Source organism: Lathyrus oleraceus, chromosome 5, assembly GCF_024323335.1.
Source record: "Lathyrus oleraceus cultivar Zhongwan6 chromosome 5, CAAS_Psat_ZW6_1.0, whole genome shotgun sequence".
Taxonomy (NCBI): Eukaryota; Viridiplantae; Streptophyta; class Magnoliopsida; order Fabales; family Fabaceae; genus Lathyrus; species Lathyrus oleraceus.
In genome coordinates, this window is record NC_066583.1 from 87412037 (window position 1) to 87484125 (window position 72089).

At 37.2% G+C, this 72089-nt stretch overlaps 1 protein-coding gene and 1 non-coding gene across 2 annotated transcripts; both read right to left on the minus strand.

The window, feature by feature from the left end:
* Positions 1 to 9745: 9745 nt before the first annotated feature.
* Positions 9746 to 11360, minus strand: LOC127078891 (proline-rich receptor-like protein kinase PERK8). The gene is made up of 2 exons (XM_051019305.1): positions 10575 to 11360; positions 9746 to 9757 (listed from the first exon to the last, which is right to left on the minus strand). Exons 1-2 carry the CDS (start codon positions 11358 to 11360, stop codon positions 9746 to 9748), a joined length of 798 nt encoding a protein of 265 aa, XP_050875262.1.
* Positions 11361 to 27813: 16453 nt separating this feature from the next.
* On the minus strand, positions 27814 to 27920 carry LOC127088565 (small nucleolar RNA R71). Its single transcript, XR_007790396.1, has one exon. It is a non-coding gene; the product is annotated as a small nucleolar RNA R71 (small nucleolar RNA).
* Between the last annotated feature and the right edge of the window lie 44169 nt (positions 27921 to 72089).

The window sequence follows — 72089 nt, forward strand, 5'->3', positions numbered from 1 at the left end:
CACCAAATCCACCTCTAACAGATTTTATAACTTCTCATAACAGATCCTAACTAACTAATAACCTCTAACAGAAACAAAATTGCTGCACAGTTTCTGTTATGAACTTCTTAGCTAATTAAGTGTTAGGAAATTAATTAGTTGAATGTGTTATTACTTATTAGTAATGTCAGCTGTGAACTATTGTTGAAAGTCTAATAGTTTGCTTCTGTTAATGTTAATGTTGAGTTGTTATGACTTAAATGAAACCATGATATGCTTTTATTGTGGACTGCTATTAGCGAACTGTTTGGTGATTACTGAATTTCTGTTAGGATGGAGTTAAGTTTCTGTTAGATTTCTTACTTGAGTTAAGTCTGCTATCAGTTAGTAGGTTGTTTTGAATTCTATTATGACTGTTAATGTTTGTTAAATTTCGGTTAAGTGAAAATTGTGAGAGTTAATTAGTTAGGAAAACAGAATTGAAAAATGACTATAACCTCACTCTCTCATAACTTTGTGGCTTATGGCCAGTCCAGTTAATCTTCCAAATAAGTACATCTTACAATTAGTCGGTGAAAACCACTTTTTGAGTTTGGCCTCCATTGATTAACAGGTTTGAATTTTAGTAACAAAAAATTTTAATGCAGACTTCATAGAAAAGGTCTAGTGTTGTCTTTGGAATACAAACATTTTATAGGATTTATGCGATACGCAAACAATTTTATAAACCTATACATCATTGGTCTGCACTCGATCCTGATACGAAAGCTGATTGGTTTAAGTTGTTTGGAGTAAGTATTTATTGACTTTTGTCACTTAAGTTGATCAAATTATATTTAAAAAAGTAACTAATTGGTTATTAATATTAATTATGTGATTTTAATTATTTTTAGGAGAAGGTTTCGTGGGATCCTTTCGATCATGCATTTGTCTATAGCGCATTTGAAAAAAAAGGAAGAAAACGATTAAACGACATGTTGGGGAAGGCGAGGAGAAAAGGGACTCGACCTTCATGGATTGGTGATGATGCTTGGGTTGAACTTCAAACTTATTGGAAAAAGACCGAGTTTTTGGCTGTGTCTTCTCAAAACAAGACCAATCGAGCTTCCGCAAGAGGCGGAGCAGTCCACACCACAGGCCGTAAGGCTCATATTGATGTTGCACTTCAACTTGTAAGTAATAAAATCCTAACAAATTATTATTATTATGAAGATTCTTTATATCTTGACAGTTTTACTCGTATTCTGTATTGATTATTGGATTATTTGATTTTTGTAGTCACGTGAACTTCAAAGGGATCTGCGTCCCGATGAGTTATTTTTAAAAACACACAAGAGGAAAAATGGTGAATGGGTTGACAGTCGTGCTGCATCTACTTATGTAAGTTCTCGTAAATTTTACTACATCAATATTTGCATCCATGCTTTCAGAAGCAGACTTATTCAAATTAAACTCTCCAAAAGGATCTAGTTATCCATTTTTATAGTCTAATGTAAGTTAGATATAATAGCACAAGTCCTATGTTTAACTATCAGTTTGAAATTCCTGCAATCAGTTTGCTGTGCTGTTTGATATTTGTTTGAAATTCCTGCATCAATATTTGCTGTGCTGTTTGATATCAGTTTGAAATTCCTGCAATCAGTTTGAAATTCCTGCTTGTGTTATCTTGCTGTTAGTTTGTTAGGGTGCGACTGTGACATTGAAGATGTGGGTGGGATGAAGAAAGATATGAATAAGATGTCTTTAACTAGTTGATACTACTATTGAATTGAACAGGGAATAGACAAGGTAAAAAAGGTGCGTGACTTTGAATTTCAACATATTCAAGTTCAAACAGCCATTTTTATGAAATTGGGTTTTTATTCAACGCATGCCTATTTTGACAAGGTAGAGAGAGGTGTGAGTTTGAACCAGTTCATAGAAAAAAAAGACTACATTTTAATTCATTTTTCGTATTGCAATTTACAAACCTCTTTGGATTTGGATTATCAATTTATCATAATGCAATTCTATATTTTATATTTATTTATTTGTATATGAAAGTGAAAACAGGGTATCTTCTATATACTCAATTGATATTCTGTTACACTGGTTTTTGGCTGTATGCGATGACCAATTTGATTCACGGTTTAATAGAAAAAATGGGGCTGTGGTTGCATTTTCAAATACCAACATGTTTTCTAATAATAAATATTATGTGGTCATATTCAGCAGCTATGAGTCAATTCTTTATAAAATGGAAACTAGCTTAATTGGTTCAGTCACATGAAAATGCTAGCAATCTTGTGGTGCAAATTGATTTGATTCATGATTTATGAAAACCTACTGTTAATTGATTATGCATTATTGTCACACTTATTTGAAAACCTACATGCTTGAACTTGAAAAGTAATGTATACGTTCTATGTTAATGTAGTGTTTAAAGTTTGTGACACAATGGCATTATAACCATCCTATTTAATAGCCCGTCTTCATCTCTAAATTCTTAACAGAGCACTAACTTAGCATTATAATGTTTTGTTATGCAGAAGACTTTTAAAGAGAAGTTTGATGCAGAACTTCAGCCAACTGAAGAAGGGAATGGAGAGGTTGTTCAGGTGTTAGATGGAGAGCGTGTAAATCAGCTATGGACAGAGGCTGCTGGGGGCCGTAACCGTGGTCGGGTTTATGGCGCTGCAGATTTAGCTATTAATCTAAAACGTGGATCAAAAAGTTTTACCCAACAATCTCAAACTCCTCAACACTCTATGTTTGGGATGTCATTAGAAGCTGAAAGAGCAGCTAGAATTAGAGCTGAACAAATTGCCGAGGCTGCAACGACCCAATTACAAGAGGCTAACGAAGCAATGCGAGCTGCTACCGAGGCTGCAAAAGCTGCTACCGAGACTGCACAAAGGATGGAGAGGGAGATGAATGCTTGGAAGGAATTTATGATGAAGAAATTTGACACTTCAACTTTTGTATCACATTCTCATCATTATGATGACGATTTGGATGATCAATCATTAGATGAAGATTGATCTTGTACTTTTAGTAGAACGAATTAATCTCGGATGTGATTACTTTTTGTGTATGTTTTTTGAAAGTTAATGTGGGTAGAACTTTTGTAGTTACTTTCACGAATGTTTAAAATTGTTTCCAAATGTTTTACCATAAATATGATATTGTGGATTGAAAAAATTTGTTCGAGTGAGGTTGTCATGTTGCAACCCGTTATTGTCCTTTTTTGTTGACTTTAGAGTCGGTGTATGCAAGGCTAAATATTAGTATAGACTTTTCTATGTTGACTTTAGTGTCGGTGACACGAACGCTATCTGTTGACATTTTTTGTTGACTTTAGAGTCGGACCGGCCAACGCTAAACATAATATTGACTTTTCATGGTTTTGAAACATCATAGCGTCGGTTCCATAGTGTCCGCTTTATGCAAGGCTAAATATTAGTATAGACTTTTCTATGTTGACTTTAGTGTCGGTGACACGGACGCTATCTGTTGACTTTTTTTGTTGACTTTAGAGTCGGACCGGCCAACGCTAAACATAATATTGACTTTTCATGGTTTTGAAACAACATAGCGTCGGTTCCATTAGTGTCCGCTTTAGCCTCCGTCACCCCGAGGCTACGTAGCCTCGGTGTATCTTTAGCCGACGTTACACAGTAGCTTCGCAACTTTTATTCAAGGCCCGACACCGACGCTAATCCGACGCTAACGACATATTAGTGTCTGTTTTTCCACCGTTAGCGTCTGTAAATGGTCGACGCTAAAAATAGTTTTTCTAGTAGTGTGATTCGACACTTCCTTGTTCTGTCGAGCAACTTTCTTCGACACAAAGAATTATAATTCAACAATGTTGAAGTTTTTCACAATGTAGTACTAAAATGTTTTTTATAAAGACTTACTTTTCTTGCTTCAATTTGCATATCTTAACATTTTCATGCTAGAAACTGAGAGGTAATAGAAACTTACAGATCCATATGATTTTGAATCCATGTTAGAAGCTGCATTATCTTCCTCAACCCAAACAATCCTCCTGATGTGTTATTGTGAAATTTGTTAATATTGTTACGTGGGGGATACAAAACAATGACAAATACAAAAAATTCTTTGAACTAATACAACCATCCTTTGCAGGTTAAAACATATGATTATACAAAATTCATTGAAAAAACTTCAAAAACACTAAACTGCAGACTACAGACACGTAAATTACATGCATAAGCCAGTTCACTGTCATGCAAATCAAAATGTTCTTCCCAGCAAGGAGGTCCCTCTCTTTTGCTTGATCAGGAAACTTACCTTAAAATTAAAAATTGTAAAGCAACTTGTCTTTAAACTGGAATTTGTCCAACAACCATGTCGACATTTCGCCTTCGGAAGTTGGGATGCGATTGATAGGAAAGCGACATATATGGATATGAACTTCAGATGGATCCATCCTAAAGACATTTTCCAAGAAATACGAGCAACGTTATTTGTAGCCAATGGTAACATGGCAAACTGACAATTTAAATTTTATGAGATTTTATTGTTAGGATAATATGAATTCAAGATTTTTCAGAAGCTTCTATCAAAGACTGGGAGGATAACCTGCAATTATAAAGCCCCTCGACTCTTGCAAACAGGTACAAAAGCCATTGGTTTTTTGAAAGTAAAACAACAATCACACAAACTACACATGAATATAGTTTAAGACTATTTTAGATGTATCAATATCAAACCTCTCTCAAGATGATCTAATGCAGCCTGGGCATGATGAGGTAATAAAATTGAAGAAATTGCAATACATAAGTCTGAACACCAATAAATACACAAAGATATCAATCAAATAAGATACATGATCATCCTCAATAATTCCCTCATGAGAAGGATAACCTTCACTTGGTCCATAACTGTAAAATCAAATGCCGCTTTAGTGCCAACTTCGTCGTAAAATGACATGTAAATTTCATTCAAATGCATGAATATGATAATATGATAACACATAGTTGTACATAAAAGTTAAAAAGATTAAGATCAAGAAACACATCAATAGGTATTTGTCCATATGACAGAACCTAAGTGTTGTAACCAGCTAAAGCATTTCGAACCAAATGAACACCCACCGACTAAAAAATGTCTTCATAAAGCAACAACAATCAACTATATAGATCAAATAACGTCACAATATTCTATCATAAATTCTTTTATATATATATAATATTATATATATATATATATATATATATATATATATATTATTATATATATATATATATATTATATATATATATATATATATATATAATATATATATATATAATATATATATATATATATGAGAAATTTTTACAAAAATAATCCACTTTTTCAAGGAAATTCCCAAAATACTTCTGGTTTAAAAAAAATCTCAAACTACCCCACTTTTAGGAGGAGGCGCCAATTCAATTGGAGACTCCTCTTAAAAATTGAATGCAGACGTCAATTAGATTGGTGCCCCTGTGTATAAGTTGATAGGAGGCACCAATTGGATTAGCGTCTCAGTGTAAAATGCAATTTTTTTTGTTATAAATAGATGTGTTGTGTGAGTCATTGTTCCACGTCTCAATTAATCATTTTTCAATCATGTTTGGTGTTCGTCGTCAATACGGAAAGGTGATTTATGCGAGAGATAAACCTCAAATGTTGATGCTGTTCTAGAACATCACTACGTTCGATCAACTGAAGAGGGAGTTGGTTCGTTGGTTAGATGGGAAAATACCAGAAGGGGAAAAAATTAGAAGTATTGAGAGAATCGACAGTATCTTTGGTTGGGTGCGAATGAAGACTGATAAGGATGCTAGGGAAATGATGTTCGGTCGAGATGACATCAATTTGATTGTTGTAATCAGTTAGAAATATTTCTGTTTTCAGATAGCTTATTTTGTACTAATGTTTGTTGTGAACCTCGTTGTAACAAAAACTTAATGATATATAATGATTGAAGGTTACAGAAATACAATGTTACAAAAAGCTTAAGACCCAGATGATACTCCTCGATTGGGACAATTGTTCTTGTTGTGTATTGGTTGACGATAAATACTACATAATCTTATCATTTTATCTGTGGAATCCATTTCTGTCTTGATACGTGTGCTATTTGGCCTTCCTTTTTTCTTTCTACGCATCTCGTCGTTGTGCCAAACTATATCACCTTCATATGGAGGCCAGTATTCCTGCATTGGTAGTACCGAGAAGCTTTGATTATATACATTCATGACGATGACGGACTTGTACACATCAGATAAATGGTTGTAAGCGTCTTGACGAGTATAAGCGCATGTTGCAATGACATGGGAGCAAGGAATGCGGAAGGCCTGGAATTTTCCACAATCGCACCAACTTCTGTTTAGTCTAACAACATAGGCTAAATTTGGTCTCCCCTCGTTGTGATCCATTGTTTCCTGGACGCTGCAATTTTTCCTATGACGGTCAAAGACTGTTACAACGTGTGTGCTAGCTTTGATGCTCTCCTCTTTCATGACCTTCATGCAACACTCACTGAATACTTGCCCGGACATTAACACCGCACTCCATCTTTCACCTCTAGTTGCGAACGTAGAAGCCAACCTATAATAGGTCGATCTTACCAAGGCGGTTATCGGTAAATTTTGAATTCCTTTGAATACCCTGTCCATGCATTCCACAAGGTTTGTTGTCATGTGGCCCCATCGAAAATCTCTGTCAAATGCCCTTGCCCACTGCTCTACTGGTATGTTATTTAGCCATCTCCATGCGTCTTTATTAGACAGTCTAATTTCATCACGATAATATTGAAATGACGGATGAGTTAGAGCATACCCAGCATTCACCACCTTCTTACGAAGATTCTTATCTTTTATAGCACGCATGAAGTTTTGTGCAATGTGTATGATGCAATAGACATGGGTAGGAGGAGGATCATGTCATCCGTTGTCATGGTTATTATATGCACTCTCAATGGCAACATATCTATCAGAAATCAAATAGAGGTTGGCTTGTGGAGCCACATGCGTTCTGAGATGTCGAAGAAAGAAACCCCATCCACCAGCCATTTCACCTTCAACTAGAGCAAAGGCAATGAGAAAGACATTGTTGTTGCCATCTTGTGCAACCGCCATGAGCAAAGTACCCTTGTATTTTCCTAATAACCAAGTGCCATCAATTTGAATAATAGGTTTGCAGAATGCGAAACCTTTGATGCACGGGACAAATGCCCAAAAGAGACGGTGAAAGATTCTATTACCTGTAGCATAGGTTCCGTATGGCATCATCGCTGGCAATGTCTCCATAATTGCCACAGTTCTTGGGACATATGTTTTTAGTGCCCATAAAAACCGTGGCAATTCCTTGTATGAATCCTCCCAGTTGTCGAATACTTGTTCAACAACCTTTGTCCTCGCAATCCAGGATTTCTTGTAAGATGAAGTATAATTTCTAATATGGGATATGATTATACTCACCTTCACTGATGGGTATTTATTAACCAATGATAGAATGTCTTGACATATCAATGCAGCGCTTAGTTTACGGTGATCTTGTTCAATGTTAGTTGGAATGCAACTGTGAGGTGGGTCTATTGAAGCGATCTCCCAAGAGTCGTTTTTATTTTTGTAAGACGCAACCAAACGAAACTTACAAAGCATGTTACGACATTCGATAACATACCTTCTAGAATCAGTGTGTTTCACTATAAAATTAGCAGAGTTGTTCATGTGGAATTTTTTGATATCTAGAACACATTCTTCTTTGGTACGAAACATGTCTCCCACCTTTAATTTGCCTTCTGATCTCAGATACGGATTATAGAAAACACTGTTGGATGTTTCATCGTCGTGCAGATCCATATTTGTCATATGTTGAGGCGGATTATAGACATGACTAAGAGGTATTGGTGGTGGTTGATCATCATCTTCAATGTCGTTGTTCATCATGTGATCAACCTGTATCTCAGTTTCCTCTTCTTCTTTATCAACGACGTCCACTCCTGCTTCTGCTTATGGGTTGACGTCATCTGACCATTGTGGATCAAATTCACCAGATTCATCCTGACTGGTTATTTGAGACTGCTGAGATGGTATACATGGTTGAAGAGTAATGTACAACTCAATACAGTTGCAGCCTGAATGTTCATGACTAGCAAACATGTATTCAACATCTTCATCGTCTCGTACCTTAAGGGGGAAAACTTGCATTGACTATTCTAAAAAAATATTGGATTTTGGTACGTGATCTTTGACACAATACCCGATCCTATACAGGATTGTATTCTTTTTTTCAAATGCAAGAAGGTTGCATTTCTCTTGATCGTGAGTCTAATGGTATCAGTGTTTCGAAAATAAAAACCATATAACTCAGACTCGTATGTTTCACCGTTGCAGTGAACGTTGACACTATATTTTGGAGAAGATGACATTGTGCAGATGAAAACTATTTTCTTGTTGTAGATGAATGTGAGTGAAGTGTCTTGGATGTTGATAGTAAGACACTTAAATAGGGGAGTGAAGTGTCTCACATGCTAGCTAGTTCAGAGTGACGTGTCGCACATGCAAGCTAGTTCGAAGTGACGTGTCGCACATGCAAGCTACTAAGAAATGATGTGTCAACCATGCAAGCTACTAAGTGAAGGTGAGAAAAACAAGAAAGGGGGGTTTGAATTGTTTTAGAAAAATAAAAGCTTTTTCAACAAATAAGAACACACAGAATTTTATACTGGTTCGCTAAGAAAACAAAGTTACTCCAGTCCACCCGACCAAGGTGATTTTGCCTTCAAAAAGGACTTAATCCACTAATCTTGAAAGATTATACAACCAAATGTCTAAGAGAATGATCTCTTAGTCCTCTCAAGTATACAAACTACGCATAGTCACTTGAGGAACAAAAACAATTTAGCAAAATAGATTCGTAATAGAAAGTGCTTCTAAGAGTAAGCAAGTATTACAACAAAATATTTAAGCAAGAATTTTCACGTATGAGCAGCAGCTCGTGAAAAATTGAGAGAGAATATGAATAACTTTTTCTGTGCGTTGTTGTTATGTCTCTCAATGAGGTAGGTTATCCTTTATATAGTAGTGAGAAGGACCGTTGGAGTGATGACAGAATATTGGTCTTTGATGAGCATTCAATGTCATTACTTCTGTGTTTCTTGCCATAACCAATTTGTCTCCCTGAATAACTTCTTTCTTAAAATACTTCCTTTCCATTTTGAGAAATTCTTTCTGTTATTCTTTCTGGATTTGGTGAATCTTCATCAGAGTCTTGTTATATTAGAGTCATGCGTCAGAAGGAGATTATGTTGAAGTTACATCGGAGCTTCTCAAAGTACTAGTCTTCTAGATCATCAGAACTAAGACCAGTGGATGTTAGAGCTTCTGGTTCTTTTTACTGTCTTACTTTGCTCAGATTCAGAACTTCTTGGGCGCACTTCTTCCTCAGATGCGTCTGATCTTCTAGCACTTTGTATCTGATCAATGTTTGTATCTGATAAAATGCTCAGAGTCCTTTGTTGGTGTTCAGAGTCCTGCACACTTAGAAAAAATTCGTTAGGGTGCCATTTTTGGTTTCATCCTTTGTTATCATCAAAATCCTGGAATTCTATTGTAGAACTAATTTTGTTCTTACAATCTCCCCCTTTTTGATGATGACAAAACAATCTTAATTCAGAGATGAAACATTTTTAGATAAGAGTTTTAGATCAGGTGGAAGTGAGCTCCCCCTGAGATAAGTCTGGGAGTTCAGAAGTTCTTACCAGACCTTCCATGATATGGTGTTTTTAGCTACTCTCCTGCAAATTTCTAAGTCAAAAAGGTTAGAAACAATGTTTCCAGAGTTCTGATAGGAGTTAGATATGTTTTCATCAGAGCTGTTTTTAGTTCTCCCCCTTTTTGTTAGAATCAAAAAGACTTAGTGAAAATGAAAGAGCAAAAAGATATATAGATATATTCACATAGCAGGTACAGATGCCAGAAACACAGACAACAAACAAGCAAATCAGAAAACAACAAGCAAATCAGAGCAACAAGCAAAAGGAAAAGAACACATGAACAAGTCCTAAGTGCCTAAGGGTTTGGAGGTGGAGGCATCCTCTGGAGCAGTTGGGTCAGCAGATTCTGAATGTTGACATTTATTGAATCCTGTTGATCCAATCTGGCTCGGACTTCCTGCTGTTCTTTCTGAAGTTCCTCAAGAGTCTTTAGAACCAGAGGGACAAAAGTGGAAGACTCCCCCTGAGTCAGAGCACCCTGTTCTACCCTGGTGGCAGACTCTTCAGCTAGGCGTGCTTCTGCTTCAGCGGAAACTTTGGCTTATGCTTCAGCTTCAGCGGCATCAGCTAGAGCTTTGGCTTCAGCTTCCTTGATCCTTTGCAGTTCTTCTTGCTTGACTTTCTCTTCTGCTTCTTTGTGTGCTTGCTCCTCAGCTTCTCTGGCTAGGCGCTCTTGTAGTCTGATCTCAGCGTCTCTGATGAAGTCGTTGCGGACTTGCTCAGAGAGGCCCTTCAGCTTAAAGGCTTCAGAGGTCATCCAACTAATCACTCTGTTCCAGTGTGTCCTTACAGTGGAAGGATCGTCACTGATGCCAGAGTTGATGGTCAGAGACTTGACCTTGTCAACTGAAGCTTCTGCAAACACCATTATTGCTTCCTCAAGGGTTGGAAGGGTGTTTTCAGGTTCAGAGGCTAGGGGTGGAGAAGTGGGAGGACTTAGGTTGAGTGTGGGAGTTTGTGGTTCAGCAGATGTATTTGGTGGCGGTATATCAGAGTTGGGTGGTTGTGTTTCAGCGTGAATTGTTTCAGATGGTGAAGGGTCAGATGTGGTTGTGTTTGGTTCTTTTGTGGGTGATGAGGTGACTTCTGGTTCAGGTACGGATTGTGTTGGCTGTTGTGAGGCCAGAGCATGTGTTTGGAGTTGAGCCAGAGTTGGGGAGTGAGGGTCAGATGGTTCAGTATCTGAGGAAACATTATAGTAGGGTGGTGATTCTGGAGAAGAAGATGAAGAGGGTGAGGTTGTTTCGTTTAGCATTTCTGCTTCCGAAAGGGGTAGAGAGGTGGTGGCTAGGTTAAATTTTTGAGAGGGTTGGTTAGATGGTCTGGTGGTTGAGGGAGGAGTATCTGAGTTGGTATATATGGGTGTTGGTTGAGGGATATAGGAAGCAATAGGCTTAATTTGTACAGAAGGAGCGAGAGAAACAGACTTACCAGAAGATCCAGTCAGAGGTACTGGAGGTCTTGATCCAGAGGATTCTCCCAGCTTCACTTTCTTCGCCTGCTTCGCCTTCTCAAATTGTCCTCGTGGTCGCTTCATGAAGTCTGGAGGGCGTTCTGGCAGCCAGTCTAAGTTGAAGTCTGAGAACTCAACTCCTTGTTTTCGCAAATCATCTAAGTAATACATGACTACCTCTGGAGGATCGATCTTTGAGAACAAATAGAGTTCATTTAGATTCTTTCTTTGATCTTTAAGAGCATCCCAAGAGGTGTCCAGAGTAGGTTTGACCCTTACTTGATTCAGAATCCCCATGCTCTTCAGATTGCGGGCGTTCAGAGCTCTTCCAGTGTCGATCATCACGTCTTCCATGAGTCTGAATGTAATCAGATGATCCACGAGACCGCTTTCAATTAGAACGTCAGAGATGAGTCTGCCCAAAGGAATGTAGTTTCTGGGCTTCATGTTGTTTCTGGTATCTCTCACAGAGTCTCTGAGATACTTGAAGATGAGTGCAGAGAGGCATAGCTTCAGACCCTTGTGGAAGCAGTGCAGAATGCACTTCTGGTCTGTGCTGATGTAGTCTGAAGAGTTGGAAGCTGGGCGATGATGGATGGTGCCCAAGATGATCTTCAGCCAGACCCAGAGGTTCTGATGTAGTTCCTTGTTCTTGGAGTGTTTGCCTTGAGTGTTCTGTTGAAAGATGGTTGGATTAATCTCAAGGGACATATACTTTGCCCTAGGATTAATGTTGTAAATTCTTCTTCCTCCATCTTTCTCCATGCCCAGAAGAGAAACAATGGATTTCTCAGTGATTACCATCTTAACTCCTAGAACATAGGAGACGATGTAGTGATCGTCAGCGTCAGCGAATCTCTAGAATTCCTTAACCAGGTTTGTGTAAACTAGACCATAAAAACGTTGGAAGTAGTTTCCCCAACCTTGATTCTTCAGTGAGGTCAACACCGTTCCTTCGCATGTTTTCAAAATCCACCAGTGATTTACACAAAACTTCCAGTTTCTCAAAAGGTGTTGCAAGGTTGATATGAGGCTCACGATCAAGAATGTGAGGTTCTTTGTAGATGGGAGTGGAGACTACACCGGTAACAGCTGGGTTTGGAGTGCTTGAACTTGGAGCTTGCTCGTTGGAGTTCATCTGTTGAGAGAAGTTATACACTGATTGTTGTTGAGAATCCATGAATGTTGTTGATGAACTAAGTTGATCGTTGAGGAACTTGAATGCACGCTGCAGGAATGCCTTGAGGGAGAAAAGAACTTGCAAGAAGGTTAAAAGTGTTTGTGAGAGTGAAAAGTGTGCAATGTGTGAAGAGAAGAGTTTAAATACCCAAATTAGGGCGCATGCAAAACGACACACAAAACATGAGTTTAGCACAAAAACCAAGTATGCACGTTAGAGGGAGAATGATTACAGCTCATAAATGATGTCTAATCCTAACAGTCAGTACACTGCTCGAGGAGATCTCAAGAGACTGTTTCTTGATTACTGCTAGACAGTTGTCTAGAAGTTCCAAGGTCAGACGCAAGGTGCTCCACGTGTTTGCTTTTCTGATCTTCAGGAATACCAAAGGGTTGGTTCCTGGAGATTTCTAACTCAGATGACTTCTAACTGGTAGGAGTATCAGAGTCAGATGCAGAATCCACTTTGTTTACATCATAATCTTATTTTGCTAACTCAGAGGCACATTTTATTCAGGGCAATTTTGAATGTTCAGATTCTTTAAGATGAAGAGGAATCTATCTTCAGCAAGTGGTTTGGTAAAGATGTCAGCCCATTGATGGTTTGTATCAATGAATTTCAACATTACTACCCCTTTCTGAACATAGTCTCTAATGAAATGATGTTTTATTTCTATGTGCTTAGCTCTGGAGTGCAAAATAGGATTCTTGCTTAAATAAATGGCAGTCGTATTGTCACAGAAGATAGGAATGTTACTCTCAAAGATTTGAAGATCCTCTAGTTGATTCTTCATCCAGAGCATCTGGGTAGTGCACAGTGATGCTGAAATATATTCCGCTTCTATAGTAGACAGAGCTATGGTTGATTGTCTTTTGTTGGCCCAGGATATCAGATTCTTTCCCAAGAGCTGATAATTTCCAGATGTACTTTTTCGTTTCATTTTGTCTCCTGCGTAATCTGCATCACAAAAACCAGATAGTCTATACTCTGATGTTTTCTCATACATCAGGCCCAGGTTAGGAGTTCCTTTCAGATATCTGAGTATTCTCTTAACTACTTTTAAATGAGATTCTCTAGGATCTGATTGGAATTTGGCATAGAGACAGACACTAAATAGAATATCAGGAAGTGTAGCAGTCAGATAGAGAAGAGAGCCTATCATACCACGATAGAGCTTCTGACAAACCTTTTGACTAACTTCTTCTTTTTCAAGAATGCAAGTTGGATGCATGGGTGTCTTAGCAGGTTTTGCATTCAGCCATTTCAAATTTCTTCAGAATTTTTACTTTGACGAACGTAGGTGACTTCTGAAGCTTGATTGATCTGAATTCCTAGAAAGAACTTTAGTTCTTGCATTAAGCTCATTTCAAATTCTGCCTGCATTAGCTCAGAGAATTCTTGACATACAAAGGCGTTAGCTGAACCAAAAATGATATCACCAACGTATATCTGGCATATCATGAGATCATTATTAATGATTTTACAGAAGAGTGTAGAGTCAACTTTCCCTCTGATAAAATCATGTTCTAGAAGAAAATTACTTAATCTTTCATACCAAGCTCTAGGAGCTTGTTTTAGTCCATACAAAGAATTTTTAAGTTTAAAAACATGTTCGGGACAATTTGAATTTTCAAAACCTGGAGGTTGGTTGACATACACTTCTTCTGATATATAACCATTAAGAAATGCGCTCTTGACATCCATTTGATACAGTTTGATAGAATGATTTATAGCGAATGAGACAAGTAAGCGAATAGATTCTAACCTGGCGAGTGGGGCAAAGGTTTCATTGTAGTTAATGCCTTCTTGTTGACTGTAACCTTGAGCCACCAGCCGAGCTTTGTTTCTGACAACTTCTCCTTTCTCATTCAGCTTGTTTCTGAACACCCATCTGGTTCCGATAATGTGAGCCTTTAGGTTTAGGAACAAGATCCCAGACGTCATTCTTTGTGAATTGATCTAGCTCTTCTTGCATGGCTAGAACCCAGTTGCTATCTTGAAGTGCCTCATCACAGGAAGTAGGCTCGATCAGAGATACTAGTCCCAAAGGAGTTTCTTCAGGTTCCTTGAAGGTTGACCTAGTTCGGATAGGTTCATCCTTGTTTCCTAGAATCAACTCTTCAGATATGTTGAGGTGACTTTTAGCTTTCTTTGGGATTGCTGGGGATTTAGTTCCTTCTGAAGTTTGAGTGACAGCTTCTTCAGGTGCTTTGATCTTCTCGTCAGAACCAATAGTTCTGGAGCCTCTGATCCTTCCTTTCTGATCTCCTCCAAAGCCTACGAATCCAGCGTCTTTAAGTTCCAGGTTTTGGAACATATACTTTCTTCCCATCATGTGTCGCGAGCATCTAGAGTCCAGGTACCATGACTGGTATTTTAACTCTGCTGCATAAGATATCTGCAACATAAACAATCTTATCCTTTGGTACCCAGAATCATTTGGGTCCTTTGTGATTAGTTTTCCCAAAGTTTCTTAACACTTTGGGTTTTCTAGCATTATTAAATCGTTGTGCTTGTGTATGTGTATAGTGATAGGAAAATGGAGATTTAGGTTGGTCATTAGTAGAAGTTTTATCTTCACTAGGATCATACCCAATTCCTCTTCTATTGTTCTGACTGACCCCATAAATCATGGATGCCATTCTGCTCCTCTCTATCCCATTTTTCAGAAACTTTTGAAAAGATTTTTCATATTCATAAATTATTGTGTTTGAAGTCTGTGGAGCTTGAGATAACGCTTCTTCAAGTTTTGAGCAATTTTTCTTTTATGAATCTCTTTCTAATATCAAGGTTCTGTTTTCATCTTTTAGTTCTAAAATTGTTATCTCAAGTTTGCCACATTCTTCTAGTGTTTCTTCAAGCACACCTTTTATAGCTTTAAATTTTTGTTTGAGTTTCTGATATGAGTTTAGAGTTTCAGATAGGCATGATTCTAGGTCAGATCGAGAAAGTTCAGAAAATACCTCTTCAGATTCAGATTCTTCATCTGAAGTGTTCTTGGAGGTGGTAGCCATGAGTGCCACATTTGCCTGTTCATCAAAGTCTGATTCTGATGAGTCAGATTCACTGTCGTCCCAGGTAGCCATCAGTCCCTTTTTGGTTCTGAAGGATTTTTTCTTGAAGTTCTCTTTTCTGGAACTGTCTTTGTTCAACTTGGGACATTCGTTTTTGTAATGACCTGTTTCCTTACATTCATAACACGTAACATCTTTGTTAGATTTACCTTTTGAGGTTGATTCTGATCGATCTCCTTTGGATCTTGGTTTTCTGAAGTTATTATTCCTTTTTCTCTAGAATTGTTTTACTCTTCTGGTCATAAGGGATAATTCTTCCTCATCGTCAGAATCTTCTTTTTCAGAGTCATCAATGTCTTCTTCTTCGGCCTGGAAGGCTTTGTTTCTGTCCGACTTGTGTCTTTCAGATCTGGACTTTAGTGCTACAGACTTGATCTTCTTCTGAGGCTCATCTTCCTCCAGTTCTATCTCATGACTTCTGAGTGAACTGACAAGTTCTTCAAGGCTGATGTTGTTCAGATCCTTTTATAGCTTTAAGGTTGTGACCATGGGTCTCCACTTCTTTGGCAAGCTTCTGACTATCTTTTTGACATGGTCCGCAGTTGTATATCCTTTATCTAGCACTTTGAGACCTGCAATTAGAGTTTGAAATCTAGAAAACATTACCTCTACATCTTCATCATCCTCCATTTTGAAGGCTTCATATTTCGGGATTAGAGCCAGAGCCTTTGTTTCTTTGACTTGAGATTTTCCTTCATGAGTCATCCTCAGGGAGTCAAGTATTTCTTTAGCTGCTTCCCTGTTGGTAATTTTTTCATACTCATTGTAGGATATGGCATTGAGAAGTATCGTTCTGGCCTTATGATGATTCTTGAATTCAAGCTTCTGATCATCTGTCATTTTGCTTCTGGGAATGGCAACTCCAGCATCTGTTACAGGTGGTATGTATCCAACTGTGACAATGTCCCAAAGATCAGCGTCGTAGCCCATAAAGAAACTTTCAATTCTATCTTTCCAGTAATCAAATTTCTCTCCATCAAAGACTGGAGGCTTAGCGTTGTAACTATCTCTTTCATTGGTGTTGGCCATAGTTTTTCTCGTTCTGGATCTCTCTACACTGTTAAGTGTTTGATTAGAAAATCAATAACAGAGCCGAAGCTTTGATACCAACTGAAGGTGAGAAAAACAATAAAGGGGGTTTGAATTGTTTTAGAAAAATAAAAGCTTTTCAACAAATAAGAACACACAAAATTTTATACGGGTTCGCTTAGAAAACAAAGTTACTCCAGTCCACCGACCAAGGTGATTTCTCCTTCAAAAAGGACTTAATCCACTAATCTTGAAAGATTATACAACCAAACGTCTAAGAGAGTGATCTCTAAATCCTCTCAAGTATACAGACTACGCAGAGTCACTTGAGGAACAAAAACAATTTAGCAAAATAGATTCGTAATAGAAAGTGCTTCTAAGAGTAAGCAAGTATTACAGCAAAATATTTGAGCAAGAGTTTTCACGTATGAGCAGCAGCTCGTGAAAAATTGAGAGAGAATATGAATAACTTTTTCTGTACGTTGTTGTTGTGTCTCTCAATGAGGTAGGTTGTCCTTTATATAGTAGTGAGAAGGACCGTTGGAGTGATGACAAAATATTGGTCTTTGATGAGCATTCAATGTCATTACTTTTGTGTTTCTTGCCATAACCAATTTGTCTCCCTGAATAACTTCTTTCTTAAAATACTTCCTTTCCATATTGAGAAATTCTTTCCGTTATTCTTTCTGGATTTGGTGAATCTTCATCAGAGTCTTGTTATATCGGAGTCATACGTCAGAAGGAGATTATGTTGAAGTTACATCAGAGCTTCTCAAAGTACTAGTATTCTAGATCATCAGAACTAAGACCAGTGGATGTTAGAGCTTCTGGTTCTTTTTACTGTCTTACTTTGCTCAGATTCAGAACTTCTTGGGCGCACTTCTTCCTCAGATGCGTCTGATCTTCTAGCACTTTGTATCTGATCAATGTTTGTATCTGATAAAATGCTCAGAGTCCTTTGTTGCTGTTCAAAGTCCTGCACACTTAGAAAAATTTCGTTAGGGTGCCATTTTTGGTTTCATCCTTTGTTATCATCAAAATCCTGGAATTCTATTGTAGAACTAATTTTGTTCTTACACTAAGAAGTGACATGTTCAGCATGCAAGAGAGAGGACAACCACGTGTCAGACATGCAGACACACACTCCAAATGAATTGGCGCCCCCATTCATTCCTTGCACATGGGCGCCAATCCATTTGGCGACACCTTGTCAAAGCATGCATGCAGACCTCGAAACCAAACAATCAGACCTAGGTCTTGCATGCATGTCCCTATGGAGGCGGCAATTTGAATGGCGGTACCTCTGAAAGGTTGTACATGGTCTCCAATTCAATTGGAGACACCATGCAAGCACAACTTTTCATGCTCTCATTCATTTTCCAATAAATACATCCACTCCATCAACACTTCTTCCATACCATCACTCTCACTACTTTTTCTATAATACTTCTTCTACAATTTCATCTGCAACAACTTCTTGTAGTTTCATCTTCACCAACCCCCCGATAAAATGGCTATCCTCACAATGGGCGAATCACATAGAGGAACGGTTGCAAACATCGCAACATATGTAAGTTTTTTCTTTTGTTAACTTTTTTTCTTTCATCTTCACCAACCCCCTTTTATTTTAACATACCAACTTAGTCAAGTTTTTTGTTCTTTCTTTTATAGGATGTATCAAGGTTCCGATTTCGGGTCCACGAATATGTCCATATGGACTCAATGATTCAACCTTATGTTGAACTCGCCGGTTTTGGTCATATAAGCAAGATTCTGTCTTGGTCCGTAGATAACAAATTTATTCTAGCTTTATGCAAAAGATGGTGACCACATACACACACATTTTGGTTCCCAACCGGTGAATGTACCGTGACGTTAGAAGACGTCTACATGCTTTTGGGACTTCCTATTGAAGGTAAGGTTGTTAATGGTAAAACTAACTATGCAAATTCAATTTGCATGGATCTCTTGGAGACTGATTTGTTAGATGATAATGCAAGAGGTCAAGGTATACTACTTTCACGCCTTAAGTCGTACTATAATAGTTTATACTTAGATGAGCATTCTACCGAAGATGCTCGAATAATAAAAACTAGGTGTTACATTATGTTGTTAATTGGCTCGTTTTTATTTCCCGAAGGTAGTGGTTCTAGCATGCATATTATGTATTTACCTTTACTTAGACATGTAGATAGAATAGGAAGTTACATTTGGGGATCTGCTTGTCTAGCCTATCTATATAGCTCCTTGTGCAAAAACTCACACAAAGATACATCTACATTTTTTGGATGTGCTGTTTTGCTACAAGCATGGGGTTGGTCAAGACTACCGTCCCTAGCATCCGTCAACAACAACCCTTTCACATTTCCGTATGCACAAAAGTAAGTTGTTTAAATTGCTATATCTTTACTTACTTCTTTAAACATTATTATCTCTAACTAATATTTTTTGACTTTTTGGTGTAGATGGTCTGCGCGTGGTATGAATTGCAACAGATGTCCAAGACATTGTATTACTCAGTATCGCAATCTGTTGGATCACCTTCGACCGACAGACGTAAGGATAATAACTTAATTATTTTGTTATATTTTGTTAACTTCTTCTACCTAGATTATAATCCTATCTTCTTTCACATTTCAGTTTATTTGGCGTCCATACCTTAATTTGGATCATAACCATGAGGTCAACACTGAAGACGCGGGCGTATGGACTGCATGCACACCGATAATACGGTTCACAACTGTGGAGATGCACAACAGTGATCGTGTGAAGTTGCAGTTTGGTATGCCCTAAAACATCCCCGATCCCCCAGCTAGCCTAGGAGAATGGCATCTGCGCAAAGTTAACGACCAATGGAACTTCAGTCCATGGCAAAGCTTCGCAAGATCGGAGTGTCGCAAATGGAAGCACCGCCATGACCATGTCTTAACTGACGCAGTCATGCCAACTGAAGAAAAACCAAGTCGTACTTATATGGCTTGGTACAAATCGGTTGGTTTTGAGTTCATCGTCGAGGATATGTACTTGTACGACCCACGCCAGATGACTTACACACCTGACACCTCAACATCAAACCCCTAACAACAGTGTCAAACCAGATACACACAACCCCCTGTCCGTTAAACGTTCCGTCCAACCAACACACAAACATACAACCAAAACATGTCATACACCCAACCCCAATACCAAGAGCATACCCCATACCACAACCAACAAATTAACCCTCAACCTAATACCCAACATCGTTTCACACCCACCCTATCACCCTACCAAAGTCGCCTTATCCAGAACACCCAACGATCGTTCAACACCAACCACCCCTCCTCCTACCATAGCCAAGAAGCCCAAACCTCACAAAACCAAAACATCCAACAAACCTATCTCTACCAAACACCCCAACAACCTTTCCAACCTTTCCTCGACGCATCATTCACACCCATGTCTCCCTTTAACCGTCTCGGTCGTCCATCAATGAGTCAACCACAACCCAACTTCTCTGGCGTGGGTCATGAGCTCAGCTACGACGGTACACCATTGATGCATACTGAAGACTATGCCGACTTGTCTGACTACCTCAACAGGCCTTCTCCTGTAGTTGGTAGTGACACTCCTGGCCCCTCAGATGCTCAAACACCGGTACTGAATCATCAACGTGGGTTAGGGCCACGGGTTAGGATAGCTAGAGGATGTGGGACCGGAGGTTGGTTAGGTGATCCCGATCATCACCATTAGGCTTTTTTGTGTAAACGGCAAATTTTATTAATATCAATTGGTCCTATTTCAAATTTATCTATCACGTATACCATTTACCAAAAAAAATGCATTTTACACTGAGGTGCCAATCCAATTGGCGCCTCTTATCAACTTATACACATGGGCGCCAATTGGATTGGCTAGGGCACATACCCTAGCCAATCCAATTGGCGCCTCCATTCAAGTATTTAAGAGGAGTCTCCAATTGAATTGGCGTCTCCTCCTAAAAGTGGGGTAGTTTAGGATTTTTTTTGAAACTAGGGGTATTTTGGGAATTTCCTTGAAAAAGTGGGTTATTTTTGTTAAAAATTCTATATATGAAGCAAGAAAATTAAACCAAATAAGTCAATTTACTTACGTTCCTTCATTCTAACAATAAATTCAACAAATTCCGAACTATCCTTTGAACTTTTTTCACATCATGTAAAACCATTGTAGACCAAATCAATCCAAATTCAAGTTGTTTTATCATAAAATCTTGTTTTGAAGCTAAAGTTGATCCAAATCATTGTTGGCACCACCACACCTCATTCACATTTTTGTAAATCACACTGAAAACTCAAATTGACATCAAAAAATTCATTCACAATTTCATTCAAATTCCAAACAAAACCACAATTTCAACAACTTCACATAACTTTTAATTACAAGTTTAAAAGCAATTCAAATTACATTTCAAGTCACATTTCAACAAAAACAGAATTTACATTGCATTTCATATTCATTTCATCTAAATCCTAATCAAAGGCTACAATTGAAAGTTCATTTAGATCACCAAATATCTCCCTCCAAACTCAACAATCACTAACAGAAAAATTCACTCAATTCATCTCATCTTTCCCTCTCTTTTATATAATTTAATTTTCATCATCTTCCCACCTATATAAGCAAACTGAACTGTACAATAGAGAGAAAAAAATTGAACCAAAAATTCTGCAGAAAATACTTCCTCACTTCAAAGTTTAGCAGAAGCCATTAGAGCTTCAAATTGAAGCTCTAATGGAGGCTTGAACATAACCCTTCCAAAACCTGCAAACAGAGCAACCAAATCCATCCAGAAGAGAACAAGTAGAAGAAGATAATATAAGGAAAACATACAAAAAAGGAAGTTGTGTTCGATATGTACCAAAATTTATTCGTCGAGCTCACGAGACTAGCTCTGGTTGCGTGGGTAACTTCGTCTCTTTTGCGTTATTTTGATACTAGTATGTTCGCCTCTTTGTGCTGATCACAAACCCCATGTTGATTTCCTGAAAACATGTTGTCATTTTTTTAGGATTAGGGTTTTCTATTTTGATTTGAAACTAAATTATTCTCGTTTGGAGTTTGGAAATTTGGAAACTGGATTCGTATTAAGGAGAGAAGGGCGGTTGAGCTGGTATATTTTTTTTCTGTTTCTGGCCACCCTTGTCAGAGCTCATGGCGGAGGGAGGTGGTGAAAGTTGTTGAGTGAAGATAGAAGCATATGAGGTTGAAGACGAGAGGAGGAATAAAGTTGGGAATGAGAATAATGTGTTTTTTTTCCTTTTTTTTAAAAATTTTCTTTCCCTTTCCATGTGTCAACATTATCTCCCTTGGATCTTTATGACTTGGAATTCCAATACAGTGCTCTAGCATAATGAAAATTTTACCTTGTACCCATACAGTTAGCCTCATACCCCTACAATTTTTTAAAAATTCCCATTCTACCCTTAATTGGTTTTAACCAATTTACCATTTCATTTTTATCATTCAGTTGAAAATTTCAGAAATTACACTTTCACACCCCTTGCACCGGAACTCCTGCAAAAAGACTTCCGGTATGTATTTTTCCCAAATCGGAAGACTTCAAAAATGACTTCCGGAACACACAAAGCAATGAACCGGAAGACTTCACGAAAGAGTTCCGGTTCAATCAGAAAGAAGTTACAAACCGGAACACTTATTGAAAGAGTTCCGGTAAACAAATTTAGACATACCAGAACTCTTTGAAGAAGTGTTCCGGTTTGTGTAAATTTGTTTACCGGAACTCTTTCAATAAGTGTTCCGGTTTGCTTTTTTATTTTATTTTTTTTTAATCTGTTTTTTATTTTGCAGGAATGGAAAATCTTCCCCAAATATGTGTAGATACTACTGATGCGTTTATAACGACTGAAAGATTTGGTACACGAGAAGAGGTTATCAGATGGATTAAAGAGGTTGGAATCGATAATAAAGTAACTGTTATTATCAGTCGTTCAGATACTGAAACAGGGAAGAGAGGGAGAAGTAGCAAATTAATATTTGGTTGTGATAAAGGTGGGAAACACAAGAGGACTGATAGTGGTACCCAAAGTGCGTCCAAGAAATGTGGATGCCCATTTAAAATCAGGTCGACTCCGGCGAAAGATGGATCTGGTTGGAAGATTGATGTAAAATGTGGGTTACATAATCATGGTTTACTTGATAGATTAGAAGGTCATTCGTTTATCGGTAGGTTGACCACAGATGAGAAGCAACATATCGCTGATTTGACAAAGAGACATGTACCCCCTAGACACATATTGCTTTCCTTGCAAGACCGAGATCCTGAGAATGTCACTCGGATTACACAAGTATACAAGCATAAAAATGTGATACAAAAAGAGATAAGAGGTCCTAGGAGTGAGATATAACATTTGTTTAAGCTTATTGAGGATGCAGGTTATGTCTATTGGAGTAGAAAAAAGGATGACTCGGAAGTGGTGAGAGAGATATTTTGGGCACATCCTGATTCAGTTAAGTTGTTGAATATTTTTACGATTGTGTTAGTTATGGATAGCACCTACAAGACAAACAAATATAGACAACCTTTGTTTGAAATTGTTGGCATGACATCGACCGAGTTGACTTTTGCTGTTGCATTTGCGTACATGGAGTCTGCGCAGACAGAGAATTTTTGTTGGGTATTGGAGAAACTAAAAGAGTTGTTTGTGAAGAAAGACATGTGTCCACAAGTGATTTTGACAGATCGAGATCTTGCTTTGATGAAAGCAATTGAAATTGTGTTTCCCAGGTCGATTAATTTGCTATGTAGATTTCACATTAACAAAAACGTTGGTGCCAAATGCAAACAACATGTGGTGAATGACCTGCAAAAGATGATAGACACATTATGGATGGAAGTTGTTTGGGCTAGTGATGAGGTTGAGTATGGTCAATGGTTGCATCAACTTGAGCAAGCATGTGTTGATTATAGTGTATTTATTAATTATGTGAAAGGCACATGGTTGACTCCACATAAGCATAGATTTGTTGGAGCATGGATTAATCGAGTGCTACATTTGGGTAACACAACGACTAATCGGTACGTCTTATAATTTTTTAAGTGTTATTTTTATATGTGATATTATTTCTATGTATTTTTTATATGTTATTTTCAATATTTTTAGGGTTGAATCTGCTCATTGGAAGTTAAAGCAGATGTTAGGAAACAGTATAGGTGACATGGTCAAATGTTGGGAAGCCATGAATAACAACTTGAGGTTACAACTGGGAAACATTAGAGCTTCTTTTCAAAAGAGTTTTTACGAAGTTGGGCACGCGCACATAGGTCCCTTTTATGGTTATTTGCGTGGTTCCGTATCTCGAGCTGCTTTGAGACGTAATGCTGAAGAGTTATTGAGAGTTGATTATGTTGGAACAAACAGGCAAATATGTGGTTGTACTCTTAGAACATCTTATGGGTTACCTTGTGCTTGTGAGTTAGGAAGATACACACTAGGTGGTATACCGATGCCCATTGATGATGTTCATGTTCATTTGAGGAAACTAACTATGGAAGTTGAGTTAGAGGTAGGTGAAGATGATGGATCAGAGGTGGATATGACTTGTGCAATGGATGAATTATGGAGACGATTTAGGTCATTAGATGTTATTGGGAAAAGGGCATTAAAGAGTAGGGTATGTGAACTAGCATACCCAACAATGACTCCATTGTGTCCACCACCTGAGAAACTAAAAACAAAAGGAGGAGTGAAGAAGAAAGGGAAAACACCAGCAGAATATGATGTTTATAGGGACCCTTCGTATCATGAGTATGTTGAAAAGGCATCTCAATCTTCACAAAGGCAATCTCAACCATCACAGACTTCGAAGAAGTTAAAATTATCAAAGAAGCAACCACAATTCATTCTTCAATTTCCTAATCATATTAGGTCATACATTGAAGATGTAGTTAATGTTGAATCAGATGGTAATTGTGGATTTAGAGTCATTGCATAATTACATGGATATGGTGAGGATGGTTGGCCAATGGTTCGCAGAGAGTTGGGGTTGGAAATAATAGACAAGGATAAGTCAACTTTGTATGACAAGTTATTTTCTAATCGATTGTCAGAAGTGAGAGAATCTTTGATGATAGAATCCTTTGGTTCACAGCCACCTGAAAAATGGTTGAGTCTACCAGATATGGGTTACTTGATAGCGAATCGCTATAATGTTGTACTTGTCTGTTTAGGCAATCCGTGCATGACTTTCTTTCCGATGACAAGTTCACATTCACCAAATATATCTATTTATTGCATTGGTTTTGTTAACCATAATCATTGGGTTCAGGTACGCATTGGTTTGTTAATATTTTAATTATTTCACTTAATATTTTATATGACTTAATATTTTAATTATTTTACTTTATTAGGTTAACATGAAAGAGGGGTTTCCATTGCCACCGGTCACATTAGTATGGAGGAAATATCGTTCTCATACAGCAACTACTTGGATGTTAGGATTTGCAGGACGTATGCAACATTGGCAATTACTTACACCTGTATTAGCATGAATATGTACTCAAAACATAAATATGTAATCAAAACATGAATTTTATATTATGTCTATTATATTCAGTTCTAAAACTTAATACATAAATCAATGTGAACGAGAAATATGCAAAGCTTCAAATAAATCAGCAAACTGTGGATCTTTCTCTTCGGTATTAACCTGTCTCAAATAGCGATGAATCAATGTAGATACACGAGCCCAATCAGGATCAGATGGTCCGGCGTCATATACAAGAACTGGTACCTCTCTTGGATCGTCACGATGGGGAGGGACCAACCGTGGATGCGAAACACAATAATACCACTCCAGATAACCATCTTCTACATCAGATGGAGTGGTGGCCAGGGTAGATGGACCGATCACAGCGATAACACTCTGATGGTAACTAATCCAATCAACATCAATATCCGTCGCCATCATAAAATCAAAACGTGGGGATGGAACATTGATAACATGAAATAATATCACATTCTAGGACTCAATTTAATTAAATTATATTATTATTTACTTCAATTTATTTCATTTTACGCGATATTACTCGGTATTTTCTTTCTATTTATCTCAGGTAGTTTATTTGAAGCACAAGTAAAAAAGGAAGAAAATGAGGTGCAAAAAGAATGAAAAGAAGCAAATATCAAAAGTCAAAGCCCAACCCAAAAACACAGGCGCTGTGCCTGTGACGAGCGTCACACAGGCTGTGACGAGCGTCACGCTTTACCCACTTGTGTTACGAGCGTAACACATGGTGTGACAAACGTCACACCATTCTCCTATATTTTTGGCTTCAGAAGCGCAACAAAGACGTTGAGGCCTATTGTTACGCTTGACCATTGGAACGTGAACGGAAGAATCTTGGAAACCGTTACAACAAAGTGACCAGTATAAATATTGGCCTTGCAAACCCTGCAGAAGCTCTCCGACTTCGTTCAATTTTCTTCTTCCAGCCGTGCAAGCATACCATTATTTTTCTTTACTGTTTTTGCTTTTAATTGCAGTTTTTATTTTTATTTTCTTTTCCAGTTAAGCTTTCAGCACTTAATTAATTCTTTTTCGCACAATAGTTTCTACACCGGAAACTATTGTGTATCTTTTACTAGATCTAACCTTACGTTAGACCCTAGATTTTTATTCCTTCACTTTTATTTTTCTGTCTGATTGGAGAATTCAAGAACAAATCCAATCGGTCTGTGGTGGATGTTCGAGACTGCTGTTAATTACTCAGGTTCTTTAATTATTGTTTGAATTTATATATGCTTTGTTTTACTGTTTATTTATATTATTTGCCTGAGATGAATTTGTTTATGCATGCTGATTATTTAGATCTGTTTAGTATGTCTGGCTAATTTATTTAGGTATCGGTATGTAAAGTAAGCGGAATGAAGGAATCAAAACTAAGTTGGTTTAATTAAGTTTAAAATTAAAATCACTCTTTTCACGGTCTCAATTTACAGGTTTAATAACAAGGTTTTTGTACGAAAGTAAAAGACATAAAGAAGTTAAAATCAATAGAACGAGAGTTTGAGTTTTTGACTGGACAGTGTTAATTGGACATTAATTCTAGATCAGGGCGAGAGCAATTTTTAGAGTTAATTAAATTCTAATCTTTTTCAAAAAGTATTTTTAAAGGTTGAATGTGAGGACGAGAGTTAAGCATTTGAATTTAATTATATAACCTAAGTCAACAGAGCGAGAGTTTGAGACAAGGGTGTTTAAACGATTAGTGTTTTTTAAAAAGAGTTTCTACGGATTCTATTGTTTTCAAAAAGTGGTTTTTGACTTAACTAATAAGTGACAGCTACGTTAATATAAAATCATAGTTCATTCAACAGAGCGAGAGTTTGAGATAAGACTTTTAATCAATAGTGTCAACTGAAAAGATTTATTTTAAAACCAAGAAACCAACGAAGAATTGATTCCCTAATTACGACGAACTACATACCGATATCCGTTTAGTTGATATTTAATTTAGATCCTATTTTTAGTTTTAACTTTTCCCCAAACAATCAAAGTATTACCCGCCTTAGCTTTACGAAGTAACCTTAGAAAACGGTATATCGATTCATAAGTCCCTGTGGGATCGATATCTTTTAAAACTACGCGATAGAACTGTGCACTTGCAGTTTGTACCCCAAATTCGACTCATAAAGTCGTGATCAAGTTTTTGGCGCCGTTGCCGGGGACTTTTATTTAGTCGATATCGTAACTCTTCTGTTACGCTGTAGAGACTAGGGCTTATTTTCCTTTTCTTTTCTTTCTTTCGTTGATTTGTATGCCACACACTCGCTCACAAGGTGAGCCGTTCTACTTACGAATCAATGATATCGAACTATATCTCCGAGTCTTACGACGAATTCGGGAATATCGTGCTGCAAACAATCTCCCTCCTGTCGAACTTCCTGATCTCAAAAATCTTCTTCCTTCGCCGATACCCGAGATGGCAGAACCAGCTCGTGCTCTTCGAGATTACGCCGCTCCATCGCAAGATGAGCTGCATTCGAGTATTGCTCCACCCGCAATCGAAGCAAACAACTTTGAACTTAAACCTTCACTGTTGCAGGCAGTGCAACAGAACCAATTCTCTGGAAATCCTACCGAGGATCCAAACCTTCATTTATCCGTATTTGTCCAATATGCTGATACTGTTAAAGCTAATGGTGTCACTTCAGAGGCAATTCGACTTCGTCTTTTTCCTTTCTCATTAAGAGATAGCGCTAGAAGATGGCTTCAGTCTCTTCCTTCCAACTCAGTCACCACATGGAAGGAGTTGAAGAAAGTTTTTCTTGCCCGATATTTTCCGCCGAGCAAAACAGCTATGTTAAGAGCCCAGATAAATGGATTTAAACAGAAAGATAACGAGTCTCTCTTCGAAGCATGGGAAAGATACAAAGACATGATGAGACTTTGTCCACACCATGGTTTAGAAGACTGGTTAGTAATTCATACCTTCTATAATGGTCTCCTGTACAACACGAGGTTAACAATAGACGCCGCCGCAGGTGGTGCACTAATGAACAAACCTTATGCTGATGCTTACCAACTTATCGAAAGCATGGCTCAAAACCACTATCAGTGGGGAAGCGAACGAACAATGGTAGAAAAACCTCAAACGAAAATTGGCATGTACGAGATAAGTAACCTTGATCATGTTAATGCAAAAGTGGATGCTCTGGTCTAGAAAATTGAAAGTTTAAATGTATCACCTCCAGCCACCGTGGTAGCCATAACTCAGAATTGTGAAGTCTGTGGAATCCAAGGTCACACTCCTGCAGATTGTCAACTCCTAACAGGAATCCAAGCGGAGCAAGTAAACTATGCTCAAGGAAGCCCCTACTCGCATACCTATAACTCAAATTGGAAGAATCATCCCAATTTTTCATATAAGAGTAATAATGCTTTATACGCACCTGGACAATCTCCAAATCAAGCCCCAGCTATACCTCCAGGATATCAAAAGCCGATCCCATCTACACCTAACAATAACGCCCCTAGGAAATCCAACTTGGAAATCATGATGGAAAACTTTATAGCTTCTCAACAGCAAACCAATAAAGATTTCTTAAACCAGAATGTACACATTGGCGAACAAATTAAACAACTAACAAGTAAAGTAGATGCCCTGGCTACCCATAACAAAATGCTGGAAACACAAATATCACAAGTAGCTCAACAACAAGCGCCTACTGCTGCCCCAACTGGTACATTTCCTGGCCAACCCCAACCTAACCCAAGAAGCCACGCTCATGCAATTATACTGAGAAGTGGAACGGAAGTGGAAGGACCGTCTGACCCAAGGATAGAAAACCAAAACTCTAAAAAGTCAACTGAGGAAGAAAGTGAACCTAAGGAAAAGGAAGAGAGTAATAAGGAAACCGTAGAAAAGAAGGAACCTTATGTACCTCCACCACCTTATAAACCACCTATCCCTTACCCTCAAAGGCTTATTAAAACCAAAGATGCGGGCCAATTCAAAAAATTTGTTGACCTACTAAAACAATCAAACGTCACAATTTCGTTTACAGAAGCTATTACGCAGATGCCCTCATATGCCAAGTTCTTAAAAGAAATTCTTTCTAATAAAAGGAAACTTGAAGATAGCGAAACCGTTACACTCACCGCTGAATGTAGCGCTATAATCCAGAATATGCCTCCTAAACTTAAAGACCCAGGTAGTTTCTCTATACCCTGTCACATAGGAAAATTTGTCATTGACAAAGCCTTATGCGATTTAGGAGCCGGTATTAGTGTTATGCCTTTATCCATATGCAAGAAACTGGAAATGGGAGAATTAAGACCAACTAAAATGTCTGTGCAACTAGCAGATCGTTCCGTTAGATATCCTGTAGGAATTCTTGAAAACGTTCCAGTGCGCATAGGTCAATTCTACATTCCAACTGATTTTATAATTATGGATATTAGAGAAGATGAAGTTACACCCATTATACTGGGAAGACCGTTCTTAGCAACGGCCGGTGCAATCATAGACGTAAAACGAGGACGACTCACTTTCGAAGTAGGAGAAGAGAAAATTGAGTTCATTCTTTCCCAATTTTTGAAAGCACCTGCAATAGAAGATACATGTTACTTCATGGATATCATCGATGAATGCATAAAAGAAACAGAGTTAGAAAAAGACAAATCATCTGACTATCTTGTAGAAGACAAACTTAACCAATGTTTAGCAATAACACCGGACCCTACGCAATGCCTTAAGAAACCAACCCTAGACCTGAAAACACTTCCCAAAAATCTGAGATATGAATTCCTAGACTTAGAACTTGAACGACCAGTGATAGTTAATGCTGACCTAGGAAGACTCGAAACAGAAAAACTCCTGCATATCTTAAGAAAATATCCAACCGCACTAGGTTACAACATCACCGATCTTAAAGGAATAAGTCCTTCTATTTGTATGCACCGCATCATGCTAGAAGAAGACTGTAAAACTTCTAGGGAACACCAGAGGAGACTAAACCCGATCCTGAGTGAGGTAGTGGAGAAGGAAATAACCAAGTTATTAGAGGCATGTATCATATATCCTATATCTGATAGCAAATGGGTTAGTCCTGTACATGTAGTACCAAAGAAAGGAGGTGTAGCAGTCATTGAAAATGAAAAAGGAGAAACTATAACCAAACGAATCGAATCGGGATGGAGAATGTGCATTGACTATAGGAAACTAAACAAAGCAACCCGAAAAGATCATTTCCCTTTACCATTCATTGACCAGATGTTAGAACGATTAGCAAAACATTCTCATTTCTGCTATCTAGACGGTTACTCAGGCTTCTTTCAAATACCAATTCACCCTGATGACCAAGAAAAGACAACGTTCACGTGTCCTTTTGGTACCTTCGCTTATAGACGAATGTCGTTTGGCTTGTGTAATGCTCCCGCAACCTTCCAAAGGTGCATGATGGCAATATTCGCCGATTTTCTAGAAAACATCATGGAAGTATTTCTGGATGACTTTTCCGTATGCGGACAAAGCTTTGAAGAATGCCTTGAAAACCTAGAAAGAGTTCTAGAGCGATGTGTAAAAGTAAACCTAGTACTTAATTGGGAAAAAAGTCACTTTATGGTACAAGAAGGAATTGTTTTAGGACACATCATCTCGAACAGAGGAATTGAAGTAGACAAAGCCAAAATAGAGGTAATCGAAAACCTTCAACCCCCGAAAACTGTGAGAGAAGTACGAAGCTTCTTAGGACATGCCGATTTTTACCGACGATTCATTAAAGACTTCTCTAAAATAACTAAACCTTTAACCGGGCTATTAATGAAGGATGCTGAATTCATATTCGATAATAGATGTTTAGAAGCATTTCAAACGCTTAAACAAGCACTGATCTCCGCGCCCATAATGCAGACACCAGATTGGAATGAACCATTCGAAATAATGTGTGATGCCAGTGATTACGCTGTAGGTGCTGTTTTAGGACAACGAAGGGATAAAAAGCTTCACGTTATATATTACGCAAGTAGAACTCTAGATGAAGCACAAATGAATTACGCCACAACCGAGAAAGAACTTCTAGCAGTAGTGTTTGCGCTAGATAAATTTCGTTCTTACCTGGTCGGAGCCAAAATAATCATCTACACTGACCACACTGCTATCAAATACCTCTTAACAAAAAAAGATGCTAAACCTAGACTCCTAAGGTGGATCCTGTTGCTACAAGAGTTCGATTTGGAAATCAAAGACAAAAAAGGAACTGAAAACGTAGTAGCAGATCACCTCTCGAGACTTGAGAACCTTGAACCGGAAAGAACATCGATCAACGATGATTTCTCGTACGATAAACTTATAGCTACTTTGGAAGAAAATAACGCTGATAAACAGGTAGAAACCACCTTAGCTATATCTGTTACACCGTGGTACGCTGACCTCGTCAATTATTTAGCTGCCAGAATAGTTCCACCTACTTTATCCTACCAGCAGAAGAAACGATTCTTCTATGACATAAAACACTATTACTGGGATGACCCTTTACTTTTCAAAAGAGGCCCCGATGGTATTTTCCGTCGGTGTATACCTGAAGAAGAGGTAGAAAATATAATCCAACATTGTCACTCCGCTCCTTATGGTGGACATGCAAGTACATCCAAGACCTGCTCTAAAATCCTACAAGCCGGTTTCTATTGGCCAAATATATGGAAGGATGTACATGCATCTATTAAGAAATGTGACATATGTCAACGCACAGGAAACATATCTAGACGTGACGAGATGCCACAAAAGGGCATTTTGGAAGTAGAGATTTTCGACGTGTGGGGAATAGACTTCATGGGACCTTTTCCATCCTCTTTCGGTAACAAATACATACTCGTGGCAGTTGACTACGTATCAAAATGGATTGAAGCTATAGCTTCTCCAACAAACAACACACGAGTAGTAACTAGACTCTTTAAGAATATAATATTTCCAAGGTTTGGTGTCCCAAGAATAGTAGTCAGTGATGGTGGATCGCATTTCATATCCAAGGTACTCGAAAAACTACTGCTTAAGTATGGCGTAAGACATAGAGTAGCGACACCTTACCACCCTCAAACCAGTGAGCAAGTGGAAGTGTCTAATAGAGAAATCAAACAGATACTAGAGAAAACAGTCGCCACTTCAAGGAAAGACTGGTCATTGAAATTACCAGAAGCTTTATGGGCTTACCGAACTGCTTACAAAACTCCCATAGGGACAACCCCATTTAAGCTCATTTATGGAAAATCCTGCCACCTCCCGGTAGAATTAGAACATAAAGCCTATTGGGCTATTAAAAATCTAAATTTAAACTATAAGGCCGCCGGCAAAAAGAGAATCCTTGATATAAGCGAATTAGAGGAACTCAGAAGAGACGCTTACGAAAATGCCAGAATCTACAAAGAAAGAACAAAACAATGGCATGACAAGCGCATATCAAGGAAAATCTTCAAACAAGGCGATACAGTCCTTTTATTTAACTCTAGGCTAAAGTTATTCCCGGGAAAACTACGATCTAGATGGTCAGGTCCTTTTCAAATCACCAATGTTTTTCCCAGTGGAGCGGTAGAAATTAAAGGCAAATCTATGGAACCATTTACCGTAAACGGGCAACGTCTAAAACATTATCACTATGCAGAAAACAATGAAGATTCGCAAGTCTTGCACTTAGACGAAATGCCTCCAGAACTTATAGATTATAATTGATAGTTTTTATGTCGAGCTTGCGACATTAAACAAAGCGCTTAGTGGGAGACAACCCACAAATATTTATTTTTTTATTTCTTCCTTAATTATTATTTTAATTTTTGTTTAGTATTCATTCTTAATTTATTTTAATTTATTAAAAACTTTTCTCTTCTTCTTTCGGCATTTGGCCAAATCCTGACTAAAACTCTTGTTTTTCTTTTCTCTAGCTAACATTCACCTGATGGGACAAATCGATCGTATGGGTATCAAATTCAGAGGAAAAGCTCAGAAACAAAAGTTTGAGGAACTAGCCACGAGAGAGATACTACCTAGCCTGTATGCTGATGACTGGGCAATGACTGCCCTTGGACTAAGAGAAAGTGTCATGTATTTGCTGAGTCAGATAGGGTGGGAAACCTCTCCTATCCGTAGACATTTCGTCACCTACCGGAGACTAACACTAGAATTCCTTAGTTCCCTGATCTATCTACCCAGCCATGGGAAAGGAATAAGCAGAGGTTTCATCCAGTTCAGAATGTTTAACATGGAGTACCAATTTAATATTCAAGACTTTACCAACCTTTTAGGTTTCCCTACCTCCTTTGACACATTCACAGTGAGCCAAGAAGAACTTTTTGAATATAGAGAACTTGAACACTTTTGGGGAAGCTTGACTGGAAATGACGATCCCGAGGAACATGAGTTTCTCTCTGGAAACATACATAACCCGGCCTTTCGTTATTTCCATAAGATCCTGACCCACACCTTATTTGGGAAGAAGCCAAACAGTACCACAGTTTCACGTGATGAACTCTTCATCATATTTTATGCTTCCCAGAACCATCCAGTAAACGGTGCCACTTTTATGTTGGCAAATTTATACCACCTTATCCAAGATGAATGAGCACCAATTCGAATAGGCGGTTTGATAACCATGATTGGTAATGCTATCGGATTACGTCAGCCTATGCTTGACTTAAGCCCTTTTTGTGGCATTACTATTATGAGTATACCCTTCCTCTTCAACACTATGTTTATAGCAAACCTAGGATCTGACGAGTTTGAGCTTATAATTAATAACCAAGTTCTTTGCCTATTCACCATGCCCAATCCTAGGACTAGTGTTCATAACCGCAATAACTGGCTCTACAATCTGAACGAAACCCCCTCTCCTGCTAGATCCACTGAATCCATCCAGGACTATGAAATTTGTGATGACCAGATTCCTTATGCTGAATCAGACCCTCAGACACCATCTGGTTATTATGATATTGATCCTCCTCCTCAACCTGTTCAGACCGAAGAATCGGCAATACCCGACCTTAGACATCATATGCCCGGAACTGATTATAACACTGCCATTGAAGCTTTGATGTCAGAACAAGACGCCCTCAGAGAAGAGTTCGCTAACATGAGACACGAATTTCTGGGATACATGAACAGTATGACAAATCAGTTTCACGAGTTGCTATACCGTGTTAACTCCTTTGTTCCTCCGGCCAGAGATCATGCAGATGGATAAAAGTCGTTTTTCTTAGTTATTTAGTTTTAGTTAGATTATTCATTAATGTTATTTCAAATTATGTTCGTATTTGTTTCTCTTTCGCATTTTTGTTTTTTTCCCAATGTTACATTATGATTATTTTATGAAGCTATTGATTTATTCTATTTTATTATGAATTATGCAATATCTATCAAAAATGCTCTCTACTGTTGCTGCCTACATAACTTATTAAAGAAAAAATATATTTATGCACTATTATACAAAGTAGAATAGCATGCAGGGGAAATTTAAATAGCAGAGTAAAATAATCTGAAGCAAAGCAAAACAAAAAAAATAAAATAAACTACTATAATTATTATGAAGAACGCAAGCAGTAACCATGCCAGAATGACTGTGTGACGAGCGTCACACAATCTATCACGGACGTCACGCCAAGTGCCTGTGACGCCCGTCACGCCCCTGTCACGAACGTGACACCGTCTGATCATGTTAACGTTACTAACCGTTGGGAGACGACCGTTACACCACTTCACCTTTTTACCTTCCCCATTTATTCACATTTACCCACATTTATTTACTTTTCAACCACTCCCTTTCCAACTTCCAATTTTTTCCCTATAAATATCCACCATACCTTTCTTCATACACCACAAACCATTCTCTAAACTCAATTTCATTTCCCTTCTCCCCTAATTACCTCTTTCAAACCACTTATCGATATGGCGGGCAACTAAGCTTTCGGAAATATCATCTTCCGATCCGAAGATGATAATTATCAAAGGGAGCAGTTCGAGCATTTCCAACAACGAGGTGTCACCTCTACCAGGTATCCTGATTTAACTTGTTTACAAGAATTAGGATTACTTCAAGGTATAGAATGGATGCTCCGTCTTGCTGATTTAACCTTTTTATGCACGCATAATCAACCTACCTACCCGTCCCTAACCTTAGAATTTTTAAGTTCATATGCGTACAACACTCCCACCGGTGAAGACGAGTACTTAACCGGTACCGCAACCTTCCGTATGTTCAACACCGAGTTGTCATACCCCAAAATTTGCCCATCAATAGTTCAAGACATTTTTCAGGGGCATTCCGACTCATTTTATGGCACTGATCTTAAAGGGACAAAGGCCTAGCTCACGAATGGCCCAATCCAGAAAATGGCCCAAACTGGCCTGTTCGCTACACGCTCGCCTAGCGAACGTTATGTTCGCTACACGCTCGCCTAGCGAACATTCGCTACACGCTCGCCTAGCGAAGCAAACGTTCGCTACCAGCTCGCCTAGCGAGGCTGACAGACAACAAAAAATTTCGGGCTTCGTTCTGAGCCCATTAGGTCATGAAAAAAGGCATTATAAATACCAGCACTTCAGTAATGAAGAGGAGGACGAAAAACGGAGGAAGAGGGACGAAAACCCTGGCACGGAAACCCTGGAGGCTACTTTAGAGAGTTCCGAGTGAAGAAACCCTGAAGGCCGCTTCCCCGCCCCGAAGCTGCCGCCGCCCAACTCAATCCGGCTCGCCAAGTCAAGGTTGCAATTCGATTGCAAACAGGTTTGCATTACTATTATCGCTTTATTTTCTTAATTTGCATGTGATACCGCTTTATGTTCTTAACTTGCATGTGATATTATAATTGAATTCATAAACATATTTGAGGTTTTGCATGTGAATTTAAGTGTGCCTGAATATTGTGAATGCTGAACCATGTAATTATGTGTTGAATGCCATAAGCCATGCCGCAGGTTGAAGTCATACTGTTCTGAAATTCAAAACCCGCAGCCGCTCGCTAGCACATCGCTAAGCGAGCATGTAGCGAGCATTCGCTAGGACCTCGCTAGGCGAGGCAGCGGCGAACGGGACAGTCGCTAATATTTTGTTTGTTATGTCCTATGCGTATCTGATCTATTCTATGTTAATTATGCACTGTTTTGCCTGACATTCATGCTGCTGTATTTTCTTTTGCGGTGTAATCTTCGATTACACCCCGATTTGGTATTCTAACCCGTTTGCTGAATTTTGCCAAGGTTCACATGTCCCAGGAAAAGATTGCCGTTAGGTCTTCCACTTCATTTGTGGGATACCCTTGTGGAGACTCACCCTAAATTACTTAATTAATTTTAATGTATTAATTTTAATGTATTAATTTTAATGTATTAATTTTAATGTATTGATTTTAATATGGAGGCTCGTCCTAATTACCTAATTGACTTTAAAATATTGCCTTTAAATAAGTGATCTTGGACCTCTCTTTGCTGCCCTACGGTATTACGGTATAACGGTCATGTCCCGCGAATGTAGGGATACACTTAGCAAAGACCCTTCGATTAAATCATCATAAAATAAATCATGGTCCCTCGGATGTTGCCTTCGAAAATACGATTTCGTCCCTCGATGACCCTTCGGTGTAGCCTACGGTTAAATGATGATCGTCCCTTCGAATGCTAAGGTATCCTTACAACTGTTGCCTTCAATGACCTATCGATGACCCTACGATGACCCTTAAACATCCAAAGGGTAAAATTACTTACTTCTCAATAGTAAGGACAGTTTTACCCTCATAAGGATAGGAAACGTTCATAACGACCTCAGGAAGGTATAACTCTCAATTACTGGATCATAACCTAAAACATTTTCCACCCCTCACACTTTACACTTTACAAATCCTAGAAAATCACCACTTGGTATACATTCATACTAGAATCATTACCGAGTTATATTTTTCTAAACCATTTTCAAAATCAAACGAGATAAATACTTTGTATACATTCATACGAGAATCATTACAAAGTTAAACTCTCTTTCAAACATTTTTTAAGCAATTCACCGACACTTTTCAGACAAAAATATAAGTGATCCAGTAATTAAGAGCCCATGGATAACCATGGATACAAAGGGTGCTAACACCTTCCCTTTGTATAATGTACCTCCCGAACCCAAAATCTATTGAGGTCTTTCCTGTTCTTTTCCACCTTTCCTTATTGGATAAAAGAAAAGTCGGTGGCGACTCTTGCTATCCGCGACATTGCGATAAAAAGCAAAACACCCCAAGTCAGTTCACCGTATGACACGAGTACTCCCTATCCCAAAACCAATTGAGTACCATGCTACAGTTCCCCATCGAAAGTCAAGTCTACCCCAGAATCCCTCAAAACTTAAACTGGAACATAGTTGCCGCTTTTGACCTCTTTAGGAAAATATCCGGCGTAGATGCCAACAACTGGGAAGAGCTCCTTGTTTCCCATATACATAACCCAACTATCCGGTACTTTATCCGCATCCTGCAAAACACAGTTTTTGGAAGACCGAACAACAGCAAGGTCAACGCAAAGGAATTATTCTTCCTCGAATGCGTCTTCGAACCGAATACTAAGGTAAACGCCGCCTCCTCCTTCCTATTTCATCATATCCGCACCTTATATGCTAGAGGCCGTCAACCTTTTGTAATTGGTGGATTAATCACCACCATAGCACTTGGCTTAAACCTAGGGGACCGACTCCAAACTTTAGAATCTTTACCTCCCCTCTTTATGGATATAAGCTACTGTCAGTCCAGCCGCCTAATAAAGAACAGAGTAGGCGGAAAATATTACCTTATGGTGAATAACCAGGCAGTCCCAAGCGTTGTTCTACCTAACATTGCCCTAACAGATGTCACCAACCCCAACCGCCACCTCTATGATCTGAATGCTCCCGAAGCTACCGAGCATTCACATGCAAACCCGTCTACAGACGAGTTCGAAGAAATGGAGCAAGGTGATCATGCTCCTGCACAACAATCAGTCCCGCCTAACCCTTCCGATAATGCAGCTGGCCCATCCTCACGACGTTGTCGACGAAGAAGGCCTGCAACCAACGATGACATCATGGATGCTATTGATGGTATGCAAGCACAGAATCTCGAAATGATGCAAATGATGCGCCAAATGCAACAACAACATGAAGAGAGGAATGCCATAACCGACCAGCGGTTCACTGATTTGCTTAGCAGGTTTGACAACTTAGAAGTACATCAACGATCACCAGGTCCAAGAACAAGAGGCGACAGGCAGCATTAACTTTAGTTTCTTTTTCCTCTTTTTTTTATTTATCTTTGAAACATTGGGGACAATGTTTCATTTAAGTATGGGGGAAACCGTGTTCTTTCTATCCTCCTTTTTCTTTTTCAAGTATGTATCTTTCTTTTCATTGTTATTTCCCTTATAAAAAAAAATTCTTATAATATAGATTTATTTTAAGTTAAGTCCCAAGTGTGAAAAATTTCTATTATCTATTCCCTCAAAATTTTCATGAGCCATAACAAAAATTCAACACACTCAGTAAGTATAAAGGTTGCTCATTTTATCGAACTTGAGACAAATTAAGACAAAAACTATTACCGTCAAACACTCTAAACAAACCTCAACATGTCAGATCAGAAAGGCACCTGCTATACAAGTCCATGGACTTTTAACTTTATAGTAACCCCGAGTAGTTAATACGAGAAGTCAGCACCATCTTAATAGCAAACTACGTGGAGAGCCGATGAATATAAGTGAATGATTCCCAAAGTAACATAAAATATATATATATTATATATATATATATATATATATATTATATATATATATATATATATATATATATATATATATATCAGGAAATGCACTAATTAAGTTAGGTGATCCTTACCAGATCATTTAATCTAAAGGTTGCAGATCATACAAAAGCATAATATGAAAGATCCATTATGAGTTGGTTCAGCAGGTATCTGGTGTTGAACTTGGTAGGGCGGACTACGGTCCGATCCCCCGCAATTTGCAATGGACTGAATAACGAAGTTATCCGACTTATGTACCAGAACTTATAGCAAAAAGGGGATCAGAATCACTAACTGGTTACTTCATTATGTGCGCGAAAAGATAAAGGGCTTAATGTGATTTCGCTAGAATGAAAACGGGTGAAATAAGAGTAAAGGAACTAGGATAGCTATAATGGCATTACTCGAACTGGTTTGCATAAGGTGGGGTTATCTGAGGTTGTGACGGTGGTTGTTGATGTCAAGGATTAAACTCAAGTTACTTCTAAACAAGGTTTACATGCAACCTAGTACGAATTGATGTGTGTTTTGAAATTTCACCTGGCTAAATTTTTAAGCGATTTCTATACTGTATTTTGCTTGAGGACAAGCAAAAATCTAAGTATGGGGGAGTTTGATAACATGAAATAATATCACATTCTAGGACTCAATTTAATTAAGTTATATTATTATTTACTTCAATTTATTTTATTTTACGCGATATTACTCGGTATTTTCTTTCTATTTATCTCAGGTAGTTTATTTGAAGCACAAGTAAAAAAGGAAGAAAAGGAGGTGCAAAAAGAATGAAAAGAAGCAAATATCAAAATCCAAAGCCCAGCCCAAAAACACAGGCGCTGTGCCTGTAACGAGCGTCACACAGGCTGTGACGAGGGTCACGATTTACCCACTTGTGTTACGAGCGTAACACATGGTGTGACGAACGTCACACCATTCTCCTATATTTTTGGCTTCAGAAGCGCAACAAAGACGTTGAGGCCTATTGTTACGCTTGACCATTGGAACGTGAACGGAAGAATCTTGGAAACCGTTACAACAAAGTGACCAGTATAAATATTGGCCTTGCAAACCCTGCAGAAGCTCTCCGACTTCGTTCAATTTTCTTCTTCCAGCCGTGCAAGCATACCATTATTTTTCTTTACTGTTTTTGCTTTTAATTGCAGTTTTTATTTTTATTTTCTTTTCCAGTTAAGCTTTCAGCACTTAATTAATTCTTTTTCGCACAATAGTTTCTACACCGAAAACTATTGTGTATCTTTTACTAGATCTAACCTTACGTTAGACCCTAGATTTTTATTCCTTCACTATTATTTTTCTGTCTGATTGGAGAATTCAAGAACAAATCCAACCGGTCTGTGGTGGATGTTCGAGACTACTGTTAATTACTCAGGTTCTTTAATTATTGTTTGAATTTATATATGCTTTGTTTTACTGTTTATTTATATTATTTGCCTGAGATGAATTTGTTTATGCATGCTGATTATTTAGATCTGTTTAGTATGTCTGGCTAATTTATTTAGGTATCGGTATGTAAAGTAAGCGGAATGAAGGAATCAAAACTAAGCTGGTTTAATTAAGTTTAAAATTAAAATCACTCTTTTCACAGTCTCAATTTACAGGTTTAATAACAAGGTTTTTGTACGAAAGTAAAAGACATAAAGAAGTTAAAATCAATAGAACGAGAGTTTGAGTTTTTGACTGGACAGTGTTAATTGGACATTAATTCTAGATCAGGGCGAGAGCAATTTTTAGAGTTAATTAAATTCTAATCTTTTTCAAAAAGTATTTTTAAAGGTTGAATGTGAGGACGAGAGTTAAGCATTTGAATTTAATTATATAACCTAAGTCAACAGAGCGAGAGTTTGAGACAAGGGTGTTTAAACGATTAGTGTTTTCTTAAAAAGAGTTTCTACGGATTCTATTGTTTTCAAAAAGTGGTTTTTGACTTAACTAATAAGTGACAGCTACGTTAATATAAAATCATAGTTCATTCAACAGAGCGAGAGTTTGAGATAAGACTTTTAATCAATAGTGTCAACTGAAAAGATTTATTTTAAAACCAAGAAACCAACGAAGAATTGATTCCCTAATTACGACGAACTACATACCGATATCCGTTTAGTTGATATTTAATTTAGATCCTATTTTTAGTTTTAACTTTTCCCCAAACAATCAAAGTATTACCCGCCTTAGCTTTACGAAGTAACCTTAGAAAACGGTATATCGATTCATAAGTCCCTGTGGGATCGATATCTTTTAAAACTACGCGATAGAACTATGCACTTGCAGTTTGTACCCCAAATTCGACTCATAAAGTCGCGATCAAACATACTGCCTATACCCGAATTGACGTAAACATTTGTCAGGCAAGTATGGAACAACTGTTTCACCCCACTTGAAACAACCCCTGTAAAGACATATCTCATCAAATAGACGCCATGCTTTATGATCCTCAAATGGACGCCATATGACGTCGGTAGGTGTCAGCTCGTCCAAAATAGGCCGTAAATCATCAACCTTCAGGACTCCTTTCCTATACGACCATCTCATCGCTCGGGGAAGACCACAGTTATCAGCAGGTTTCCAATTCTCCCCTCTTTTTCCAACAGTTGGAAAGTATTCGTGAATCCAACACTGTTACAAAATACAAACATAATAAATAAAATAAATTAAGTTAACATATTTTATAAAATGAATCCAACACTTAATAAACAAAATTAAATTATATACCTGTAGGAGAGTAGGATATCCACCGAGCTGTTTGCAACTGTACATGGATGCATCTCCAAGATATCTGTATAGGGTAACTAGTGCAGCTGCCCCCCAACTATATCCTGAACATCTATCCAAGTCCGTAAACAGGAGGAGGTATCGTGCCTCTACAAGTGTAAAGGTCTTATCGGCAAATATGGTGGAACCCACCAAAATCAATAGATATGCTTTGGTCGCATATGCCCAGCTGGAAGCAGCTCTATGTTGTACGAATAAATCGTATAACCACTCCAACTTGTAATACGAACCCCTGCAGCTACGAACATGTGACTGTGCCTCACCCTATGACACTCCTAGGTAGTCAATAGCAAGCTCAACAGCTACCTCTTCCGTCACATCCTGAGGGCTCCAGAAGATACCCCTGATGGGCAAGTGAAGCAGACATGAGACATCATCCAAAGTAATGCTCATTTCACCAAACAACATGTGAAATGAAGATGTCTCTAGATGTCATCTTTCCACAAATGCAGAGACAAGATTTATGTCTATCTTGTTCAGACTGGTTCTCTGAAGTGAAGATAAACCAGATCTAGATACCCAACTCTCCATCTGTGGTGGAAGAGCCAATGGAACCCTAGATGTCAACTTCAGTCCATGTCCAGCAACCTTCAACTCTTTCTTTGGACCTCTTTCCTAAAAACAATTAAAACACATATTAGAAAACACAATATAAAATATTCAACTATTATTCATTTTCAAATATATCCCGTTTATTTACCTCACCGAACCATAAATGTTGAGCAACATGATGCTCGTACTTCACCAAAAGAGACGTATCGTATGGCCCTCCTGGATATCCAGCCGGCTCAGCTGCAGATGAAGATGCGCCCTGGTCTAACGTGCGGACTGGAATCCTACCATCTGCACCTCGTCTTCAAACCACTGCAAAAAAAATTTAAAAAAAATTATTAAAAATTATAAAAAAAAACGCACCGGAACACTTCAAAGAAGAGTCCCGGTGAATTAAAAAAAAGGATGACTACCGAAACACTTTTTAAAAGAGTTCTGGTTTAGACCATCCAAACCGGAAGTCTTTGAGAAAGAATTCCGGTATACAACAAACCAAACCGGAAGACTTTCTAAAAGACTTCTGGTTCAGTGCCCCCAAAAGGCAACAAACCGGAACTCTTTAGACATGTATTCCGATATACATTACGTGAACCGGAAGACTTACTCTGAGTATTCCTGTTTACAATGCCAAAAAATGAAAAATTTGCTATCCGGAAGTCTTCAAACGAAAATGGTAAAAAAATTTAGAAATGAAAAATATACCCTATTTATATGAGGGTATTTTGGTCAAAAAAATTTAAATGTAAGGGTGTAGGTATAATTGTAGGGGTACGGGGTAAAGTTTTCTAGCATGCTCCGTATAGCCTTAGCCCAAAGTCAGAATTTGACTTGCATAGGCCTTTATTTGTGTAGGCCTTGCTAATTTCCTCTTTGCAGCATCCACGTATCAAATTACACACCCTCCATCCCTCTATTTATTTCATTGATTTTCATTTTATTTTCAAAAATTCAATTAATCATTTTATTTTTAGTTAGTAAAAATTAATTGATTAAATATTATTTTAGTTAGTTAATTTTTCTAATTAAATTTAATTAACTTGATTAATCGATTGATTTGATTTTTAATTGATTATTCTTGATAATTAATTCTAATTAGCCTAATTAATTGATTTAACCAATTTTAATCGATATTAATTTTTCTAATTAAAAGTATCTTATATTAGTTAATTCAATTTACTTAATTAGGCAACTTGACCCGAAAAAAAAACAATTTCTTCCAAAACAAAAATCCATAGTCCAACGCTAAGTGGATTTTCAAGATCATTTCACCTCAAACCATTTTGGTAACTTAATTTGCTTCGCGATGCTAATCAAATGCTTGACTCAACATCAAGTTCTTTTCATAATCAAATCCAAAACGACTAACTCATACTTCGACCATTTCAAACAATAATGAAAGAAAAATGCTAGTGAAAGGTTCAGTCATAGCCCTGAGTATTAGGCTTAAGTGATAATCGCTTGTAAGTCATAAATATTCGTATTTCACCAAAATACAAATGTGTCTCCTGTTTGCAATAAATCGAAAGAAAAATACTACTTGGGTGAAAGTTCTAGTCAAAATCTTGAACATTAAGCCCAAGTTGTAATAGCTTGCAAGCTTAAGCGTTCGTCTTTCATTCAAAACACTTGTAAATATTCAAACATTTTCGCAAACAAATTGAAAGAAAAAGACTATCTGAGTGAAAGGTTCAGTTATAGTCTCGAGTATTAGGCCCAATGGGTAATCACTTATAAGTCACAAATGCTCGTCTTCCAGGCCTAAAATTAATTTCAACATATTCAAATCTTTTTCCTTTTAGATTTCAATTTAAAACCTTTTCAAAAAAATGAAAGACGCTATGTCCATTCCACGGTGATGCAAATAACACTTCCCCATGAGAATATCAAACATTTTCCTCTTGAATGTGATGATGACATAAATTTGTACTGATCCAGATTAAGTCATCCATTCTTGAAGTGATGCAAATGTTCAATTATCCATATTTTGGGCAACAATGTTTTCCGCTCGAATGCGACTTGAGAATCTTTCGCTAAGATTGACTAACACACAAACATTTTCTATCCAGAATACGTAGCCATGAGTTTTTCATCGCACCTAAAGATACGTAGGAGAGATATCTACAATCTCGTCAAGAGCATTAATAAAAAAAATTGTGACCTCTTTCTTTTTTCCCTTTAATCTTTTACCACTCGAAGAAATGATTATGATAGCTAAGATTCAATCGCAAATCTAACTAAAGATTCCCATTGAGTACAATGGACGTGAGTGGTGTTGATACCTTCCCCTTAAGTAATCGAATCTTAAACCCAAATTTGGTTGCAACGATCATCTTCTATTTCTTTTAAGGGTTTTATCGATATTTTATCTTTCCTTTTTGGAATAAATAAAGTTCGGTGGCGACTCAGTTCGAAGATCAACTTTTTTTCGCGAGCGCCTGAGCACCTTGCGAAGGATCACATTTTTCGAGATGCGACACTATCATCATGCATTACTCATGTTTGAATAAACTTTCATCGACCATCATCATCTTGCATCTGCGATGTTTGCATTGCTCTAACTTTAAAACCATGCATCTCATAGCATGACAACATCCATGAATCTGACATCATGCTTGTTATAAAGATCTAAAAAGTCTTATAACACAAACTAAAAAATATAAATTCACCAAAAGCCCAATTGTAATTGGCATCTGTCTTTTAATTTTCAAAGCTAAACTGTCATTGGCACCATCCTTTTAATTTTCAAAGGCCAATTGTCATTGGCACTTGTCGTTTAATTTTCAAAACCCAATTGTCATTGACACCTTTCTTTTAATATTCAAAGCCCAGTTATCATTAACATCTGTCTTTTAATTTCTAAAGCCCACTTGTCATTGGCACCCTGTCATTTAAATGTTCGAAATTGAAAATATCAGTGCACCATATCATTTAAGTTTTAAAAGCCCAATCATCATTTGCACCTGTCATTTGATATCCCGAGTCCAATTTTTATCGGCACCTACCAAAAAGTCCAATCTTCATTGGCACCAATCAAATCTCAATCTTCGTTGGCACCCTGTCATATAATTTTCAAAAGTTCAATCATCATTGGCACCCTATCATTTAAATTTTCAAAAGACCAATCATCATTGACACCCTATCATTTAAATTTTCAAAATCCCAATGATCATTGGATTTTCAAAAGCCCAATCATCACTGGCACTCAGTTGCAAATCCCAATTATCATTGGCACTTTATCATTTAAATTTTCAAAGCCCAATTTCCATTATCACCTAGTCATTTAAATTTTCAAAGCCCAATCATAATTGACACCTTATCATTTAATTTTTCAAAAGCCCAATTATCATTGACACCATGTCATTTAAATTTTTAAAGCCCAATTTACATTGGCACCCAGTCATTTAAATTTCAAAACCCAATTTTCATTGGCACCTGGTCGTTTAAATTCTAAGCCCAATTTCCATTGGCACCCAATCATTTAAACTCCAAAATTCAATCTTCATTGGCACCTACCAAAAATCCCAATCTCCATTGACACCAAAAAAGCCAAATCTTCATTGGCACCTACCGAAAAGCTCAATCTCCATTGACAGCAACAAAAGGCCAATCTTCATTGACACATACCAAAAAGCTCAATCATCATTGACACCAATAAAAGCTCAATCTTCCTTAGCACCTACCGGAAAAATCAATATTCATTGGCACAAACCAAAACCCAATCTTCATTGGCACCGTGTAATTTAAATTTTCGAAAGCATAATCATCATTGACACCCTATCATTTAAACTGTCAAAAGCCCAATTGTCATTGGCACCCTGTCATATGAATTTTCAAAGACCAATCATTATTGGCGCCTGTCTTTAATTTTCTCAGCCCGATTTTCATTGGAACCTACCGAAAAGCCCAATCTTTATTTACACCAATCAAAGTCCAATCTTCATTGGTACACCCCAAAGCTCAATCTTCATTGACACCATATCATTTAAATTTTCAAAGCACAGTCATCATTGACACCCTTTTATTTTATTTTCAAAATCCAATTATCATTGGCACCCTGTCATTTAATTTTCTCTCTAGTGAACCTTTTAATTTATTTGTCGATCTACGCGTCAACCTTCCTATTGAAGACAATCTTTATCGATCTACACATCATCATTCTTATTGAAGACAATCTTTTCAATCTAAGCATCAACGTTTTGGATGAAGACAATCTTTTAATCTTGCTGGTCATCTTAGGACAAAAGTTGAGTCCCTTATATTAAATTATCTTTCATAAAGAGAATATAACGATTTCTATCATTGATACCCTCTAATTAAAAATAATTAAAAAGGGGCAACTGAACTATCACAATTTTGTCAGAACACTTAAAAAATCTTTTTAAAAAAAGTGATTATTGTGTTTACTTTAATTGTAAATTTTATTTTTGATTTATTTTGAGAATTTAAAAATATAAAAAAATCAACTTTTTTTTATCTGTTTTTATTTTATTCGTAGCTATATTTATCATCATTTTATCATAACAAAATTATTCGTTTCAATTATTAATCTTTGTTTGGAAAAAAAATTAATTACAAAAAATTGAATTAAAAAATGACAAAAAGAAAAAATTATTAAAACAAGTTTTTATTTCAAATAAAAAAAAAGAAGATAAATAAAATAAGTTACATCAATGCAATATCTTTCCATTTTGCATTAATCCAAACATTTCCTTTATCAATAGCTTTTTTCTTGTTTGTATATCTACTATATCTATGCTTACAAGAACCACTTCATCAACCATTTCATATTTCCACTGTATCAATGCAACCGGCCAATTGGTCAGGTCTCCATCCCATAGGAATTCTTCTGCAACAAACAAATAAAAAGTCTTCATCCCACCACAAAGATAAAATGCAGTGGATTCTTTTTTTCCACTAAAATTGCTTTCCTCTTCATTGAAGATTTTTCTTCATCACAACATAACTCCATCTTAACCAAACAAATACACTTCCATCAGATTTATCTAACTCTAAGTGCAAACTCTCATTTTCTTAAAAGAAATGAAAGACTCCATTTATGACTTAAAAAACACATTAAATTTTTTGATGGATGTCATGTTGAGTGGAGTTCGACAATGAACTCGTTTGTTTTACTTTATAAAAATAATTTTTTTATTTATATTAAAAAAATATTTTTATGAAAATATTTTTTAAAATAGGAAAATAAAATTAAATTCATCTTTATAAATTAAAAAATTATTTTTAATATCTAATAACATAAATATTCATTATTAAAAATTAAAACATGATTCAAATTACATAATTTTTCAAAAGCATATATTTTTAAAATGATTTTTATAAAAAAAATCAAAATAACTTTAAATTTAATGATTTTTTTAAAATTTTGATGTCCATAAAATTATAATAAAAGGGTAAAATACATAAAATAGTGCTTTATGAAAAACTATTTAAATCAATTTTGAAATCTTTTAAGAGAAATACTTTGTAATTTTTTAAAACAAAATATATAATATTATAAAATTAATTAATTCTATGGTACTTTTATAATTAAAGATTAATTAATTTTTATATATTTTTTTAAAAGATTATTTTATTATTCTAATATTTTGAACATAAAATGAAATAATGTGTTGTGTATAGTGTAAAAATAACATTTTTTTAATACACTAATGATTGAAATTAAAATGAGGTACTATGTAGCATGCAAGTTTTCATATAAATTTAGTAGAATTAATTTGAGTTCCTTTTATTGGAATACGTCAATTTTCTAAAATGAATTTCAAAAAAATTGTCTTACGTTGTTAAGAAAATAATATATGTTTGTGTGTTAATTAAATAAAATTTAAGTAATTAGACTATATTTTTTAACTAGTTTACTTTATTATATAAGGAAATCATATATTTTATTTTAAAATATATTATTTTATTTTTTTGAATTTTTTCTTTTTCACTCTTTTTGCTGCATGTTAAAATTGTTGAAGCGTCAATTTTTTCCAATTTTTTTCTATTCGTTGAATTTTTTTAATTATTTTCTGCAAATCTCTTTAGAGAATTATTTGAATTTCTCATTATTTGGGTTGAGAAATTATCAAGTAATTTGCTTTGATTTTCCTTAGAGAATTATTTGAATTTCTTTTGTTTGAGAAATTATTGAGTAGTCAATCGACCACTATTGTATTGTCTTTGTATAATTATTTGAATTTCTTTTCATTTGAGAATTTATTACAACTGATATTTATACCAGATACTATAAACGGTAGTATGTGAAAATAGTAATCGTACATTATAGAACTCTATGAGTGATTGATTTGTATAATTTTGAACATTATTGTAAAACGTTTTAAAGAGAGCGACCTAGTACTCGATCCAATAATTTCTTCATAGACAACATCTTAAAATCGTAAAATAACATCTTTCAATAAGAATAAAGAAAATTTCTTAATGCACACTATATATTACAAGTGCACCACATGAAAATACTAAAATGTCCCCAGATTCTGGAGATACATCTTCGAACGCACCAATACACACACAATCTAGGTCATTCTCAGTGATTCCTTATTAGTTTGGTTTTTGTAACCCGGAGATGCATCTCTGAAATCTGCCCGTAAATGCATTTCTGTAACATATGCGCATTAGATCAGACGCAAAAATTAGAAACTTGTATTTTGAAAAAAATAAAATTACCATTCATCACATAAAATAAGCATTACTTAGGTGATTTCAACATAAAATGAAACATTACATTTCAATATCCATGTGGACGCTTCAACATCTTCACAATATCTTCGTCCGATCTTGAAATCGTCGCTTCTAACTCGAGCACAACTTTTGTTTCAAAACAGAAAAATGTATTCCACATAGCCCTTACATCGGCATCCGTCTTGACTTCAAAGTTGTTGAACTCAATCTTCCATTCTTTGTCAATCGACGATAAATGATACACGAGCTTGATCATGAACTTCGTATTTCACATCTACAAAAGAGGTGTACTCGTTGAGCTTAAACTTTCCACAAAATGGTTTGACCAAGTCTCGACTTTTGTTGTTGAATGAACTGCCCACTCTGGTGATGCAAATGGTATAGGGCATCCCGGTTTCAATTAAACTTGAATGAAGTTCCGTGATTTTTAAAGTCACTCAATACACATAATACGATCATTTGAGTTTTTAGGTGGAGCGGTGCACAATGGGAAAAAGGTTTTCGAAAAACCATATCGTGTAAGACCAATACACAATCTATCATACACACCCACCTTCACCAATTTTCCATCTTCAAACTTAATCTGTTTCGTCCCTACTGCAGATTTAAACCGACTTCTCACATTCTTTTTTATGTGATACTTACAAAGTAATGCATAAGAAGTAGGAAATACCTTTGCAGACGAATTCATCAATGTTGTATCGCGGTCGGTAACAATCACTTTAGACATCTCTTCTTGGTCCTTCAACATTGTCTGACACACCTCTAAGGTCCAAGAAACATTCTCCTCTTTTTTTTCTCTCTAGAAATACAAACCCGACATAATATGTCTTCCTAGTAGAGAAATTACCAACCATCTCCAATAATGGAAGTTTGTACTTGTTGGTCTTGTATGTTGAATCAATTATGAGAACAATAGAAAATGTGTTGAATAATTTGATAGAATCAGGATGAGTCCAAAAAATATCTCTAACGATTACTCCATCCTCCCACGTTCGATACCTAGATATATTACGGTTATCATCCAATAGTTTCAAGAGTTGTTGCATTTCAGTTCTATCCCCCTCAATGCCTTGTTAGTTTGGTACCGAATATTGTACACTTTCTTGATATTTGAGATATTGTCGGGTCTTTTACGTTTCAAAGTTGCAAGTATATTTTTCGGTTGAAATAAATTCAATGTCATGTCTGAAACACATTCCTTCTCTTTCGGCATGAGGCGACACACAATTGGATGACCGACTAACTTTTCACACAAGTCATGGTTATGTAAACCATATATGACATTAAATCTCCATTTCTTGTTTGCTAACATATAACCATACAACTTAAAGGGACACTCACATTTTCTTGAACCAGTATCATCTCATTTAAAATTCCGGAGAGGAGGTCTATATTTCTCACTTCTTTCGCACGTCATTGTCACAAATGCACATTTTATATCCGAACCATTATCAAACCTTCCAATTACCACACCAAATACTAGTTTGGAGGCTTCAGTACGAATCCATTGAAGCATGCGATCACGAAAATCAAACTCTTGCTCATTTTTAAATTGGTTGCCACAACATGTTTGGAAAAAACATCGGGGTGCACCATATTTAATGAAAACAATTACAACAAAACACTCAATAAGTGTAAATTCTGTAAACAGAGCTAAAAAATGAACACATACAGATACCAGAGATGCATCTCCAGACGAGTTATATAGAATCCGAAAATACATCTCTGGAATAAGCGCACGTTTTTCAGACTGAAAACAAGATTAATGTGAGCAATGAGGCTTGAAATAAATGATCTTTACCTGAGATTCAAACTTCATTTGCTCATTTTGATGGGATGAAACACAAGATTGAAGATTTGGAATGAAAATGTTGATTGAGAATGAAAGAGGTTTTTTCTAAGGGTTTGGAGTGGAAATTAAGTATGGTTGTGTGATCATGCAGTTTTGTGTTTTATCAAATTATTCCTTAGATGCATCTCCAGAAATATCTGACATGCAAAATTGACAAAAAATTTAAAATCCTTCCCCGCACCTCAGAAGATACATCTCTTGAATGTCCACTGGATTGATCAACTATAAATATATTTGTTGAAAATATCGAAAAATGTATCTCCATAATTATTTTAGTATTAATCTAAGGTGACATTCATTGGTGTGCTATAACATTAGTGCATGGTGCATTCGGAGATACATCTCTTAAATCTTAGAGACATTTTCGATTTATTATAGAATATTTTTCCACTCCATAGAATACCCTAAAGAATTTACATAACAAATGTGTGCAATAAAAAAATGTGTAAGCGTTCTTTTTTTTTTGTTAGACATAAGAGAGAAAGAAAATTAAGTGAACCGTCAAACAACACTTGGTCCTGTCAAAGAAATCGAACCAAATAAGGCCCAAATCAAGCATAGAAAGTTAGGCTTTAATCAGAAATTTGCGTAAGTCTACTATGAGAGAGTTTTATACCCCTATTCGTACTTCTAACCCTCCCAAACATATAAAACTACTCAGCATACCCTTTATTTTAACAAAGAGATACAATTTTATGCGTTTTTTTTTAGATTATCATTAACATTATTGGGAAAGTGAAGTTAGAAAGATAATATTCTTATGATTTGTACAAGTTTGTCAAAATTGTTCTCAAATATTATTTGTTGTTTAGAAATAAAATAGACACAATTTTTCAATTTTTTTGTTTAGAGCGTAAAAATATATTATTTCTAAAAAGATTATTTTTCTTATTTTTAGTTTTTATATTTTTAAATTAAATCGTCAATATCTTCCTTCCAAGGTGATTTTGTAGATGATTATTGACTATCACACCTTAGATGTGTGCAACTTTATTTTAAGAGTCTTTGTATCATAAAGCCAAAGGAAATCAAGATTCATCTAGATGTGTGTAAGAATTTTTTGATAGGCAAGCAACTAAATAAAGCATTTGTGATGTAGATTTCAGAAAGAGCTCAAGGTAAATTTGACGTGGCACATAATAATGTATATGATCCCTTTCATACCAATATCACAATAAGAGAATATATATCTTGGTTCCTTTGTGGATGAGTTTAGTAGAATGATGTGTATTTAAGTGATAAAGGCTACAAATGAGATGATACTAATTTTCAAGAAGTTTAAAGTGATGGAAGGAAACAAGCATAAAGGAAACTCAAATTTTTCTAAAGTGGTGGAGGCGGTGAGTACATTTTTAGAGAATTTGAAACCTTTAGTCAACAAATTGGATTTCAACATGAGATCATAACACCCTACACCACTCAACATAATGGCCTTATCGAAAGATAGAACATGACTAGATGCATGTTGAAAGAAAGGAAACTTCTAGATGTTTCTTAAGCACGAGGAGTCACAAATACATGTTATGTGCTTAGCGGGAGTCAATCAAGAGATTTGATAAGGTTGCAAATGCAATATATTTTGGGCAAATGAATCCAAACATAAGGGGACGGTGAATTGTGAAGTTTGAAAAAAGATTTTTAATTATAAATTTTTTTATTTATAAAAATATTTAAATTAGTTTTATAAATCAAACAAAGATAAAGGAGCAGAATAATTATAAGAGAGAAAATCAGAGAGATGAAGAAAATGAGAAGCAACAAAAAGAAATAAAGAACATCAATATAAAGAAATAAGAGAAGAGAGAGAAATGCACCAACAATTTATACAAGTTTGGCTTAACCACTTGGCATACTCATGTCTCTAAGAATTTCTCCTTTAGAGTTTTCACTATATGAAATGCGAGTTTTTCACAAGTTATGCACACAAACCTTCTTACAATCAAACAAAAGATTTTACAATAGATAACCCCCAAACCAAACAATATATTTTACATCGGGCTAATCTCATAACCGAATAGACCTTTTATACCAGGTTGAGCTTAGGAACCAACTAGGGTTTTATGGATCTATGTGCTTGTAGATACAGTGTATGCATCAACCATATAAGGGGACGATGAATTGTGGAGGTTGAAAAAAGTTTTTTAATTATAAATTTTTTTATTTATAAAAATATTTAAGTTAATTTTATAAATCAAACAGAGATAAAGGAGCAGAATAATTATAAGAGAGAAAATCAGAGAGATGAAGAAAATGAGAAGCAACAAAAAGAAATAAAGAACATAAATATAAAGAGATAAGAGAAGAGAGAGAAATGCACCAACAATTTATACAAGTTTGGCTTAACCACTTGGCATACTCATGTCCCTAAGAATTTCTCCTTTAGAGCTTTCACTTTATGAAATGTGATCTTTTCACAAGTTATGCACACTTACCTTCTTACAATCGAACAAAATATTTTACACTAGATAATCCCCAAACCAAACAATATATTTTACACCGGACTAATCTCATATCCGAATAGACCTTTTACACCAAGCTGAGCTTAGGATCTGTAAGACCCCAATTTTGTCCCTAAGATCCCTCATGGCATCATAACATTGCATCTGCATAGCCTCAAGGATATTGAGCATCTTGGTTCCCCTTGCCTTTGGGTGGGATCCCTTGTGAGTGGTTTGAAATCATCAAGCATGCTTGAATTGTATATCATTGCTTTTCTTATTTTGATTACTAACCAAAAGCACAAAAATATGTCACTAACATTTCTTGTTTGTAGCTTGAGCAATCATAAGGTTTAAAGCTTCTAGGAGATCATCTGTGCAATGACATGGCCAAGAGAAGATGAAAGCAAGCATGGTAATGGTTCCCAAAGCTATCATCAATCAAGTATGCCTCCCTAGTGTCTCAATTTATCATTTTAATCAAAACAAGTCAAAGGGTTTGAGGTATGTTCCCCAGAGAAACCCTAATTCATCTGTGTATCACAATGCCTTGCTCATGAAGCAACCTCAGCCCATGGTCAAATACAATCAAGGGAAGTTATTTTAATTCACCATTTCATGCATATTTGAACTTATTTGATCATCCTCAATCATCAATTCATTAAGGTATGGGTTGTGGACTTGAGAAGTTGATCAGTCAATTCATTTGACTATTTTGAAATGCACTGAGACCTAACTTTTGATGTGTTGGTCAAATGGAGATGACTCCAAAAGAAAAAATGTTCTTAAGGACAATATGAACAACTTTCATGTTCATTAAAAACTGATTTGAAGCTTGGAAGGTCATCATCCATTCCAAGACATTATAGGTTATTTTGACTAAAACCCTTATTTTGGGTCAACTTCCCAAGGACATAACTCCTTCATTTTTTATGATTTTGAGGTGGGATCAAATGAATTGGAAATCTTAAGATGTCTACTTCAAATGTTATGTTGAACAAAATTTCAAAATCTCAAAGGAAACACATGTGATAATGCAAGACATTATAGGTCCTTTTTGACCAAAGGCATTAAAAGTAAAAAAAGTCCAACTTAAAGTGCCCATAACTCTTTCACAAAAACTCCAAATGATGCCAAATTTAAGTCCATTTTGATTGTATTGAAAAGATATACAACTTTTATGTTGAAGGTTTTTTCATTTGAGGCTTGCATCATCAAAACAGAGGGGCTTGAAAATTGGCCAAATTTGGAAACCTTGCCTTGACATGTCATGCACCTTGCACTTTAAACTCAAATTTCATAAATTTCCATACTTCAAATGGATTTTTGCCCAACATAACAATTGTTCCTTACATCAATACCTTTCCAACCATTATTCACATGACCATATTTGGATTTGGCAAATATCATTTTCGAAGAGGAGAACTTTTAGTGCCTTTTTTGGGAAACTTGATTCAATTGCCATGCATGAGCTGATTACATCTATGTTGCACGTCCATTTCATTCATTTGTGATCTCAGCTTGCCAAATCAAGTGGAATTGGGCCCTCCATGCGCCTGTACAGGCCCATGCATGGAGGCCCCTTCCATTCATGCAAATTTGAAATCACACTTTCAGCATGGCTTTGGCTATAAATACATGGCATGTAAGCTCTCATTCTACACCCTGATTCAACCTGAAATGCTGCAGAATTCTCTCCATAACCATCACTAAAGGAATTTTCACTTTTCTCTAAAAAAATTCATATCTGAATTTCAACTACCTTGGTTGATTTTCAGACCTATAATTCCTCAGCCTTGCTTCCTCTTCATCACTAGATCTCATTGCAAGCTTTGGTTATGAAGAATCGTGCTCTCAAGACCTGCATTTCAAAGGTGGATAACAGAACTTTTTCTCTTCGAAAGTCTTCGATCCTTGCTTATTTCTTGTGTTCCTTGGTCTGGCTGAAGTCCTCTCAATAGAGGCATTTGATTTGTGTTTTCAATTTTGCAAAAACATGAAGTTCATGATGAACACCATCATACTTCCAGCTCTGATTTCTCCATTTATAGGGATCTAGAGTGGAAGTGCATGGTATAGGAGTGATGTACATCACTTCCTCTTTCGATTGATATATAGATCGCTCCATTTGGTTGAGTTTGCCACGTCTGCAATTCTCACCGGAACTGGAGGTCTCACCGGAGAAGACGGTGGCTCCGGTGGCCGTCCCAACTCCAGATCAAATATGGACCGTGTGATCTCTTTTCCAGATCTAATCTGGACCTTTAGTTGTTATGAATTTTTTTAATGCACCCTGTGCTTCAGTTGACTAGTGTGTTTGGTACGCGCGCGCCTGTGAGCCATCTGATGTGCCACATCATTTAATAAATCTCATCCAACGCGCCAGGCTTTTGTCTGATTTTATTAATTTCCATTTTTATTTTCTTTAATTCCATTTTATTTCAAAAATCAATATCTCTCTCATTTTTAATCCAAAAATTATGGGACCAATTGCATTAGTCTCCAAATAATTTCTAGTTTCTATTTCTGATTTTTATTATTTTTTGTTTTGTCATTTGATATTTTTTGTGAATTTTCTCTTTTCTGGTTATTTTTAATTCATTTTAAATAGTTTTTGATATTCAAAAAATACAAAAATATTTTCCTAACCTATTTGAATGATGATGAATCCATGAAAAATATTCTCATCAATTTTTTAATTGATTTGAGATTTATTTGAGATTTTAGTTCAATTAGGTTATTTTTATTCATTTTTTAATTGATAAAAAATAGTTTATGACTTTTAAAAATGCTGAAATTTTTTGTCAAACTTTGTTTGACCTTGCTGAACTTAGGATAAATCACTTGGACTTTTCAAAGTTGATTTGAAGTGATTTTGAAGTTTGACCTTTCTTTTATTTTTAATTCAAGTTTAATTTTAAATATTAAAAAATGCCAAAAATATTTTGTTCATTTCTTGACTTCCAATCTTCATCTCACTTCTGTTTTTGATTGTTTGACTTTGACTTTCAATGTCATTGGTCAACATATGTGGATTGATACATGTTATTTCATTTAATGCACTTTAATTTTGGCATTTCCATTTCTCTTATTCATCTCCTTCTTCTTCTTCTCTTTCTTTTTTGATTAATGAGTTGAAGGTTGATAAGTTAGCATTGATTAGGGAGACTTAATCTTCCTTGATCCAAATCTAATTTATCTTGATCAATTGATCAAGTGAATGAATTTGCATTAAGGATAGGTTGTTTCCTAAATCATGCAAAAGACTTAAACCAATACAAGATCAATTTTCTTCTTCTTTTTGGCATGGCAAGTTGTTGGGACTTGGTTCACTAATCAAGACTCCTAACTTGTGTTTGTTGCCAATATCATTATTGACCGGCCTCAGATAGTTGTGACTTCTACATAAGTCCAATTACGATTGCTTAACATAGCGCTAAATTTTGCCTTATGGCACACTAACTACTAACACTAACTATTGACAATTAACATTTACTTTTTGCTCTTTACTCTTATGCAATTTACTATTCTTGCACATATTATCCATTTGCTTTTCTCTTTGCTCACTTGAGCACATGTTTATGTTAATGCCATTTGCCTTTTGCTCATTTGAGCACATAATTGTGTATATATTATTATGTTTGTGTTTGTTTTGATTGTTGTGAACCAAATGCAAAGAAATGGACTTAGTTTCTAGGACTTTCCCTATTCAAAGAATGGAGAATTGGACTTAGATTCTAGGACTTTCCTTATGCAAAATTGGAGTAAATGTACCTAAATGATGAAGATGGGTTAGAAGGACCAAATCTCTAAACTCACTCTTGTCCATTCTTGATTTGCTTCATGGAACTTTTGATGTGTGTGTTCTTGTGCTAGGGAATTCTATGAGAGCTCAAATTGGAGGAATCATTGCCATATCCATCCAAAGTGAAAGACACAAGATACATTGAGGATCTCTTAAGAGGCTTATGTGATGATTGTTTATGCTTTGTGTGATTGCTTATTCCAAAGGATGGGAGCTACTTGGATCATCAATATGATCTCAAGAGAGGAACTCCTAGTGTGGTTTTGTTCCTTTACCTCACCTTTTTGTTTTACTTAGGACTTAGCCATTCTTCTTCTTCTCTCCACTCTAACCCAAGCCAAAACTTTTGTGCAAACATTTAACATTTGTTTTCAACATTAGAAACCTAAGCCTTATGATTTTGATTTTCAAACCTTCTTTTCATAATACTTATTTTGAATTGAATCTTTAAGTCAACTTTGACCATTTTTGTATACTTCTAATTGGTAAATATAACTCATTCAAATGCCTTTGTGGTTTCAATGGCCACTTTCTTAATCAAACTTTTTTCATAACCTTTAGCTATTAGGTTTGAGTTATCCTTGTGGTAGATATAATGCTCACCTATATCCTTAGTGATGGACAATGAGTCTTCCATGCTTATTATGGGGTTAACCCCTCACTAGCATGTTGAAGTTATGCTCACATGGTGGATTTGTGGTTTTAGGTTTGAGTTTTCTCCCTTTGATAACAAAAGACCTTAAGGCTTTTGGACTAAATCAATTCACTCACTTATTTTGAGATTTTTACCCCGAACTACGAGGTTTTGATCCTAATCTTTTTAAAGATGGTACGTAGGCAATGGGTTCATCCATTCAAACACAAAATGTAAATAAACTTGTGTCATACGGTGAACTGGACTTTTTTGTGGTTTTAATCGCAATGTCGCGGTTAGCAAGAGTCGCCACCGACTTTTCTTTTATCCAATAAGGAAAGGTGGAAAAGAACAGGAAAAACCTTAATTTAGATTTTGGGTTCGGGAGGTACATTTTACAAAGGGAAGGTGTTAGCACCCTTTGTATCCATGGTTATCCATGGGCTCTTAATTGCTCGATCACTTATATTATTTTTGTCTAAAAAAAAAGTGTTTGTGAATTGTTTAGAAAAAATTGTTTTGAAAAGAGAATTTAACTTTGTAATGATTCTTGTATGAATGTATACAAAGTGATTATCTCGTTTAGTTTTGAAAATTGTTTAGAAAAATATAACTCGGTAATGATTCTAGTATGAATGTATACCAAGTGGTGATTTTCTGAAGGTATTTTGAAAGGTGTGAGGTGTGAAAAAATGTTTTAGGTTGTGAGCCAGCAATTAAGAGTTATACCGACCCAAGGTCTTTATGGGCATTTCCTATCCTTATGAGGGTAAAACTGTCCTTATTATTGAGAAATAAGTAGTTTTATCCTTTGGATGTAAAAGGGTCATCGTAGGGTCATCGATTGGTCATTGAAGGCAACAGTTATGAGGATACCTTAGCATTCGAAGGGACTATCATCATTTAACCGTAGGCAACATCGGAGGGTCATCGAGGGACTATAATTTATTTTATGATGATTTAACCGAAGGGTCTTTGCTAAGGGTATCCCCACGTTCGCGGGACATGACCGTAATATCGTAATCGTAAGGCAACAAAGAGAGGTCCAAGATCACTTATTCAAAGGCAAAGTTTTACAATTAATTATATAATTAGGATGAAACTCCACATTAAAATTATTAAAATAATATATTAAAAAATTAATACATTAGAAATTAATACATTAAAAATTAATTTAGGGTGAAACTCCACAAGGGTATCCCACAAATAAAGTGGAATACCTAGCCAATAACCTTTTCCTGGGATATGTGAACCTTTACGAAACTCAAAAAAAAGAAACATGTCAGAACACCAAATCAGGGTGCAATCGAAGATTACACCGGAGAAATATCACAACAATAAATAGGATAGGATGAATAATGCATGGCTATGATAAAACATAAAAAAAAAACAGAATAGAAAAGTCAGCTACTGTCTCGTTCGCCTCTGCCTCGCCTAGCGAAGGCCACAGATTTTGAATTTGAAAACAACCCCATGTTAGGAACTTTGAATTTTATGGCATTTTATCACAGGAATAACATGGTCAAACATTCAGGGTATTCAGGCATATTTAAATTCCCATACGAAAGCAAATTATATATTAACATTTAATCATGATGCATTATATATGTAGATATGGCCAATTGAAAGTATAAACAATAGAGATACGCAAACCTGTTTGCCAATTCAAGGTTGAAGGGATTGACCACTTGTAGTATCGGAATAAGTTAGGCAGCGGGAATTGGACGGCGATGGCTTCGGTGCAGATGGGCTGCCTTCAGGGTTTCTTTACTCTGAATTCTCCGGGTAGGCAGGGTTCCTATGCCAAAGTTTATATCCGTCCTTCTCTGTTCTCTCTCTTTCTTTTTCCTCAAGGTTTTGTTCCAAGGAAACCTCAGAGTGTTTTGCTTCTCTTCCTTCTTTCTCCAGTAAATCTCCCAGTGTAAACTCCAAGTCTTTTCCTCTACTGAAACTTCAGTATTTATAGACGAATTTCGTGGGTAATGGGCTTGGAATGAGGGAGACCCAAGTCCAAAATAATTTGTTATATTTTATTTATTTATTTATTTTAATTATTTAATTAATTAATTAATTAAATTTTTTTTTTTTTTTCGTTTTTTTTTCGTTTTTTTTTTTTCGTTTTTTTTTTTTTTTTTTTAGGAAAAATGATGGGTAATTTTTTGGGGTATGACAGCTGCCCCTGTTCAATATTCTTGAACCGAGAGAGTTAGGATGGCGTGTATGCCATTCGTGGTCTGGAGGTGGAAGATTATTGAACACTAGAATGCCCCAAAAATTTGCACTTGAGAATCGACAGTTGGTCTTGATGGAGATGGGCTTAAAGATGCCATCCGGGAGGTTTGATGACAAAAGCTTCAGATCGCGCCGTATATTAGGCCAATTTGAAGACATGGGTGCCACACTGGGTCGTACGTTAGACCGTATAATGAGTCATCCATTAGGCTGCCGACTTCGCTGGGGAGTCGGAGTGTGTCATATGCTGTTGGGGATAAAGGATCAGAATGGACCATACGCTAGATCGTATCTGAGTTGCAGAATGAGCCGTACGTTAGGCTGAATCTGATGACGAAAGGGGTAGTCGTACGTTAGACTACACTTCAGAAATGTACCGTACGTTAGGTAGCATCTGAGGGTTGTAAGATCCAAACGGGTCGTACGTTAGACCGCGTTGGGGTTGTTGAAGTTCAGAATGGATCGTACGTTAGATCGTATCCGAGTTGTAGAATGAGCCGTCCGTTAGGCTGCATCTGAAAAAGAAAGTAGTCGTACGCTAGACTACACCCCTGAATGTACCGTACGCTAGGCAGCATCTGAGGATTTGAAGGTCCAAATGGGTCGTACGTTAGACCGCATTGGAGTTGCTGAAGAAGTCATATGTTGGGCTGAATCAGAATGAACCGTACGTTAGGCTGTATCTGATAACCTGTATATGTTGTACTTGCAATAAATGTCTGGGATGGGCTTAAAGATGCCATCGTTAGGAGGATATCAAAGTGTTGTCAGAATGAATGTTCCCATGAACTGTATTTGAAATATGTATCTGAATCTTGAATGTGATTGATAAAGGTGTCTGTCTGAATGAACCTTTTATTTTGACTATATCAGGAGGATAAATAACCTGCAAAGAAAAGTTAGCTTCATGCTATGTCATGATGTATGAGATGTTTCGTGTTATGCTAAAATAAATGCGAATGTTGTATGCATGCGTATGCTGTGAAATGATGTAATGAATGAGTTATGCGTATGAGAAGTTCTGCTTGGGGACTCTACTGGGGAAATAAATCCCCATCTACTGATTGGAGATATTTGTAACGATGACCCTTTCTCGGCAGGGGGTTCTTGATTCTGTCTGATGGTAGAAATATTCCACAGATCTTGGCTGAGGATGGATGAGATGATCAATCTGTCTGATGATGCCGACCTCTGTTGGGGAGTAACTGGCTGTGCCGGGGAATACTGCTAATTTCTTCTGAGGAATAACAGACTTGCTGGGGGAATAGAATTGGTAGCGGATTCATTGGAAGCATGGTTAGACCTTCTCCTCGATCCTGAAGTCGGGTAGTAATTGCTATTGCTATTCTATGCATGTATTTTTGGTAAACATCAGTCATATTCAAATGCACATATTAATTCAAATTTAAATCAATGGACATTTACGCAACCGAAACAGAAAAGTAAAAACAAAAGCATCTTTTTTTTGAAAGAGGATTGTATTGATTTTGAAAGGAGGCCTATAAACAGGCAATTTGTGTACAAGGAGACAGAAATCCTAGTAAGAGGAAATTGTCGAAAACAAAGAGAAAGCTATGTGGAAGAAGTCCTATTGATTTTAAGCCTACTACTGTCATTATGTCTTCGAGCATCTCATCCCTTGCTGTCGGATAGAAGTGATTGGCTTGGTCAGTCCCTCGAACTTGGATGAAAGTTGACTGAGAACGGGACATAGTCATACGCTTTAATCCCTAATTTTTGCCTGGACCGCCTTTTCAGGTTTTCAGTCCACCAGGATACCCTTTTTTGCCCAAGCCGCCTTTTCAGGTTTTCGACTTGCCGGGTGTACATTTTTTTTATATATCCCTAATTTTTGCCCGAACCCTTTTGGTTCGCCGGGATGCCCTTACTTTTGCCTAGATACGTCGATCTAGCGGGTCTCTTTTATGCGTAGTATTTTTTAACTATGTCCGCGTTCACGGGATGTGGGAAGTCTTCACCATCCATAGTAGCGAGTATCATGGCTCCACCAGAGAATACCTTCTTAACCACAAATGGCCCTTCGTATGTGGGAGTCCATTTGCCTCTGGGATCACCTTGTGGTAGAATGATACGCTTGATCACCAAGTCGCCAAGTTGGTACACCTGTCTCTTAACTCTTTTGTTAAATGCCTGGGTCATGCATTTCTGATATATCTGTCCATGACAAACAGCCGCAAGTCTCTTCTCATCAATCAGATTTATCTGATCGAGTCGAGTCTGAATCCATTCATCTTCATCTAAGCCCGCCTCTTTCATGATTCTTAGAGAGGGAATCTGAACTTCCACTAGTAAGATGGCTTCCATTCCATAGACTAAAGAGAACGGAGTTGCCCCTGTCGTAGTGCGCACTGAAGTGCGATAACCGTAAAGAGTAAAGGGTAACATCTCATGCCAGTCTTTGTATGTTACTGTCATTTCTTGCATGACCTTCTTGATATTGTTAGCAGTCCCCACGGCGCCGTTCATCTTTGGCCGGTACGGAGAAGAGTTATGGTGTTTTATTTTGAACTGCGTGCAGAGTTCAGTAATCATCTTGTTGTTCAAATTAGTACCATTGTCATTGATAACTCTTTCAGGAGACAGCAGGTTTCTCAAATAGGTATTTGATAGAATCCATCTTAGAAGTCAATAAGGTGGTATGATTCAACATATACTGTCTTAGTCGGCGAGCAGCCCAGGCCAAAGCACAGCAAGCTTTCTCGGGCTGTGAGTATCTTGTTTCACAGTCGGTACCTTTTGCTAAGGCAGTATATGGCATGCTCTTTTCGACCAGACTCGTCATGTTGCCCCAACACACCTCATTGAATTTTCTAACACGGTCAAATACGTAATTAAAGGTCTTCCTTCAACTGGTGGCATCGGAACTGGAGGTTCTTGGCGATATTTCCTGATTTTGTCATAAGCTTCTTGGCATTCATCATTCCATACCATCTCTTGATTTTGTCTCAGTAATTTGAAGATGGGTTTGCAGGTAGCAGTCAAGTGTGGAATGAATCGGGCAATGTAATTCGAGTGCCCCAAGAAACCTCTGACTTCTTTCTTGTTTATTTCAGTACCCAGATTTACAATTTCAATTGATTCCTCATGCGGCTGTATAGTCTTTTCTTCTTGCAGTAGTCGGGCAAGTTCTCCAGGGACTTCACAATCTTCCTCGCTTCCATCCTCGGCTTGGTAGATCGGATTTTCAAAGTCATAATGAACAGTAGCAGAGTCATTACCAACAGGATCCAAGTGGATATGGATCGGCAAATTGTTACGTGAGTGTGTGCAAGAAACATAGCTTGTTTGAAAAATGACAGGAAAGATAAAGAGCGCAATATTTGAATGCAAAAAGTCCATTGATCTATTGAATATGAATATGCTTATGAAAATGACAAACCCCTAACAAATTAGCCATTGTGCCTCGGGCATAGACACAATGCTTTAAGAAGTTTGATTGTAAAAGAAAATTAAAATTTGCAATTCTAGAATAAACAATAACAATTACTCCTGACTAAAGGAAATCGGGATAATGTCTTCAGTCTTCCAATTGTTGAGTCCGTCACCAATTGTTGGGAAAATCCAGCTATCCAAGTCGCAATCACTATCAGCATCTTCCATAGCATTAATCTGATTTTTGACTATCTTTCCAGAGTTAAACCCCAGGCCAGCTTTATCAGACTTGTACGGTACATTGATCAGTTGACCCCAACCAGCACGATCACCATTTTCAATCGCGGCTTGAGCATCTTTCAGAGAGATCATGACAGGGGGAGCACGAACAACCTTGGGCACAAGGGGAGTTGGCTTAAGGACAGGACTGGGTGGAGGAACCACTTCAAATGACTGAGAAGGAGTCTCAAAGAATTCACCATCCATCTCAACGTATTTGAAGGCTTGCACACTACTGACAATATACTCTTCTTCTCCACATACAGTGACAACCATGCCTGCTATTGGATACTTCAGCTTTTGATGAAGCGACGAAGCTACCGCACCTGCCCCATGGATCCAAGGGCGCCCCAACAAGCAGGAGTAGGCGGGACGAATGTCCATCACGTGAAAGGTAGTGTTGAAGACTTGAGGTCCTATCTTGATAGGGAGAACCGCTTCACCATAGACAACACTCTTCGCACCATCGTAAGCACGCACCACAACATCACTAGGTTTCAGTTCAATGCCTTTGTAGTCAAATTTATCGAGTACAGCTTTCGGGAGCACATTCAAGGAAGAGCCGTTGTCGATCAACACGTGAGCCAGGATGATCCCCTCACACTCGATGGAGATATGCAGAGCTTTATTGTGATTCTTTCCTGCTGGCGTCAGGTCAGCATCGGAAAAGCCTAGGCCATTGTCAACAGTCAAATTAGCAACATAATGTTCGAATTGATCGACGGATGTTTCTTGAGGCACATGAGCGGTCTTCAAGAATTTCATCAATGCATTGGCATGGGATTCAGAGGATAATAACAAGGACAACATTGAGATTTTAGACGGAGTATGCCCCAATTGTTCCACTACATCAAAATCGCTCTTACGGATGATTTTTAGCATCTCTTCCATTTCCTGTTTGGCAACATCTTCAGAAGTAACTTCGACCGATGTCTCTGACTGAGGAGGATTGACTGGTCTTTTTCCTCGAATTTCGGGAGCGGGAGGTGAGATTTCTGGGGAGTAGATCCTTCCACTTCGAGTAACTTTACTAGTCCCCACAATATCATTAGGATTAGCAGAACTATCAACTTGCTTTATGCCATGGATGTAAACGTCGCCTCCATAGTTCCACGGAATAGCTTTGCTGGAGGAATATGGCACGGGGCCAGGTGCGGTAATAATCAGGGGAGCCACTTTGGGCTCAGCGGTAATCTTCACAGGCACTCTAGTAGCGGTAATCTTCACTGGAGCTTTGGACCTAGCAATCACAGATACCTCTTCAATAGAGTTGTCCACCTTAGGAACCCTTTCAAATAGAATTGTACGATCATCCATCAGCCGTTGAATGCCGTTCTTCAACTTCAAACAATCATTGGGTCGGAGTACACAGAGATCGCAATCTTCAGCACAACCTGGAAATAAACCAGCTTGCAATAAATTCTTCTTAACGATCAGGAGAGGAGATGCTAAATCAGCAACGTCAGTAACGTGAGAATTGTCGTCCACAACATTAACATTCTGGTCATGATTAGGCATAGGTGCTGTGATGACATTGGGGGTCGCCGGAGGATCAAATTCAATTTCTCCAGCGTCGATCATATCCTGAATCTTGTTCTTCAACAACCAGCAATCATTCGTATCATGCCCGGGGCTATCGGAGTGATAGGCACACCTGGCGTTGGGATTATAACGAGGAGAAGTAGTGTTGGGATTTGCAGGAGGGCCTCTGAGGGTAATCAAATTGGCCTTTAACATACTCTGCAGTGCTTGGGTTAAAGTCATATTGATCTTGGTAAACTGTCTTCTCGACCTGTCTTGTCTGTGTTGGAAGTTCTGAGATGGCGGTGCGGCAATTGTAACTGCCCCAACAGTATGGTCACGATTCTTCTTGTTATGCTTCCTCTCACTGTACACAACATTTGATTCACTCTTTCCCTGATAGGACTTTTTGGTGCTTGCAGAAGTAGCTGCCTGTATCTTTCCACTTCGAATGCCGCTTTCAACCCGTTCACCTGTCAAGATAAGTTCAGTGAAACCTGACGAGGAACTTCCCAGTAGATGGCTGTAGAATGGGCCAGTCAGTGTACCCATGAACATGTCCACTAACTCTCGATCAGTCATAGGGGGTTTGACTCTGCCAGCCAAATCTCTCCACTTTTGAGCATATTCTTTGAAACTTTCTTTAGAGCCCATAGTCATATTTTGTAGCTGTAGCCGAGTAGGCGCTAACTCAGAATTATACTGGTAGTGCTTGTAGAAAGCTGTTGCTAAATCAGTCCATGTGCGGTTGTTAGAGCTCTCAAGCTGATAATACCACTCTAACTGTGTGCCAGACAGACTCTCTTGGAAGAAATGGATCCACAGTTTCTTATCAGTAGTGTGCGGCTGAATCTTTCTCACATAAGCCCTTAGATGCATCTGAGGACAAGAGGCACCATCATACTTAGTGAAAATGGGAACCTTGAATTTGCGGGGAATGACCACATCAGAGACCAGACCCAAGTTTTCGAAATCTCCAGACCGGGCACTTTCTGCCCCTCCATAGCTAGCATACGTTCTTCCAGCAACTTGTACTTATCATCCTTCGGAGAGTACTGTTCATGTTCATAATCTTCATCGTCGTCCTCGGAATTGACGAGATTAGGATTCTCATCTTCCGAATCATTCTCGGTCTCTTCTTCTGAATCCTTCGGAATTCTAATCTTGACTCCTGTAACCTGTCCCTTAAGCCTTCTCCCCGGGTTGATGTAACCCACAGGTTTCTGGTCCTTCTTCTTCTCCATCAAAAGAGCTTTCAGTTCTTCCTGCCCCTTAGATAAGCTCAGCATCATTTCCTGGAATTGAGCATTCTGGGCCTGGAGATCTTTGACAGTTTGTTCGAGAGCCATTGTTCAATCTGTTTGAATCTGCTGGAATCTGTTTGATTGGAAAATCGTGAGAACACTGATCCTTTAGAATATCTGTTATGCGATGCAATGCAATGTATGAAATGTTTTCAAGGACTTTCGGGATTTAACTTTGCATAAACTAACAAAAAGAGCTTTTTTGTTTCTTTTCTCTTTGTTTTTGCTTTTGTTTTTTTTTTTTCTGTTTTTTTTTTTAGCAGAGTTAAATCCCTAAATCCTTGAAATGGTTAGTACAATGCCATGATGTTATGATGTTATGTTGTTATGATGTCATGTTGTTAGATAAATAACAAGCACAAGCAAGTCACACAACAATCATTCCTAGGTTTTAAGGCTTGCGTGAGTTCCATAGGTAAATACCCTCCCCACTGAAGTTTGGTTGGTTCAACCTGTCTTAGAATAGTAACCGGGTTCTAGAAGGATCTCAAATCATTGACCTTTCCTTAAGTCCACTTCAGTGCAACACCAAGTGGTTGACCGAAGCTTCCCTAAAGTCCAATCTCAAAGAGTGTAGTATCGAGTCTCAACCAACTCCAGTCGGAACCGAAGCCAGTTATCTCACTACTTTCTAATGGCCAGGATGAGTCAATTAGGGTTCTAAAGGTCTGGTTAATGCTTTTATGACACCACGCGAATGCCAAATATTTCCTCAACTAACATGAGGAACATCAGGACATCCAAAGTGCCACATTAACCGTAGCCATCATTTTGACCATTCCAGTATACGCCGGACAGTCGCGATGATCTCTTGCTACTTACCTAAGGTACACTAGATCCGGGTGTAGGATCTTTCACTCAAGCATAACATACCCAAGCAACCCCTTAAAAATAAATCAGACAAATTGAATAAGTGATCTTGTTTTTAAGGTAACCTCTCTTTTTAAGGGTCCCCAGCAGAGTCGCCAGTTCTGTCATACGGTGAACTGGACTTTTTTGTGGTTTTAATCGCAATGTCGCGGTTAGCAAGAGTCGCCACCGACTTTTCTTTTATCCAATAAGGAAAGGTGGAAAAGAACAGGAAAAACCTTAATTTAGATTTTGGGTTCGGGAGGTACATTATACAAAGGGAAGGTGTTAGCACCCTTTGTATCCATGGTTATCCATGGGCTCTTAATTGCTCGATCACTTATATTATTTTTGTCTAAAAAAAAAGTGTTTGTGAATTGTTTAGAAAAAATTGTTTTGAAAAGAGAATTTAACTTTGTAATGATTCTTGTATGAATGTATACAAAGTGATTATCTCGTTTAGTTTTGAAAATTGTTTAGAAAAATATAACTCGGTAATGATTCTAGTATGAATGTATACCAAGTGGTGATTTTCTGAAGGTATTTTGAAAGGTGTGAGGTGTGAAAAAATGTTTTAGGTTGTGAGCCAGCAATTAAGAGTTATACCGACCCAAGGTCTTTATGGGCATTTCCTATCCTTATGAGGGTAAAACTGTCCTTATTATTGAGAAATAAGTAGTTTTATCCTTTGGATGTAAAAGGGTCATCGTAGGGTCATCGATTGGTCATTGAAGGCAACAGTTATGAGGATACCTTAGCATTCGAAGGGACTATCATCATTTAACCGTAGGCAACATCGGAGGGTCATCGAGGGACTATAATTTATTTTATGATGATTTAACCGAAGGGTCTTTGCTAAGGGTATCCCCACGTTCGCGGGACATGACCGTAATATCGTAATCGTAAGGCAACAAAGAGAGGTCCAAGATCACTTATTCAAAGGCAAAGTTTTACAATTAATTATATAATTAGGATGAAACTCCACATTAAAATTATTAAAAATAATATATTAAAAAATTAATACATTAGAAATTAATACATTAAAAATTAATTTAGGGTGAAACTCCACAAGGGTATCCCACAAATAAAGTGGAATACCTAGCCAATAACCTTTTCCTGGGATATGTGAACCTTTACGAAACTCAAAAAAAAAGAACATGTCAGAACACCAAATCAGGGTGCAATCGAAGATTACACCGGAGAAATATCACAACAATAAATAGGATAGGATGAATAATGCATGGCTATGATAAAACATAAAAAAAAAACAGAATAGAAAAGTCAGCTACTGTCTCGTTCGCCTCTGCCTCGCCTAGCGAAGGCCACGGATTTTGAATTTGAAAACAACCCCATGTTAGGAACTTTGAATTTTATGGCATTTTATCACAGGAATAACATGGTCAAACATTCAGGGTATTCAGGCATATTTAAATTCCCATACGAAAGCAAATTATATATCAACATTTAATCATGATGCATTATATATGTAGATATGGCCAATTGAAAGTATAAACAATAGAGATACGCAAACCTGTTTGCCAATTCAAGGTTGAAGGGATTGACCACTTGTAGTATCGGAATAAGTTAGGCAGCGGGAATTGGACGACGATGGCTTCGGTGCAGATGGGCTGCCTTCAGGGTTTCTTTACTCTGAATTCTCCGGGTAGGCAGGGTTCCTATGCCAAAGTTTCTATCCGTCCTTCTCTGTTCTCTCTCTTTCTTTTTCCTCAAGATTTTGTTCCAAGGAAACCTCAGAGTGTTTTGCTTCTCTTCCTTCTTTCTCCAGTAAATCTCCCAGTGTAAACTCCAAGTCTTTTCCTCTACTGAAACTTCAGTATTTATAGACGAATTTCGTGGGTAATGGGCTTGGAATGAGGGAGACCCAAGTCCAAAATAATTTGTTATATTTTATTTATTTATTTATTTTAATTATTTAATTAATTAATTAATTAAATTTTTTTTTTTTTTTTTTTTTTTTTTTTTTCGTTTTTTTTTTCGTTTTTTTTTTTTTTTTTTTTTTTTTTTTTTTTTTTTTTTTTTTTTAGGAAAAATGATGGGTAATTTTTGGGGTATGACAACTTGTATATTCTCTTCTCATCTCTTCAATCATGTTTGCACAAATAAACTTTCACAAAACAACAACCTTACAACAACTATGAAAAGGGCTCCCTAGGAGTACCTAGGATGTTTTGGGTGCCTAACACCTTCCCATTGCATAACCAACCCCCTTACCCAGATCTCTGACTCTCTTTTACTAGTTTTTGATGTGATAAAACTTTTAAGTTTTTGTTCGCTTTCTAACCATTCCTTTGGATAAATAGAAGTGCGGTGGCGACTCGACTTGTATGGTTTACCTTGGATTTAGTCAATATCTCTAATGGTAACGAATACCCCGCTACAGAAAAATGGCGACTCTGCTGGGGATCATTTGCCTAGTAGGTTTTGCCTACTTTTCATATTTGTTGTATTGTATTGTATATTTGTTTTGTGACATATTTTTGTGCAATTTGGGATTACTGTATTGTATGTAATGTTTGAATTGCTTGAATATTAATTCTTTGTATGCTTGGTGATCTTTGTGAGATGAGTTCTATACCCGAACTCGAGTGAACTTAGGATAGGAGAATGGCATAGTCTTGTTGACTTGTGTGGAGTTATTCCTTAGCAAGTTGACTTGCAAGTCCATTCACTTGGTGGAGGTCATGTTGGGATCAATAATGTCACACGAGTAAGTTGTGGTTAGACATTACTCTTTCCAATATAGACCTTAGAAGCCAAGGACCTTAGTTTACCAAGCCCATCTTGGCATATTCTTAGGATGTAGTGCGAAAGTCGTTCAAGTGTAAGATTTGATACGATTGTTACGCGATACTACACTCATAAGAGTCTCTCTTGAGAATATTTTTGGAATACGAGTAGTCGTTTCTCCGATAATATCCGAAAGATGGGATGATGACTATGGGAACCTCTTATAGAACATGTTTGGTAGGTTTAAACCTTAGTACACTCCCTTTGGGTGGTTCTTAACCGAAACTCCATGATCGTGACTTGCAACAAACCCTTTATTCATGGTTGATCCGTTCATACATCCTTAATATCAATGGAACTTGGGTGTTGATAAGGTGTAAACCATAATCCACCAAAATGGATGATTGATATTAAGGATAATATGATCCATCCCATGACCTTTGTTTGGTGTGCTTTGCTTGATCCTTGAGTGTGATTGTTGCATTCATGCATTCATGCACCCATTTGAATCCATATCATCAAAATAATGAAGAAAATTTTCAAGGAACTTAAGGGGTTTATTTGCAAATTTTCAGACATGGAAAGACAAAGAAGGAATACAAAGAAGTACAGTTTCAGACAACCAGATTTGAAAGAGTTAAGGAATCTGACATCCTATGTACTAGATCCCTTGGGTTTCAAGGCTCGTTTTGGGAAGCTTCTTCCTCTTCTGACTACTCAGGTGGATGAAGGATTGATGAGTGTATTGGTGCAGTTCTATGATCCTTTGTACCGTTGCTTCACGTTTCCGGATTTCCAGCTTTTGCCTACACTTGAGGAGTATGCCTGCCTTGTGGGTATACCGATTCTAGACCAGTTTCCGTTTAGTGGCTTGGAGAGTGTTCCTACTTCTCAAGAGATAGCAGACATGTTACACATAGATGAATCTCTGGTTGGTGCTCATATGACTACCAAAGGTGGAATTCAAGGTCTCCCTTCTGAGTTCCTCATTGCTCAAGCTACTATGTATAGGAAGGCCATGAGTGAGGACGCCTTTGAAGCCATATTTGTACTTCTCATCTATGGGTTAGTGTTGTTCCCCAACATCGACAAGTTTGTGGACGTGAACGCTATTAGGATCTTCTCTACTCTTAATCCCGTTCCGACTCTGTTGGGTGATGCTTATTTCTCTTTGCATATGAGGAATGCAAAGGATGGTGGCGCCATTGTGTGATGTTTACCTCTGTTGTATAAGTGGTTTATTTCTCACTTACCACAGACGGTCGCTTTCAAGGAGAACAAGGGATGTCTACGGTGGTCCACGAGACTTATGTCTCTCACTAATGATGATATCTCTTAGTACAACCGTGCTTATGATGGTGTGCAGATTATCGACTCTTGTGGTGAATTCTCCAATGTACCTCTTCTTGGTACATGTGGTGGGATTAACTACAACCCTATTTTGGCACGACGTCAGCTTGGGTTCCCCCTAAAGGATAAACCTAATAACATTATGTTAGAAGGTGTATTCTTTCAGGAGGGTAAAGATCCCCAAGGCTTGAAACCTAGGATGGTCCACGCTTGGCGCAAGATTCATAGGAAAGGAAGAAAAGAGTTGGGTCCTAAGAATTGTGTCGCTATGGAGCCTTACACTGCTTGGGTTAGGAAGAGAGCGTCTGAGTGTCTCATGCCTTACGAGTATCTGAGACCTACACCTATGATTATGGCTGGGCCTTCAACCCTCCCTAATCAAGGAGTAGAGGAGTTGAGAGACGAAGACCGTTCGTGTGCTTGGATCCGTGAACGAGAAGAGTTACTTCAGCATATCAAGGAGAAGGATGCTTTGATAGAGTTTCTTGAGAATCAGGTTATTGATGATCCTGACGATGCATGGACTTCTCTACTTCCTCAGTCTTCCAGGTTCTGGAAGAGGAAGTACGACCGACTCGCCAAGGAGAAGGCAAATATGGAGGCAGCTTACGAAAGGGAGGTGAAGAGACTTTGTGCATCCTATCTTCCTGTGTCCCGAGCTTTAGATGATTGTTTCTAGGGATCCATAGGATGATTATTTTCCTTTTCTCTTGTATATGGTTATCAATGTTGTATTTCTTTGGTGTAAAATATTTCCCAAATATTATGTTTCCATATAAAAGTGTTTAATATTTCCAAGAATTGCAAATAGAACCCTAAATCCCTTTGAAATAAAAAACAAATCATGTGCACAAGCATTGCATGCATCATGTGCATAAGCAGGTTTTGTT

Excerpts from the sequence above, each read along its gene's own strand:
- LOC127078891 (XM_051019305.1), bottom strand. The coding sequence starts at position 11,360 with ATGTATTACTTAGATGATTTGCGAAAACAAGGAGTTGAGTTCTCAGAC.